Consider the following 72,089-nt stretch of genomic DNA (forward strand, 5'->3'; position numbering starts at 1 on the left):
ACTTTGCAACGACTAAGAAGAAGAACACTTATTATAAAACGGCTCAAATAAACTTAAGAGCCCCCAAGTGACTTGGGTAGAAGAATGATTGCATGTACCGAAGTACTTATATCATATCTATGTTCAACCGAACTTTAAACGCGTCTTAACCGACCGTCAGCTTCTCCCTCTTCGGTCAAGGACCGAAAAGTGTTACGTACTCCATCGGTCGAGAATATCGACGGTGTTTCCAATAACCAGGCAATCAGGCCATAAGGCTGTAACAGACAAAGCGCGCTCAGGGAACTTATGCTATATTACTGTGAAGTGTAAGAAGCATCTTCGAAGAAAATAGTACCCCCACCGATACCTTTCTTCGGTGCTCATTGTTATTATGAGACTTGTGCAATAGATTTTTTGTACTCATGAGTTCCGTTGTGTGCCGACCATCATTGAAAACAATAAGAGCGCTAGCTTTCGGCTTCACCCAGTCTGAGGTCCGGCTCGGGTGACCCGATCGTGACAATCGCAGAGGTGCTCCCTTTACTCCCTAGCCGAACAATCGGGAACGTAGGGGTAAACACAGGAGCGAGGCAACCCAGCTTGCAAATCGCTTAAGTCAATATGGTGCATATTGTGGCGTAATACACGAACAAGGAACGAAGCCGTACAAGTATAATCATATGCAAGAGAAAAAGCTTCATAAAGGAAGCCCCCAAATAAACGGGGTATTTGAATTTATGCGTCACAAACAAAGTTTGGACAAGGAAATTTTTTACAAGCAACTTTTTTCCAAAAAAGTATAATTCTTGGTCGAACCGAACACAAGGTAGAAATTAAAGCTTTGAGCATGAAAGCGACTTAGCTGGTTAATGTGTTCGGTATTGATGACGCGGTTCGAGCTTGATGCGGGGCAAGGTTCCATCCCCCAAGCCGGTCCCGAGGTGGTGGAGCGAAGAGCTCGACACGCCGAAGTGGTGACATAGCACGGTCAATGCAGACCGGCAGAGTGACGCCGAAGTCCCCGGATCATTTTCCTGTGCACAAAAAATAGTGCAAACCGGAGATAATAGTAATAATGATAAAAAATGTTGCATAATAAATAATTTATGCAAAGTGAGGAATAGAAGAAATATGGCCTGGCGCCGAAGTCAATGTCGATGCAGGGCGTCGGCGTGATGTAGTAAAGGCGTGGAAAAGCCTGAATTCACAGGTCGGTCCGAGCTCCGGATACGGCGTTCGCCGGACTATGTACGGAAACTGATCGAACCACCACGCAACCGTCATTAATGCGGTCACCATTTGATAGACCTGTGTACATATCATGGACAAACCAGAGTAATAATTCCTTGGGAAAATGAACCCAAACAAGCAAAAAATACTGGGATTAATAGCACCTGGTTTATTTGTTGTAGCAATCCGAAGGAAGGTGATTCCCAAAATTGGGACTCGCTCCGCACACCCATTGCCTGATGGGCGATAAAACGACGGCATGGCAATGCTGGTAAAGGTTGACTCGCCGAGGCAAAGCCCTCGACCCAGCCAACGTGACGGAGCTGGTCGGCTAGTGACGCCGCAGCGTCCGGAGTAGGTTGATGAAGAGATGGCGAAGCCCCCGGTCCAGCTGAGATGTCGAAGCCTCGACGTCAGCCGATGAGTCGAAGTAGGTCGGCGTGATGGAGACCAGCTTGAAGAAGCAATAGTGCGGCCCTGTCGATGCAGGTCGTGACGTGGTCGATGCCGGCTCGATGAAGCGACCGTGCGGCGATGCCGGTATGCCCGCTCCGTGGAATCCATGGGGCGGCGATGTTGATGATGATTTATCCTTCGCGATGCCGGACTCTTGTTCGGCTTTCCGAGATGATGATCCGAAGAAGTTGAGCTCGGCTAAAGTGACGACGTGTCTAGCGTAGGTCGGCAGCCGTGGAGTAATATTGCCGGACTGGTTTGACACCAGCATGATGTTGAAGATCATGTTCAAAAAGATCTTAAAGTTAGTGGGGTGTGTTCGGGAACAAAACACAATACCCCATACAAAACTTCCTTCAAAAGGGATGTCCGAAATCCCGTTCATAAAAAAGATGAACTCGGGTCGGATTCGTTTTCGTGCAGAAAATAGATCCGAAAAGTGATGCACTAATCGGAAGGTTCCCGGAGTTTGGACGGTCGAATCGAGCTGAAATTTTGAGAGGTGGTAGATATAGGAATTGCGCAGCCGATCAACGGTTGGATCCTCCAAAGGACGTCAGAGCTAGAAGCTAGACACCACGCCCTAAACTCATCGAAATTCCCATCCAGATTTGACAGGGCTCCGGTATATCATGGATTGCCAAAGATTCCTCCATCGGAACTTGACGAAATTTTCCAGGGTTGTTATAGACCCAATTCCTCACAATTCCACCAAAGCGATCGTCAAAGCGATACTCGAGGAGGTGGTGGCGGCAGATACGAGTTTGTTGTCCAAAAAAACAGCACGGTCGCTTCAGGGCAATGTTGACATTGAGCCCCCGAGCTCCATAGATAATTCCTCCATGATCTTGATAGTGATCGGAGTTGATGTTTGATGAAGGCCCTCGTCCGAACATGGTGATCCGAATACGGGGCGCAATTATTGGTCGAACCAAGGTGACCAGTCGAACTGGTGACGAAGACGCCGAAGTCACAGTTGATCTGCAGGCGAGCCATCGATCCTTTTGTCGATCACACAGCGGAACTCTCAATGAAAGCACCAATGTCGGTATCAAAACCGGCGGATCTCGGGTAGGGGGTCCCGAACTGTGCGTCTAAGGCGGATGGTAATAGGAGGCAGGGGACACGATGTTTTACCCAGGTTCGGGCCCTCTTGATGGAGGTAAAACCCTACGTCCTGCTTGATTGATATTGATGATATGGATAGTACAAGAGTAGATCTACCACGAGATCAGAGAGACTAAACCCTACAAGCTAGCCTATGGTATGATTGTTGTTCTGTATGTGGTATCGACTAGCCTGGCCTCGGTTTATATAATGTACCAGAGGCCTAGGATAACAAGAGTCCTAGCCGAATACGCCGGTGGGGTGGAGTCCTTGTCTTGATCACCAAGTCTTCTGGAATCTTCCTTGTATGCGGCAGCTGTCCGAACTGGCCCATGAGTATGCGGCCATGGGGGTCCTCGGCCCAATCCAACTGATCAGGAGACGATGTGATGAGTACCCCCTAGTCCAGGACACCGTCAATTTATTTTGAGCACATCAGTTAATCTCATACGTAAAAACATAGGCCTAATCATTTCAGCAAAGCGCTCAAAATCCTCATCATCCTTTTTCTTGGATGGTTTCGGAGGAAAAGGCATGGGTTTCTAAACCCAAGGTTCCCTTTCTTTTCCATGTTTCCTAGCAACAAAGTCACTTTTATCATAACGTTGATTCTTTGATTGTGGGTTATCAAGATAAACAGCAGGTTCAATTTCTACATCATTGTCATTACTAGGTTGAGCATCATCATGAACATCATCATTAATATTTTTACTAGGTTCATGTTCATTACCAGATTGTGTTTCAGCATCAGACATAGAGATATCATTTGGATTATCAGGTGGTTCAGCAATAGGTTCACTAGAAGTTTGCACAGTTCTATCATTTTTCTTCTTCTTTTAAGAAGAACTAGGAACATCAATATTATTTCTTTGAGAATCTTGCTCAATTCTCTTAGGGTGGCCTTCAGGATACAAAGGTTCCTGAGTCATTCTACCAGTTCTAGTAGCCACTCTAACAGCATAATCATTTTTCTTACTATTCATTTCATCTAGCACTTCTTTTTGAGCTTTAAGTACTTGTTCTACTTGAGTGGTAACCATAGAAGCATGTTTGCTAACAAGTTTATGTTCACCTTTAATATCAGCCATATAATCACCCAAGCGTCTAATCATGTAACCATTTTCTTTTAATTGTCTACCAAAATAAGCATTGAAGTCGTCTTACTTAAACATAAAGTTATCAAACTCATCCAAGCACTGACTAGCAATTTTAGTAGGAGGGACTTCAGCTTTATCATATCTATAGAGAGAATTTACCTTTACTACCTGTTGGGGATATACCCCGCGGTATGACCCGGCTGGAGTTGTAAACCGGCTGGGACTTGGTAAACCGGTGGATGCTAAACCGGCAGAGAGTTAAGACAGAGAGTCAAGACAGATGGCTAAGACAGACGGTAAACCGGCTGGTGTTAAACCGGCAGACAATGTTAAACCGGCGGACGTTAAGAAGCCTAGGAAGGGAAGTCAAAATAGTTTAAGTTAAAGTACGAGTTGGACTCCACATGTAACCCGCCCATTCAACATATATAAGGAGGGGCAGGGCTTCTCAAAGGGGGAGAAGAAAGAAACAATCTCTAGGGCTAGATACAACTGAAGGAGAGCCGGTTTACGGCGACTCCCTCGTGATGATAATGAGATCTAGCCTCAAACAGCATGTAGGGTTGTTACCGGATGATGTTTCCCGGGGCCCGAAGCTGTCTAAACCCTTGTCTTGTGTTGCGTCTCTCGATTGCGCTCAACCCCTCTCAAGCTACCACATAGATGCATTGGCCTCGCGACTAAGTCCTCACACTAAGGACATCTGCCGTGACAATTCCACGACACTACCTGTGTCGGGATATCGGGATCAGGAGGTTCTTAAGTAAATAAAGAATTGAGATCATATGTTTCTTCAACAGGCGGTATATTAAGATCATGTATTTCTTCAATAGGAGGTAAATTCTTAACATCTTCAGCTTTAATACCTTTTTCTTTCATAGATTTCTTTCCCTCTTGCATATCTTCGGGACTAAGAAATAGAATACCTCTCTTCTTCGGAGTTGGTTTAAGAATAGGCTCAGTAATTGGAGCAGGAGTTGGCTCAGGAGCTGGCTCAGGAGCTGGCTCAGGAGGTGCCCAATTATTTTCATTTGTCAACATATTATTCAATAGATTTTCAGCTTCAGCCGGTATTCTTTCCCTGAAAAGAGAACCAGCACAACTATCCAGGTAATCTCTGGAAGTATCGGTTAGTCCATTATAAAAGATATCAAGTATTTCAGGTTTCTTAAGAGGATGATCAGGCAAAGCATTAAGTAACTTGAGAAGCCTCCCCCAAGCTTGTGGGAGACTCTCTTCTTTAATTTGCACGAAGTTGTATATTTCCCTCAAAGCAGCTTGTTTCTTATAAGCAGGGAAATATTTAGCAGAAAAGTAATAAATCATATCCTGGGGACTACGCACACAACCAGGATCAAGAGAATTAAACCATATCTTAGCATCACCCTTTAATGAGAACGAAAATATTTTGAGTATATAGAAGTAATGCGATCTCTCATCATTAGTGAACAGGGCAGCTATATCATTTAACTTAGTAAGGTGTGCCACAACAGTTTCAGATTCATAGCCATAAAACAGATCAGATTCAACCAAAGTAATTATATCAGGATCAACAGAGAATTCATAATCCTTATCAGGAACACATATAGGTGAAGTAGCAAAAGCAGGGTCGGGTTTCATTTTATCTCTAAGTGATTCTTTGTTCCATTTAATTAATAACCTCTTAAGCTCATATCTATCTTTGCAAGCTAAAATAGTGACAGAAGATTCCACATCAAAAAGATAACCCTCAGGAATAGCAGGCATATTTTCATCATCACTATCATCATCGTATTCAGATTCAATAATTTCTTTTTGTATAGCCCTAGCAATTTGTTCATCAAGAAATTCACCAAGGGGCACAGTAGTATCAGACATAGAAGCAGTTTCATCATAAGTATCATGCATAGCAGAAGTGGCATCATCAATAACATGCGACATATCAGAACGAATAGCAGAAGCAGGTGTAGGTGTCGCTAGCTTACTCATAACAGAAGGTGAATCAAGTGCAGAGCTAGATGGCAGTTCCTTACCTCCCCTCGTAGTTGAGGGATAGATCTTGGTTTTTGGATCTCTCAAGTTCTTCATAGTGTCCAGCAGATATAAATCCCAAGTGACTCAAAGAATAGAGCTATGCTCCCCGGCAACGGCGCTAGAAATTAGTCTTGATAACCCACAAGTATAGGGGATCGCAACAGCTGTCGAGGGTAGAGTATTCAACCCAAATTTATTAATTCGACACAAGGGGAGCCAAAGAATATTGTCAAGTATTAGCAGCTGAGTTGTCAATTCAACCACACCTGCAAACTTCGTATCTGCAGCAAAGTGTTTAGTAGCAAAGTAATATGATAGTGGTGGTAGCGGCAACAAAAGTAAAGACAGCAAAAGTAATGTTTTTGATATTTTGTAGTGATTGTAACAGTAGCAGTGGAAAAGTAAATAAGCGTAAACCAGTATATGGAAAACTCGTAGGCACCGGATCAGTGATGGATAATTATGCCGGATGCGGTAACATCATGTAACAGTCATAACATAGGGTGACACAGAATTAGCTCTAATTCATCAATGTAATGTAGGCATGTATTCCGTATATAGTCATACGTGCTTATGGAAAAGAACTTGCATGACATATTTTGTCCTACCCTCCCGTGGCAGCGGGGTCCTATTGGAAACTTAGGGATATTAAGGCCTCCTTTTAATAGAGAACCAGAACAAAGCATTAGCACATAGTGAATACATGAACTCCTCAAACTATGGTCATCACCGGGAGTGGTCCCGATTATTGTCACTTCGGGGTTGCCAGATCATAACACGTAGTAGGTGACTATAGACTTGCAATATAGGATCAAGAACTCACATATATTCATGAAAACATAATAGGTTCAGATCTGAAATCATGGCACTCGGGCCCTACTGACAAGCATTAAGCATAGCAAAGTCATAGCAACATCAATCTCAGAACATAGTGGATACTAGGGATCAAACCCTAACAAAACTGACTCGATTACATGATAAATCTCATCCAACCCATCACCGTCCAGCAAGCCTACGATGGAATTACTCATGCACGGCGGTGAGTATCATGAAATTGGTGATGGAGGATGGTTGATGATGACGACGGCGACGAATCTCCCTCTCTGGAGCCCCGAACGGACTCTAGATCAGCCCTCCCGAGAGGTTTTAGGGCTTGGCGGCGGCTCCGTATCGTAAAACGTGATGATTTCTTCTCTCTTATTTTTCTCTCTCCGAAAGCAAATATGTATATATATATATAGTTGGAGTTGGCGTTGGAGGGTCTCCAGGGGGCCCCCCTAGGGTGCGCCCCCCACCCTCGTGAGAAGGGTGTGGGCCCCCTGGTCTTCATCTTTGGCGAGGATTTTTTATTGTTTTTTCTAAAATGTTCCGTGGAGTTTCAGTTCATTCCGAGAATATTTGTTTTCTGCACATAAAACAACACCATGGTAATTCTGCTGAAAACAATGTCAGTCCAGGTTAGTTCCATTCAAATCATACAAGTTAGAGTCCGAAATAAGGGCAAAAGTGTTTGGAAAAGTAGATACGACGGAGACGTATCATACACACCTTTTGAGAGATCCATACATAATTTTGAATTTGGTAGAATACTCTATGTGCTTCACTTATATCTTTTGACCTCTATAGTTTTACTCTAGTGCTTCACTTACATCTTTTGAGTTATATAATTTTTCTCTAGTGCTTCACTTATATCTTTTAGAGCACGGTGGTGGATTTGTTTTATAGAAACTATTGATCTCTCATGCTTCACTTAGATTATTTTGAGAGTCTTAATAGCATGGTAAATTGCTTAATAATAATATGATTGGTATTCAAGATTTGTAAAACTTTCTTTTGAGTGCATTGAATACTAAGAAAAAAATTGATGCTTGATAATTGTTTTGAGATATGAGGATGGTGATATTAGAGTCATGCTAGTTGAGTAGTTGTGAATTTGAGAAATGCTTGTGTTAAAGTTTGTGATTCCCGTAGCATGCACGTATGGTGAACCGTTATGTGATGAAGTCGGAGCATGATTTATTTATTGATTGTCTTCCTTATGAGTGGCAGTCGGGGACGAGCGATGGTCTTTTCCTACCAATCTATCCCCCTAGGAGCATGCGCGTAATACTTTGCTTTGATAACTTCTAGATTTTTGCAATAAGTATATGAGTTCTTTGTGACTAATGTTGAGTCCATGGATTATACGCACTTTCCTTCCTTCCACCATTGCTAGCCTCTCTAATACCACGCACTTTTCGCCGGTATCATACACCCACCAAATACCTTCCTCAGAACAGCCACCATACCAACCTATCATGACATTTCCATAGCCATTCCAAGATATATTGCCATGCAACTTTCCACCGTTCCGTTCATTATGACACGCTCCATTATTGTCATATTGCTAGCATGATCATGTAGTTGACATCGTATTTGTGGCAAAGCCACCGTTCATAATTCTTTCATACATGTCACTCTTGATTCATTGCATATCCCGGTACACCGCCGGAGGCATTCATATAGAGTCATATTTTGTTCTAAGTATTGACATGTAATTGTTGAGTTGTAAGAAAAATAAAAAGTGTGATGATCATCATTTTTAGAGCATTGTCCCAAGTGAGGAAAGGATGATGGAGACTATGATTCCCCCACAAGTCGGGATGAGACTCCGGACGAAAAAAAGAGGCCATAAAAAAAGAGAAGGCCCAAACAAAAAATGAGAGAAAAGGAGAGAAGGGACAATGTTACTATCATTTTACCACACTCGTGCTTCAAAGTAGCACCATGATCTTAATGATAGAGAGTCTCTCATTATGTCAGTTTCATATACTAGTGGGAATTTTTCATTATATAACTTGGCTTTTATATTCCAATGATGGGCTTCCTCGAAATGCCCTAGGTCTTCGTGAGCAAGCGAGTTGGATGCACACCCACTTAGTTTCTTTTGTTGAGCTTTCATATACTTATAGCTCTAGTACATCCGTTGCATGGAAATCCCTACTCACTCACATTGATATCTATTGATGGGCATCTCCATAGCTCGTTGATACGCCTAGTTGATGTGAGATTATCTTCCCCTCTTTTTGTCTTCTCCACAACCACCATTCTATTCCACATATAGTGATATATCCATGGCTCACACTCATGTATTGCGTGAAGATCGAAAAAGTTTTGAAAATGTCAGAAGTATGAAACAATTTCTTGGCTTGTCATCAGGGTTGTGCATGATTTAAATACTCTGTGTGGTGAAGATAGAGCATAGCCAGACTATATGATTTTGTAGTGATAGCGTTCTTTGGCCATGTTATTTTGAGAAGACATAATTGCTTTGTTAGTATGCTTGAAATATTATTATTTTTATGTCAATATGAAATTTTTTCTTGAATCTTTTGAATATGAATATTCATACCACAATTAAGAAGAATTACATTGAAATTATGCCAAGTAGCACTCTGCATCAAAAATTCTGTTTTTATCATTTACCTACTAGAGGACGAGCAGAAATTAAGCTTGGGGATGCTTGATACGTCTCCAACATATCTATAATTTTTGATTGCTCCATGCTATATTACCTACTATTTTGGACTATATTGGGCTTTATTTTCCACTTTTATATTATTTTTGGGACTAACCTATTAACCGGAGGCCCAGCCCAGAATTGTTGTTTTTTGCCTATTTCAGTGTTTCGGAGAAACAGAATATCAAACGGAATGAAACCTTCGGGAACACGATTTTCTCATCAGATAAGACCCATGAGACTTGGACCCTCCGTCACGAAAGCCACGAGGCAGTCACGAGGGTGGAGGGCGCCCCCACCTAGGGTGCGCCCCCCTGCCTCGTGGGCCCCTCGAAGCTCCACCGACGTACTTCTTCCTCCTATATATACCTACGTACCCCCAAACGATCAGATACGGAGCCAAAAACCTAATTCCACCGCCGCAACTTTCTGTATCCATGAGATCCCATCTTGGGGCCTGTTCCGGAGCTCCGCCGGAGGGGGCATCGATCACGGAGGGCTTCTACATCATCATCCAAGCCCCTCCGATGAAGTGTGAGTAGTTTACTTCAGACCTACGGGTCCATAGCTAGTAGCTAGATGGCTTCTTCTCTCTTTTTGGATCTCAATACAATGTTCTCCTCCTCTCTCGTGGAGATCTATTCGATGTAATCTTCTTTTTGCTGTGTGTTTGTTGAGACCAATGAATTGTGGGTTTATGATCCAGTCTATCTATGAATAATATTTGAATCTTCTCTGAATTCTTTTATGTATGATTGGTTATCTTTGCAAGTCTCTTCGAATTATCAGTTTGGTTTGGCCTACTAGATTGGTTGTTCTTGCCATGGGAGAAGTGCTTAGCTTTGGTTTCGATCTTGCGGTGTCATTTCCCAGTGACAGAAGGGGCAGCAAGGCACGTATTGTATCGTTGCCATCGAGGATAACAAGATGGGTTTTTTATCATATTGCATGAAACTATCCCTCTACATCATGTCATCTTGCTTAAGGCGTTACTCTGTTTTTAACTTAATACTCTAGATGCATGCTGGATAGTGGTCGATGAGTGGAGTAATAGTAGTAGATGCAGGCAGGAGTCGGTCTACTTGTCTCGGATGTGATGCCTATATACATGATCATACCTAGATATTCTCATAACTATGCTCAATTCTGTCAATTGCTCAACAGTAATTTGTTCACCCACCGTAGAATACTTATGCTCTTGAGAGAAGCCACTAGTGAAACCTATGGCCCCCAGGTTTCTTTCTCATCATATCAATCTCCATCACTTTATTGTTGCTTTGCTTTTTACTTTGCCTTTTACTTTTCACTTTGCATCTCTATACCAAAAATACCAAAAATATTATTTATCATCTCTATCAGATCTCGCTTTCGTAAGTGAGCATGAAGGGATTGAAAACCCCTAAGCGCGTTGGTTGCGTTGAGTTATTGTTTTTGTGTAGGTACGAGCCGGGGATTTGCTCCTCCCGGTTCAAAATTCTTTAGAGACGTTTTGCACTTCTTTGACTTAAGACCTCAAGACATCGGGCCCAATTCCGTGTCAAATATCTGCAACTTCCAAATTTTCTATGAGGTCTACCTTGGAGAAGAACCCAGCCTACTTTTGTTCAGGGAATTGTTCTATTTGAACCAGCAGAATGAGCGGGCCAACGGGCCCAGTCTGGAGCTTGGTGGCATATCGATTCAAAGGCGGAGAGACTGCCTGTTCCCTTATGCTGAATTGCCGAGTCATCCAAAGGACTGGAACCAGACATGGTTCTACTGCCAAGATACTTCTCCGGCTGGTGAAAACCCGCTGCCCGGCTTCCGTGCATTGCGCCTTGAACCTACTCACCCGCTGCCGGATAAGTTGACTGCTATTGAACGTCCGCCACTCACCCCCAAGATCAAGAAGATTAAAGCTCTTTTAGGGAAGGGCTTAGATGGCATTCACCTGGTCCGAGTCTGGGTTGCTTGGAGAATAATTCCGTTAAGCCGCCGCCCCGGCTTAATGTGTAATTATTCAGGCGAGAAAGATGACCCTCAGCGTCATAGTCCTGACGACTTACCAGATGACGTAGTGGAAGCTACAACTCAGTCTTTGTTGAAAGAGGGCACAGTGAACAGTACCGCTTTCGGCTTACTACCTTTTTGCAAGCAGAACCCAGCCCCTACAGTAAGTTTCCAGCCGTCGGGTTATTTTTTTATCATGTTATACACTATTCTTACGCATAACCCTTTATAACCTTTTACAGGGAAATGATAACTTCTGGAAAATCCAATATGATCATGAGGCAGCCAAGAAAGCCAGGGCGGCCAAGAGAGCCGAAAGGAAAACCGCCAAGCCCACCACTTCAAGGAAAAGGAAGCCAAGCGCTTCTGAGCTGTTTCAGCTTGATGATTCTGATGAAAATGAGGAAGAGGTAACTTTTTAATTTCCCTTTCTCCTTTATCACTACCTTACTGATATTAACCTTCTTTCAGGAAGACACGGGCAACAGCCAACCCGTTGAGGAAGAGGTAACTATAATCTCCTCCGACTCCGAGCTTCGGCCGCGTCAGAAAATTCGAAGAGTAACCCGGAAAGTAAGATTTTCACACCCTTTGGCTTACCAAGATCCTGACTTTCTTTTGAAGCAACAGCAATTTGAAAACCGGAGGCAGACCTAGACCAACAAGGATGCAGAGCTATCCTCCGGCTTGCCTGACACTACCCGGATGTGTCGGACTGAGGTTATCTCCAACTTATACCATTTTTTACCTTTGGCGGGTCTAATCCGTCATCCTCTCAATTCCTCTGACTCCAATTACTAGGATACCTCTCCTTCATCCGGCGAGTCCATGCAATCAAACATGCCGGCTTTTAAGACTGCCCCTGGGTAATATCAATTTATTCACCTTATGTTTGTCTTTCTTCATGTTTCTTTACTTATTTCTCTGCTTTGCCCACAGCGTGCAGGTTAAGCCCAGGAAGAAAACCAAGAAGGATAAACCGACCCAAACCCCTGTGGTGACCGAACCGGAATAGGGTATAGCTACTCCCGACTCTTCCACACATCAAATGCCGCCTGAGACGGCTCAAGACATTGCAGCACCAACTTCTGACCCGCCTGCTGAAGATATTCTTGATGGTTCTATTAACCCGGAGGCACCTAGCCCACTCAAAACGGCTAACCCAGAGGTGGAATTTCTCAAGGCTCAATTCGTTGAGCCGGCCAGGCCCACCGTCCTTGCCAAATGCTCGGCTAAAGAGGAGTTGCTAGAACGCCGTAAGGCCAAGATGGATATCACTGACTATACTCATTTAAGTATTGGAGAGATCATCTCGGGCTATATCAACCAGGTGCAAAACAGCCGTGTCCTGGAAATTGACATGGTGAAGCAAATACAACAAAAATCTGAGGTATGACTTATGCTTCCTTACTTTCAATCATACTTACTGTACCAGCCCCCAAGTCTATTGCTTATGAATAAATATGCTGTAGACTTAGAAAAATTGTTAGAGCTGCTTGCCCGGCTTAAAGAAAAAATATTTAAACCGGATGTAACACAATACCTTTAACTTGCGATACATATTAGCCCCCAAGTGCCAAGTATCTTTGCTTGCAAAGTATTTGGGACTTAATATCCAGGACCGGCTTAATAATTTAGAAAGCTTCGGTATACATTAGCCCCCAAGTGTCAAGTATCTTTGCTTGCAAAGTGCTTGGGACTTAATATTATTTACCGTAATCTTGACTACTATCCGGTGCAATGCAGGCCACCATAAGTCAATTTGAATCGGAGATTGCTGAACTGAAGAACCGCCTGGCAGCCCAGGAGATTGAAATTCAAAAGGCAAATTCCAAATTTGAATTCAGCGTCTCTGAACAAGAGAAGCTGAAGAAAAATTTGAGTCGGAGAAGAAAATTTGGACTGACGAAAAGGCCGGACTGGTGACCCGGGCCGAGACAGTAGAGGCGTCGCTGGCAAACGCAACAGCCGAACTGACCTGCTTACAACGCCAAATATCTCGGATGGTCTCAGTGATCTTCGATAAGTTATCTGAAGCAAGTATTAAATATTGTAAATATTCCTTCAATTGTTACCTGAGGTTTACCTTATACTTACCAATACAGGCCGTAGGAGCACAAACCTCAAGCAGAATATGCTGATCAAATTGAAGGCGTTGTATACTCTAGTAGAGCAACTGTACATCGGGTCACAACGTGCCTTGGCCATTGTAGCCTTATCAAATGATGTGCCCCACCTCTTGTAAGATGTGTTACAACGGCTTGCTGTACTTCCTCAGCGGATTCAAGAGTTGAGACGGGCCCAAGCAAGAGCCGGAGCAATAGCCGCTTTGAGTCGGGCCAAAGCCTGGTTACCAGAGCTAGACCCGGCCGACATCGCTCTTGGGTATCCAAGTTTAAAGGAGGATGACACTCCATTTGATGAAAAGGATTTCACCACCTGCGTGAGGGATATACGCCCTGTGGCCACTCCAATTGGAAACGACACTCACCTCACCAAGTGTCAGCCGGGTTATGACAAGGAGAATCGGAGAATCCCCACGCCGCCTTATGACGATGTCAGCTTGATCCCTCCAATCCGTAAGCACACCTTTTCCCCTGAAGTCGACCCAGACGGTTCAATAGATGATGAAGCTGAGTTTGAGGCCTTGAGTGGCATTGACTGGGCCTCATCATCCTTCCAGGACAAAGCAGCCGGCGGAGAGGCGGAGAAGGATAACCCGAAGGCTTCAAGTCAACCCCAAGAGTAGATTTCCAGGCGCCACCGGGTGGCTTTTGCTGAAGGTGACACTCGGCAAAGGCGTTGCCGGCGGTTTTTGGGCCTTTGCCGAGTGTCCGTGGCACTCAGCGTATAGGGCGATTCCAGTAGTGTTGTTGGGCGCTACAGAGGGAGCTGATGTATCTTTTATTGTCAAGCATGAGGTTTTCTCAGCTCATAAGATCATTCTCGCAATGTGTTCAGCGGTCTTCTGGGCGGAGTTTTACGGTCCAATGAGGGATGAACAAAGGTGCAGTGTAACTGTTGAAGACATGCAGCCCGATGCTTTCAGAGGACTGCTTCATTTTATCTACAAGGATTCGTTGCCTCGGATGGGTGACCTGAATAATGACGAGTATGAAGAAATTCTTAGGCATTTGCTTGTCGATGCAGATAGGTATGCCATGGAAAGGATGAAATTGATGTGCGAGAGCAAGCTGTGCGAGGTTCTAAGTGCCGAGACTGTGGGTACCACGCTAGCTCTAGCCCACCAACGCCATTGCAGCCATCTCAAAGATGCTTGCATTGAGTTTATTATGAACTCTTCGAATCGAATGGTTGAGGTGGTGGTGGCAAGTAAAGGCTATGAGACCCTGAAAAGGGAATGCCCTACTGTCATTGCGGATATATGGGAGAAAACAGCTAAGAGACGCAGACTTTAATATGCTGACCATGGATTAACTTGAGCATAGTTACTTATATTGAAACATTAGCAACCTGAGATTAGTTTGTCTATTTCTTAAGTTCTTAGATATTATTTGGAGAAGGATAAGTTTCGTAAAATGTTTACGATATGTACTGCTCTGTTATATGAACCTATGCTATAACAGTAACATTCTCTAATATGGTTTGCTCTGTTGGCTAGCAGTACATTTACTGTTTCTGTTTTTTTCCTTCTATGTGCACATTTCATTTCCCAAAGCAGTGAGTAACTATCTTCCATGACCACATCTATCGTGAGATGAGTTAAAACTTCAGCAAATAGCGGTATTATTGCAAGTTATTTACTAAAATGATTGATCGGTGTCGAATTTTTATATTATGGAGATGATAATTATACACTGAATTTCTATATTTTAATTGTTCCAATCTGAATATTTAGCTTCATTTTTGTTACCAGATGTTTTGTTTCTTAATTTGGAAATCCGTAAAACCATGAAACATTAGTTTTCACTTTGAGATTTGTTTTAGATTTTTGAAAAAAACATGTGCATAGCTAGAAACTTAGTTGCCCCTTTTGTGATCATTTCTGCAGCCTAAGCTTCATGGCGAAAATGAAAGCTAGACTAGTTGAGTTCTTAGTGGAGAAATCTTCTGTAAATGCACTTGCATTGAGCCTGCATGCTAAGTTACAAGATGCTCAGTTCTTTCAATGTGAGATTTACTTGGCATAGCACACACTCCTACTTCCTTCGGTTTAATGGTCGCATTTCTTGTCGATCTAAAGGAATCTAGGGGCTCTGTTGTTTTCTTCGTCCTTGGAATGGACCCTCTGCTCCACATTTGTGTTGCTCTGTTCCTGGGTTCTAGTGACAGAGCAAGCTAAGTTGCTTCACTCATGGTCAGGAACTCAGGATTTCTATAGAGCAAACCTGGTTTACTTTACCTGAGTTGTGTTGGGGTTTGTAACACTGATTGAGAGTCATTTCGCATTTTGCCCAAACTTGTGGTCAGGTTTGCTTCACATATGTTCAGGATTTCTGTATATGCAAACAACATAGTGAGGACTCATATGAGACTGTACGTCTATTTTGGTGTGCGCCACTTTTCTTCTTCAGTTACGGCAGATGGAATCATCTCGTTTGGACCCTGTTTGACATTTCGGATGGAATGGTGTCACATGAGGATTTTCTCACCGTGATGGCGGGAACTACTTCGAGTCCTACGACTGCTCCAAGGCCATCTCCGACCTTTTTTTTAAGTCGCCCCGGAGGATCTGGTTTTATTAAAAAGGAGGAGAGAGTTGTCAAGTTAATATATGAAAAACCCGGCTAAAACCATCATAAAAGCCCACACATGGCAACATTGTCCGTCCTGGCTACCCACACGAAGACACACACGCTACTGAGAAGAAAAAACACTGTCAAGGTTGACACCAAGCTTCATCGTCATCACTCCTCCATGAGCCAATGACTCCAACATCACCATCAACTTCATGAACGAAGCCTTCGTCGCAGCAAACGCCAAGACCCATACCGGCCCATGCCAAACAGACGAACACCCGCGTTGGTGTCTAGCCAGCTCCGACCTGAGCGATGAACCTAGCAACAGAAAGAGCGTTGATCCTGCGCCGAGCCGGACGCCGCAGCCAAACCGCACAATACTTACATAATATTCATGGATACATCTTTCGTTGGTATTCACGTCGCATACTTACACAATATTCATACAAATAAGAGTATATTTGTTGACAAAGCTCATTAGTGGGGTATAGTTTACATCGAACCCGGCTAGTAGGTATGACATCATGTAATTCTTATGGACGTGCTTGCCAATGGAAGAGAGCTCATCTTCAAGAGCTTTCATATTGGAGAAATACTCCATGGCTTTCATGTTTCCCTCACTAATGTTGGCAACCCTTATCTTGTTACTGATGACTTGTGCTCAAAATTGACCTGAGAACATATTCTCAAGCATGGTCCAGACTTGTGGCACGTTCGTCGAGGATATCTCCTAGGATGTATTAGTCCTAAGCCAACCACATAGACTGGATTGGAGATTCACTCTTTTCCTGATTGGTTGTTTTCTCGATAATCTTGCGTGGTGTCAGGGGAGATCCATCAAAATAACTAGTGAGTTGCGCACCACGAACTATGGGCCAGACTTGTGCTCCCACATAACGTAGTGTTCCCTTGTGATTTTTCTGATATTTATTGGCTGTGGGAATCAGGAATGGAGGAAAAAGATGATGCCATTGATATGAATGTAGGAAAGGGTAGCTATTTATTCAATCATGATACCGATAGGTCAAAGCATATTGAGCCTCGTAGGTCCGTATGGTCTTATATTGATCGAGCCATACAATAGAGATTACAACAGCTGGGTAAAAGGCACAAGTTGCATAAAAGAAATAGAGATAAACTACAAATCCAAACCTTTATATGATTAGCTTGGTTTACATGATTGTAAGAACCTACACTATAAAATGATGAAAGGGGATCTCTCCACCTAAATTTAACCCCATGTCTACTGATCCAACAATCTAACTCCAAAAGTTTTGGTCTCAATGCCTCTCCATTGGACAAAAATCATCGTCTTTGGTATAGGAATTTTCTTCCGAAGATAGTAAGTGTTTCTATGTTACTTTATTTGCATAAAAATTAATCACCCTTAGTACTCACACATTAAAAAGAAATGGTGTATATTAGAAAGAAATCTGGATGCACCTAAACAACGACAAGATAATCTAATGGATTTCATACCATCAACATTAAATGATACAAGAATACAAGAAACTATTTGTGATGTACACAAGGTGGGTCATCTTCAATCATATCGTTTTTGAATCACAAAATATTAGAGAGCAATCGTATCCTGTGAATTTCCATGGAGCTTGAATTGTTGGTTTGTTGTACTAACATCATAAAAGTCACGCACATGAATAATTTTGTTACGAGATACAATCATATGTTATCTCAAATCCTATTAATTGGATTTAAGTAACGCATTGCTAAAAGAATGCATATGCAAGGAGTCAATGTGCCAGATGACAAACGGAGATGAAATTAAGGAATTAAAGTGGCACACGACAAAAAGGAAATGGAAGTAGTCAATGCAACATGGGAGAAAGAGAGATGCAATGAGTCAGCACACTACACGACAAATGGAGATGAAAGTATTTAATGCCACACATGACAAAAGGAGATGAAATGAGTCAACACGCTATGCGACAAATATATATCTTGAGAACCAGGACGTTCAGATTTGGTGGTTAGATTGGCACTTAACGATCTATATTTAGGGAGATCTACGGCACCACTTAAGTTCATTGTTACAAAGAAAGTCCAGAATGATACAATGATCTACAAGAATTACTACTAAACGTGCTGCTTGGTGAATTTGCTACTAGGTTGTTCTCCGCCATGTACTTTCTGAAGGGGGGAATAGACCAGATGTCGTGGAATTGTCACGGCATATGTCCTTTTGCAAGGACTTAGTCATGGAGCCATCGCAAATAGGAAGCTTAAAGGGGTTAATAGGGACAAGGACACGCGAGGTTTATACTAGTTCAGCCCCTTATGTTGAAGGAAGGCCTACGTCTAGTTGGGTTGGAATTGCTTGTGGTTTCGATGACCAGGGAGCGAGATACGCTATGCCTGGCTCTCGATCGGTTGTTTCTTTCCCTAAGCCGCTGGCGGGTCGTCCCCTTATATACACGGGTTGACGCCCTACGCCCTACAGAGTCTCGGCCGGCTCATAAACAGTGTCCGGCTCGGCGACTAGTTACTTCTACCTTACAGTACAAGTTATACCATCATGGCGGTTTATCTTTACGGGCCTCAGAGTCGCCTGTGGGCCTTTAAGCCTTTTAGTGAACCGCCATCTTCATGCCTTGGTCTTGGGCTTCTGATGAACCTCAATTTGCGTAACCCGGCCTCTCCTGGATGGCTTACACAAATAGTCATATCCCCAACATTAGGCCCTAGAATGGTTTGAACCGGTTCATGTCAATCTTTGATAACCTTATGAACTGGCCTTTAGTCTTCTGTCTTGCGTGAAAATTGTAACCCGTCGTGACATCATCCTCTGGCTCCGGGTTAAATCATCGTGACGTCATCTTCAATAAAACTTATATTTTAATTCATCATATCTTCAACAGATCTTTGCCTTTACTGACCCTCCCGAAAATCGAGGCATCGGGGCCGCTAGATAATGATGTCTTGGTTTCCTCGTTTCTCGCGCCGTCTCAGTCGGTCCTCCTTATAAATAGGCGCAACCTAGGTCTTTTTCATTTCCTCCGGTCATATTCTTCCTCGCACTCCCTCTTCTGCCGCTCGAGCTCCGCCGCCGCCACCGTCGGAAACCTCGTCTTCACCGACTCAGGCCGCTGCATCACCCTGTTTTTTGACCAGAGAACAACGGCTACCCTCCGCAGTTCTTCCGCATCGGTGAGTTCTCTTTCCCCCCTTTCTCAGATCTGCATTAGTACTGTCTTGAGTTCGTCGACGTTCATCATCGCACGACGCAACCTCCATTAGTTCTTACCTCTAATACCTTGTTCAGATGGTAAAAACCACATAGAACTGCTGCGGAGGATGTTGTATGCTTATTTTGTATGAAAACAGATCTCATTTCCTTGTTTTGGAAGTCCTCCTTGAGTATATGAACTTCCCTGTACTGTTTTAGGTCTAGAATTTTTTCCTTTCCAGAGCATCGTTTGATCCAAAATAATAATTGCAATTTGTGAAACCTGTTTGCTCCACACTTAGCCAAAAACTGTGTCTGTTGACTCTATTTCAGCCATAGTAGTCCGTGTAACCGGTTTAAGATAATACCGACTGTCAGCACCGCTTGCCTCTGGCGACTTAAGAAAACCTTAATCATCTTTAATACCTGCAGCTGTTAAACATTATCACATAGTTACCTGTATGTCATTAGGCCCCTTCTTAAGCCGCCATCTTAAATAACCCAATAATGTTTATTCTCCGGGTAATAATAAACCGGAAAATTTCCTTTATCTTGTTGTAGGCTTCAATTTACCCAATGGCACCCAAAGCTGTTTGAGTTTGTTAAGTCCCATCCATTGTTACAGCGAGCAAACTGTCTGAGTTTGTAAAGTCTGGCCATCTGCCCAAGAAGGATGTCATGTCTTATCGTGCTCCTGACCCGTCTGAAGAGAAACCTCAACCCAAGGAAGGGGAGGTGATCATTTTTACCGATCACATGAGCCGGGGATTTGCTCCTCCCGGTTCAAAATTCTTCAGAGACGTTTTGCACTTCTTTTACTTAAGACCTCAAGACATCGGGCCCAATTTCGTGTCAAATATCTGCAACTTCCAAATTTTCTGTGAGGTCTACCTTGGAGAAGAACCCAGCCTACTTTTGTTCAGGGAATTGTTCTATTTGAACCGGCAGAATGAGCGGGCCAACGGGCCCAGTCTGGAGCTTGGTGGCATATCGATTCAAAGGCGGAGAGACTGCCTGTTCCCTTATGCTGAATTGCCGAGTCATCCAAAGGACTGGAACCAGACATGGTTCTACTGCCAAGATACTTCTCCGGCTGGTGACAACCCGCTGCCCGGCTTCCGTGCATTGCGCCTTGAACCTACTCACCCGCTGCCGGATAAGTTGACTGCTATTGAACGTCTGCCACTCACCCCCAAGATCAAGAAGATTAAAGATTTTTTTGGGAACGGCTTAGATGGCATTGACCTGGTCCGAGTCTGGGTTGCTTGGAGAATAATTCCGTTAAGCCGCCGCCCCGGCTTAATGTGTAATTATTCAGGCGACAAAGATGACCCTTAGCGTCATGGTCCTGACGACTTACCAGATGACGTAGTGGAAGATACAACCCAGTCTTTGTTGAAAGAGGGGCACAGTGAACAGTACCGCTTTCGGCTTACTACCTTTTTGCAAGCAGAACCCAGCCCCTACAGTAAGTTTCCAGCCGTCGGGTTATTTTTTTATCATGTTATACTCTATTCCTACGCATAACCCTTTATAACCTTTTACAGGCAAATGATAACTTCTGGAAAATCCAATATGATCATGAGGCGGCCAAGAAATCCAGGGCGGCCAAGAGAGACGAAAGGAAAACCGCCAAGCCCACCACTTCAAGGAAAAGGAAGCCAAGCGCTTCTGAGCTATTTCAGCTTGATGATTCTGATGAAAATGAGGAAGAGGTAACTTTTTAATTTCCCTTTCTCCTTTATCACTACCTTACTGATATTAACCTTCTTTCAGGAAGACACTGGCAACAGCCAACCCATTGAGGAAGAGGTAACTATAATCTCCTCTGACTCCGAGCTTCGGCCGCGTCAGAAAATTCGAAGAGTAACCCGGAAAGTAAGATTTTCACACCCTTTGGCTTACCAAGATCCTGACTTTATTTTGAAGCAACAGCAATTTGAAAACCGGAGGCAGACCTAGACCAGCAAGGATGCAGAGCTATCCTCCGGCTTGCCTGACACTACCCGAAAGCGTCGGACTGAGGTTATCTCCAACTTATACCATTTTTTACCTTTGGCGGGTCTAATCCGTCATCCTCTCAATTCCTCTGACTCCAATTACCAGGATACCTCTCCTTCATCCGGCGAGTCCATCCAATCAAACATGCCGGCTTTTAAGACTGCCCCTGGGTAATATCAATTTATTCACCTTATGTTTGTCTTTCTTCACATTTCTTTACTTATTTCTCTGCTTTGCCCACAGCGTGCAGGTTAAGCCCAGGAAGAAAACCAAGAAGGATAAACCGACCCAAACCCCTGTGGTGACTGAACCGGAATAGGGTATAGCTGCTCCCGACTCTTCCACAGATCAACTGCCGCCTGAGACGGCTCCTGACATTGCAGCACCAACTTCTGACCCGCCTGCTGAAGATATTCTTGATGGTTCTGTTAACCCGGAGGCACCTAGCCCACTCAAAACGGCTAACCCAGAGGTGGAATTTCTCAAGGCTCAATTCGTTGAGCCGGCCAGGCCCACCGTCCTTGCCAAATGCTCGGCTAAAGAGGAGTTGCTAGAACGCCGTAAGGCCAAGATGGATATCACCGACTATACTCATTTAAGTATTGGAGAGAACGTCTCGGGCTATATCAACCAGGTGCAAAACAGTCGTGACCTGGAAATTGACATGGTGAAGCAAATACAGCAAAAATCTAAGGTATGACTTATGCTTCCTTACTTTCAATCATACTTACTGTACCAGCCCCCAAGTCTATTGCTTATGAATAAATATGTTGTAGACTTAGAAAAATTGTTAGAGCTGCTTGCCCAGCTTAAAGAAAAAATATTTAAACCGGATGTAACACAATACCTTTAACTTGCGATACATATTAGCCCCCAGGTGCCAAGTATCTTTACTTGCAAAGTATTTGGGACTTAATATCCAGGACCGGCTTAATAATTTAGAAAGCTTCGGTATACATTAGCCCCCAAGTGTCAAGTATCTTTGCTTGCAAAGTGCTTGGGACTTAATATTATTTACCGTAATCTTGACTATTATCCGGTGCAATGCAGGCCACCATAAGTCAATTTGAATCGGAGATTGCTGACCTGAAGAACCGCCTGGCAGCCCAGGAGATTGAAATTCAAAAGGCAAATTCCAAATTTGAATTCAGCATCTCTGAACAAGAGAAGATGAAGAAAAATTTTGAGTTGGAGAAGAAAATTTGGACTGACGAAAAGGCCGGACTGGTGACCCGGGCCGAGACAGCAGAGGCGTCACTGGCAAACGCAACAGCCGAACTGACCGGCTTACAACGCCAAATATCTCGGATGGTCTCAGCGATCTTCGGTAAGTTATCTGAAGCAAGTATTAAATATTGTAAATATTCATTCAATTGTTACCTGAGGTTTACCTTATACTTACCAATACAGGCCCCAGGAGCACAAACCTCAAGCAGAATATGCTGATCAAATTGAAGGCGGTGTATACTCTAGTAGAGCAACTGTACATCGGGTCACAACGTGCCTTGGCCGTTGTAGCCTTATCAAATGATGTGCCCCACCTCTTGCAAGATGTGTTACAACGGCTTGCTGTACTTCCTCAGCGGATTCAAGAGTTGAGACGGGCCCAAGCAAGAGCCGGAGCAATAGCCGCTTTGAGTCGGGCCAAAGCCTGGTTACCAGAGCTAGACCCGGCCGACATCGCTCTTGGGTATCCAAGTTTAAAGGAGGATGGCACTCCATTTGATGAAAAGGATTTCACCACCTGCGTGAGGGATATACGCCCTGTGGCCACTCCAATTGGAAACGACACTCACCTCACCAAGTGTCAGCCGGGTTATGACAAGGAGAATCGGAGAATCCCCACGCCGCCTTATGACGATGTCAGCTTGATCCCTCCAATCCGTAAGCACACCTTTGCCCCTGAAGTCGCCCAAACGGTTTAATAGATGATGAAGTTGAGTTTGAGGCCTTGAGTGGCATTGACTGGGCCTCATCATCCTTCCAGGACAAAGCAGCCGGCGGAGAGGCGGAGAAGGATAACCCGGAGGCTTCAAGTCAACCCCAAGAGTAGATTGCCAGGCGCCACCTGCTTATGTCGTTGTAGAAAAACAATGCCGCATCATTCAGACTCGGGGAGTCTTGTAACAGAGTAGAAAATACTTTGAGTTTTGCTATGCCTTTGCGCACGCTTCTGGCCCTTAATACTTGCATAAGCCGGCATCACTATGCACTTTGTAGTTTATATGAATCTGTTATGTCCTTTGCAGGAATGTCTTGCATTGCCCTGTGATGCTTATGGCTGCTTTTCCGGCTTATATAAGCCAACCCCTGAGGGTAACTTTAACTCCTGAAAATTGGCACATAAAAGTTCACCTGGTACTTAACAACCTGATGTAACCAATATTAATCCTGGAGGATTGGAATGTATTCCATTGTATTTTCAAGAGGGTCGCAAGATATCCAATGTTGATACTTGTAAAATATGATGAACAAAATTCAAGGGTTTCTGATTCGAATACGATCAGTGAACCGTTCCAAAGGGGTTGAGCTAAGATTCGGATACGATCTGTTAGCCCCCAGTGGCTGCGGCGATGCCGATCAAGTGGGTATCGACAGCTATGTTCTCTTTGGTTCGAATACGACCTATGTTTGAACAGGAAGCCCCCAAGTGACCATAAGACTTGTTTATTGACGCTGATTCGAATACGATCCACGTCAGACCCAAAGGGGTTAAACTATGATTGAAATATGATCAAGAAGCCCTCAAGTAGGTTTGGCAGTATGCTGATCAAGTGGGTATCTACAGCTATGTTCTCTTTAGTTCGAATATGGCATATGCTTGAACAGGAAGCCCCCAAGTGATCATGGCTAGATTCAGATATGATCATAAGCCGGACCAAAGGAAAACCGGATTCAGATATGATCCGCTTCTCCTTGGTTATCTCCACCACCTGACAAAGAAAACACATAAACCTTTTTTGGGAGTGGAAAAAAGGAGAGAGGTCCTGCTTTATTGCTTTATGTAATATACATAGTATAAGTATATAAACATTAGGGAGCTCTGGAGTAGGGCCTCGTACTCAGCTGCATTGTTAGTACAAGGAAACATAAGCCGGAGCACATAGAAAAATTTGTCACCTCGAGGGGAAGTTAACACGACTCCATCCCCTGAGCCTTCCAACTGTCTGGACCCATCAAAGTGAATAGTCCAATAAGTGTTATCGGGCTTCTCCTTAGGTGGCTGTAGCTCTGTCCAGTCGTTGATGAGACTTAATGGTAGTGCGTGGTACGTACTTCAGACCATGAGGCCCGAGCTCAATGGACCACTTGGCGACTCGTCCTGTAGCCTCTCTGTTCTGAATAATGTCTCCCAAGGGGGCAGAACTTACCACAGTGATAGGGTGACCTTGGAAGTATTGCTTCAGCTTCCGGCTTGCCATGAATACCCCGTAAACAAGTTTCTGCCAATGATGATATCTTTGTTTTGACTCGATGAGTACCTCACTGACATAATAAACCGGCCGTTGAACCGGATGTTCCTTACCAGCCTCCTTGCGCTCTACCACAATTGCCACACTAACGGCTCGTGAATTAGCAGCCACATATAACAGCAAAGGCTCTTTGTCAATGTGAGCTGCAAGAACTGGCGGCTCAGATAACTGCCTCTTCAAATCCTCAAAAGCAGCATTAGCAGCATTACTCCAGACAAAGGTGTCTGCCTTCTTCATCAGTTGGTACAGCGGTAGGGCCTTCTCACCTAACCGGCCTAAAGCGGCAACACGACCCGCCAGTCGCTGAACATCATTGATACATGCCGGTTTAGCCAAAGAAGTGATTGCCTTAATCTTCTCCGGATTAGCCTCGATGCCCCTGTTTGAGACCAAGAATCTCAAAAGCTTGCCTACAGGCACACCAAATACACACTTCTCCGGGTTAAGCATCATTTTGTAAACCCGGAGATTGTCAAAGGTTTCTCTGAGATCAGATATCAAGGTTTCCGCCTCTCTGGATTTCACCACTATGTCATCCACATAAGCATGAACATTGCGCCCAATCTGATTGTGGAGACAATTTTGTACACGCCGTTGATAAGTCGCCTGGGCACTCTTGAGCCCAAAAGGCATAGACACATAGCAGAAGGCTCCAAACGGAGTGATGAAAGTCGTCTTCTCCTGGTCCTTAACTGCCATCTTGATCTGATGATAACCAGAGTAAGCATCCAAAAAGCTCAAACGCGCACAACTCGCCGTAGCATCAATGATTTGATAAATACGGGGGAGAGCGAAAGGATCAGCTGGACAAGCCTTATTTAAGTCCGTGTAATCCACACACATCCGCCAGGTGCCGTTTTTCTTGAGCACGAGCACCGGGTTAGCCAACCATTCCGGGTGAAACACTTCGACAATGAACCCAGCCGCCAAGAGCCGGGCGACCCCTTCTCCTATAGCTTTTCGTCGTTCCTCATTGAATCGCCGCAGAAACTGCCTGACCGGCTTATACTTCGGATCAATATTAAGAGTGTGCTCAGCAAGTCCTCTCGGTACACCCGACATGTCAGAAGGCTTCCATGCAAAGATGTCCCGGTTCTCATGGATGAACTCGATGAGCGCGCTTTCCTATTTAGGATCCAAGTTGGCACTTATGTTGAATTGCTTAGACGAATCGCCCGGAGTAAAATCAACAAGCTTAGTCTCTGCAGCCGATTTAAACTTCATGGTCGGGTCATGCTCCGTAGTCGGCTTCTTGAGGGAGGTCATATCCGCCGGGTCAATGTTATCTTGATAAAATTTGAGCTCCTCTGCTGCACAGACAGACTCGGCGTAAGCCGCATCGCCTTCTTCGCATTCCAGGGCCACCTTTCGGCTTCCATGCACAGTGATGGTACAGTTGTAACCCGGCATCTTGAGCTGTAAATAAACATAACACAGCCGCGCCATGAACTTGGCATAAGCCGGCCGCCCGAACAAAGCGTGATATGGACTCTTGATTTTTACCACTTCAAAAGTTAACCTTTCCGCCCTAGAATCATGCTCGTCTCCAAAGGCCACCTCTAGCTCAATCTTACCCACAGGATACGCCGACTTATCAGGCACCACTCCATGGAAGACGGTGTTGGAAGTCTTTAAATTCTTATCAGTTAAGCCCATGCGCCGAAAGGTCTCGTAATAGAGGATGTTGATGCTGCTACCTCCATCCATGAGCACCTTAGTAAATTTATAACCACCAACCTACGGTGCCACTACCAGGGCCAGTTGACCCGGATTATCAACCCGGGGAGGGTGATTCTCCCTGCTCCAGACAATAGGCTGTTCCGACCACCTCAAGTAACGAGGGACTGCTGGCTCAACAGAATTCACCGCCCTCCTATGAACTTTCTGATCATGTTTACACAAACTTGTGGTGAACACGTGATACTGCCCACTGTTTAGCTGTTTTGGATGGCTCTGATAACCCGACTGCTGCTGCTGCTGACCTCCTTGACCAGACTGCTGTTGATTATAACCACCCTAGCTTCCCTGAAAACCGAATCCTGAACCGCCGCCCGGGCCATGAAGGCCGCCAAACCGAGGGGGGACTTTCCTTTGCGCTTCTGATTGTTACCCTGTGCATTGGCCACAAATTCCGGGTTACCGTCCGCCTTACGCTTATTGCCTCCTTGACTCACCGGGTTATGCTGCTGACCCTTTCCATTACCGTTCTTCTTTCCCTTCCCTGTCTTTTCCTCATCAGACATGGGATCCTTGGTACTATCAGAATCGGCATACTTGACTAAAGCCGCCATCAGCGTCCACATATCATTGCAATCACGCTTAAGGCGCCCCAGTTTCTGTCTCAAAGGCTCAAAGCAGCAATTCTTCTCCAGCATGAGAACTGCTGAGCCGGCATCCATCTTGTCAGACGAATGTATTATGTCTTTGACCCGGCGCACCCAATGAGTCGTAGATTCACCTTCCTCCTGCTTACAATTTGTCAGGTCCACAATTGACATAGACTGCTTGCAAGTGTCCTTGAAGTTCTGGATGAAACGGGCCTTTAGCTCCGCCCATGACCTAATGGAATTGGGTGGCAAACCCTTTAACCAAGAATGGGCCGTTATGTCCAACATCATGGTGAAGTATTTAGCCATCGCTTCATCACTAACCTCCAGCAGCTCCATGGCCATCTCGTAACTTTCAATCCACGCCCCAGGCTGTAAATCGGTCGTATAATTCGGCACCTTTCGAGGTCCCTTGAAATCCTTGGGCAGACGTACATTACGTAGAGCCGGTACCAGACAAGGAACTCCTCCGGTTCTAGTAGCAACACCCGGCTCAATGGAAGTCGTCGGGTAAGCCGGTGAGTCCTGTTGGGCTGCTAGCTGAACCGCTAGCTGAGCTGCCCGCTCGTCCTCCTGACGTATCCTATCTTGAACCGGGTTATACCCGCCGGGCTGGTTTCGGCGCTGAGCGCTACTTGACAAGGCCTCTGACTCCATGTGTCTACTGTAACACGGGCTCCGGTTTTGACGAGGCGGAGCTAACCAGGGCGGAGGAGTTGAGTGAATCATGTCCCGGCTGTAGGAGTAGGTCTCTTGCTGAGCCAGGGCTGTTTGGACAAGTTCCCTGATCCTCCAGGTTTCCACCGCTGTCGGATCATCACCATCTACTGGGAGAGCCGCCAAACATGCTGATGCTGCGATTAAGTTCTCCATGGGGTTGGAGAAGTGACCCTGTGGTATTGGTACGTAATGGGGCGGTGCCATTGCCGTGAAGAGGCGCCGTCACCGGAGGCTGGACTGGGCCTCCTGCTCCAGATGTCATAAACTGATTTGCACCTAGCGGGCTACTTGGGCCGGCCCCGGGTGTAGCAAAGAGATTCCGAGGATCATAAATCTGAGGTAAACGAGACTGAGTTTTCTGATGTCTCCTCATTACCTCATTAGATGCGTTCAAGCTTAACGTGAGCTGAAAGGCCTCTGCCTAAAGTTGCTGCGCCCGTACGTCCAAAGCCGCCCGCTCTATGGCTAATTTAGTATCTTTAGCTGCTAAGGTTTCCCTGGCCCAGGCGATCTCATCGCGAACCTGTGCCACCTCTGCCTCATGCTCAGATTGGTTCGCAGGGACAACTGTAGCAGTTAACAAGGCCGTAAGTTTATCCATGAGATCGATCAGCACCTGAGCCGGTGAGCGCACAGGGCCTCCTGCCCCGGCTGCTCCTAACCCGGACGTTATCGCCGCTGAGGCCGTAGAATTTTGGCCGGGTTGAGTACCAGCCATGAAGACTCCTGCCCAGTTTGGCGACTCTGAGGGGTCCAGAATAGTGCTGCCATCGGAACAGCCCCCAAGCACACCATCTTGAACTTGATACAGCGAATCTGTTGAGCCGGCGGACGAATCACCGTCAGAGAGGACGGTCGGCTCACCATCACCTTCAGATCCTTCAGAAAGTTCACCTTCGTGGATGCAACCCACAAAGGCATGCTTCATGACAGGTTGAGCTCGGGCGGGTTTCGCACGCTGAGCCGTCTCGACAAGGTCGGTGCAGCTGTCAGGCTCAGGGCCCAGCTTACCCATCCGGCCGATGAAGACGTGAATTCCGCCAAAGGGGACCCGGTACCCGTACTCAATTGAGCTGGCGTCGGGGCCCCAGCCTTCGTCCTCGATGTAGATCTTGCCGTGACGACTCTTGGTCATCCGGCCAACTGTGTATCCCTTGAGCCCTTCAAATCTGCCCTTCAAGAAATCAAATCCACCATGCGCTGGCCCCACGGTGGGCGCCAACTGTCGTGGAATTGTCACGGCAGATGTCCTTTTGCAAGGACTTAGTCGTGGAGCCATCGCAACTAGGAAGCTTAAAGGGGTCAATCGAGACAAGGACACGCGAGGTTTATACTAGTTCAGCCCCTTACGGTGAAGGAAGGCCTACGTCTAGTTGGGTTGGAATTGCTTGAGGTTTCGATGACCAGGGAGCTAGATACGCTTTGCCTGGCTCTCGATCAGTTGTTTCTTTCCCTAAGCCGCTGGCGGGTCGTCCCCTTATATACACGGGTTGACGCCCTGCGGCCTACAGAGTCCCGGCCGGCTCATAAACAGTGTCCGGCTCGGCGACTAGTTACTTCTACCTTACAGTACAAGTTATACCATCATGGCGGTTTATCTTTACGGGCCTCAGAGTCGCCTGTGGGCCTTTAAGCCTTTTAGTGAACCGCCATCTTCATGCCTTGGTCTTGGGCTTTTGATGAACCTCTATTTGCGTAACCCGGCCTCTCCTGGATGGCTTGCACAAATAGTCATATCCCCAACACCAGAGTTTTATGAGTTGATCTTTTTTGAACAATCTCCTAGGGGGGAGGGGGGAGATGATCCCTACCTGAATGTATTACTCAAAGATTCCCAAGGGAAGGTTGCAGGTTACATTAGAGATTATAGAGAGAGGAGAGGTATAGGGCCAAGACACGGTAGCCTCCCTGCTAATGTGGTCCTTAAATCTGAAGGCCCAAAGCGTAAAATCAGAGATAATTTTCTGAATAGTATCTAGGGGGGAGTGCGTCTTGTTATGGAAAACATGAGTGTTCCTGGAGTCCCGGAGCTCCCAGAGGATGGCGAGGACGACGGTAGGCCAAATGTTGATGTTGAGGCCAACCGGCGTATGAGTATCCCAGATGAGGTGGATGTTGTGAGGGGCCTGGAGTCCCAAGAGGGACCAGACCTGAGCCACGCATGGGTAGAGGAGGCGGGGTGCGTCGTGTCCTTAAAAGATAAGTCACAGTGAGGGAAAGACAACACCGACGTGATGGTCTTGCGATGTAAGTTCGCCATCATGCTTAGCCTGTCACGATAGAGGATCTAGCTGAAGATCTTAACCTTGATAGGTGCCTTGGAGCCCCAAATGTGCCTTGCGTTGAGATCAAGCTCATGGTCGGAGGAGAGCAATGAGTAGGCACACCTCTAGGTGAACCAGGAGTCCTGGGTGAGGAATCTGTCACCGGGCGCATTGCTTGTGGTAACATCCTGTAGCAAGACAAAACAAACGCAAGGTCGGTAGAAGCCACATTGGTTAGGAGGTTCTGTAGAGTCGGGAGTAAGCCATTATGCATGACATGAGCTACCAATATAGAGGATGAAGTGGAGTGAGAGAAGAAGTGGGGGTAGTTTTTTGCGAGCAGAGTCGGCAGAAGCCAAGCGTTGAGCCAAAATAAGGTGTAAGTGCCATTGTTAGTAATGACGAAGGAAATTTTACGAAGGTGACAGAGCTATTGGTTAACAATTCTCAGAGGTAATGGTGGTTTGGGGGTTTATATGCGAAGTTGAGAGAGTAGTGTTGGAAGAACTGGTTCACCCAAGGCAGGTCAAGTTTTTGGAGAAGTTTGAACGTGAATTTCATGAGGAGGCAGTTGTTTTGGAGAGCCAAAATTTTCATACCAAGCTCGCCTGCCGTCTTGGGAGTGCACACATTTTTCCAGGCGATAAGGCATTTAACCCGGAGCAATTTTCGTCAGCCACCCAGAAGAAGGATATATAGATAGCGTCTAATCTTTTGATAATCTTCTTGGGTAGTCTAAAGATAGACATAAAGTGAGTAGCGAGGGCGTCTGGAGTGGAGCAAATGAGGGTAAGTTTGGCTCCTTAGGTGAGAAGTTTTACCGCCCACACAGAGAGGTATTTTAGAAAGCGCTGAATGATGGGTTCAAAAGCTGAGGACGGAAGGCACGTGTGAGAGAGGGGGAGACCTAGATAAATCTGGGGGAAGGAGGACATGTCACAACCGAAGGTATGGGCGATGTTAAGGCTAGTTGTGGGGTCCGTGTTGATGGGTAGGAAGGTAGTTTTCTGGAAGTTGATAGAGAGGCCAGTAGCGAGACTTGTCAAAGATGTCTTTGAGCGTGGTCGCGGCGTGGCTAGAGGCATGGGCAATGATTAGGGTGTTGTCAGCATACTGGAGCACAATCGGAGGTCTGCTAGTGTAGATCAGGGGGCAGAGCTGGTCGGGCGAGAAAGCCTGAATGATGAAGCATTGAAGCAAGTGTGCGACGATGATAAAGAGGTAGGGTGAAAGCAGGCCACCCTACCATAGACAATTCTCATAGTTAACCTAATGACCCGAAGTCCCATTTAGCAGCACCGCCGTCTTGCTAGAGACAAGCAGAGTTCGGGTCCAGCTTATGATGGTAGGTGGGAATCCTCTAGAGAGGAGAATGAGGAGGAGCGATTCCCAACAAATAGAGTCAAACACTTTGTGGAAGTCAAGTTTGAAAACCATACTGGGTGCCTTCCAAATGTGGCAGGCGCGGAGGATGTCGGCCGCGTAGATGAAGTTCTCAACAATGCATCTGCCGGAGATGAAGCCAGTTTGGTCTCCATGGACAAGAAGAGGAATTAGTGGTTTTATCTTGTTGGTAATAATGACCTCAATGATCACCTTGGGGGTGCAGTTCTGTAAGGATATAGGTCGAAAGTCATTAGGGAGAAAAAGCATATGTGCTCTGTTGAAGCGTTTTACATCTTCACGGATGTTTGTTAAGTCCTCGAAGAAGGGAAGGATCGTATGTTTAATGTTGTGCCCAAACTTGTGGTAGAACCCTGGCCCAAGACTGTTAGGACCAGGACTAGCATTGACATTCTAGAGGAAGGCATCTTAGATTTCATGAGTGGAGAAGGGGGAGTCTAGGTGGAGAAGCTGAGGGAGTTGCGCCGGGTAAAGGTCCTGGAGTGGGAAGAGACATGTCGAGGTTGTTGGAGTGCCGAGAAGGTAGCGAAATAAATTGTGGAGGATGACGACCTTGGTGTCATGGGCAAAAAATTGACCCCATTGTCCTCAAGGATGGCGATGTTGTCTTTGCGGAACCTCTAGGAGGAAGAGGCATGTAAGAATTTGGAGTTGTTATCCCCATCGATCATGACTTTCACTTTCCTCCTTTGTTTCTAGAAGAGAACCTTCTGGCGGATAGCACATTAAGGGCAGTTATAATGACCAGTCTAAGAGAGGACTCGGTTCGGGAGTGGGAGCCTTCTTCAAGCCTGTCGATCCAATCGATGATAAGCTTGCAGTCAATTTCTTGTTGGTCAACTGGTTTGATAGTTTTGGACCAAGTTTTGAGGTTCGCTCTAGTATATTTTATGGCACTGGAAAGGTCTAGGTCCAAAGAAATTGAAGGGTGGTTTGCGGGCCAAGCCTCAGATACGATACGCTTGCATGCCAGGTGAAGGGCCCAGAAAGAGTCCAAACAAAATAGGCGGGAACTGGGGATATGCGAAGATATGTTGACGATGAGAGAAACTTGGTTGGAAGAGAAACGTGTCAGGGAAGACAGAGTTGATATTGAGAAGCGGTCTTCTCAAGCAAGGTTAAAGAAGGCTCTGTCAAGGCATTCTAGAGTTGGAGTTAGACAATTGTTAGACCTAGTAAAGGTATCCAGAAGCGGGAGCTCAATGAGCTGCAGGTCTGAGATGGCCGTGTTAAACATGTTAGCCTCACAGCTGTGGAAGTTTTTGTTATTTTTCTTGCAAGCAAAACGGATAAGGTTGAAATCACCCATAAGAAGCCACGGTGTAGAGTTTGTGGGGGCGATGTCTCTGAGCTCTTGGAGGAAGTCCATTTTGAGTGGTCGTTGGGATGGGGCGTAAATGTTGGAGATTGTGAGGTTGGTTCCAAAGACCGGGCAAGAGAGGCTGAGAGACATAGAAAACCTGCCGTGAGAGTGGTTTAGGAGGGTTAGATCGTGAGGGGGTTAATCACAGAAAAAATACCTCCATCAAAACCGATAGCGGGAAGGGAGACAACTTGGTCTAGCGTTCGAGGTAGGAATGAGTTTAACTTAGGGACAAGGACGAAGTCTGGCTTTGTTTCTTGTAGAAGCGAAACATAGCTTTTAATCGCGGTGATTTCAGAGAAGATGTCCTTGCACTTATCAACATCACCGAGGCCGCGAACGTTCCAAGAGAGGATAGTGAACGAGGCTGATTCATAACATAAACATCCTTTCACCACCAGCCCGAGAGCATAATAGCAAGGAAATACAAGGGAAAGAGGGGGCACATCGAGGAAGTATCCCATCGATGGCCAGGAGCAGGCTAGACCTATGGAGACTACGAAGCAGATGAAAAAAGTGCGCGGCTACCTGCACAAAGATACAAAAGCACCCAACACCCGAGTGAGCTCTCCTGGCTGAACATTCATGGCTGATCATGGTGAAGGCAAAGCATCGGTAGCGCGAACAATGTCCGCCTCGTCACTATCGTTGCCGCAAACCAGAGAGACATGGGGCAATTTTTTCTGCTACGTCGTCTGCGCCTGATGCCTCGCTATCAGAGGTGCAAAGAGAGGAGCCCTGCCACTGCCAGGTCATTTGCGGCTGCATGAACGGGGTCTTCAGGCCGGCAATGCACGCACTGTGATGCAGCTTGGCCGCGGAGACCTTCCGCTGGGAGTGAACGTCCCGCTTGTGGATGACGTTGTTGTGGACGGTGAGGTCTGAGATAGGAGCAGATGACGAAGAGGCAGCTATGGGTGCCGCTTTTATGGTGGTTGATTCGTCTCCAACGTATCTATAATTTTTGATTGCTCCATGCTATATTACCTACTGTTTTGGACTATATTGGGATTTATTTTCCACTTTTATATTATTTTTGGGACTAACCTATTAACCGAAGGCCCAGCCCAGAATTGCTGTTTTTTGCCTATTTTAGTGTTTCGGAGAAACAGAATATCAAATGGAGTCCAAACGGAATGAAACCTTCGGGAACACGATTTTCTCATCAGATAAGACCTAGGAGACTTGGACCCTCCATCAAGAAAGCCACGAGGCGGTCACGAGGGTGGAGGGCACCCCCCCTAGGGCGCGCCCCCCTGCCTCGTGGGCCCCTCGAAGCTCCACCGATGTACTTCTTCCTCCTATATATACCTACGTACCCCCAAACGATCAGATACGGAGCCAAAAACCTAATTCCACCGCCGCAACTTTATGTATCCATGAGATCCCATCTTGGGGCCTGTTCCGGAGCTTCGCCGGAGGGGGCATCGATCACGGAGGGCTTCTACATCATCATGCAAGCCCCTCCGATGAAGTGTGAGTAGTTTACTTCAGACCTACGGGTCCATAGCTAGTAGCTAGATGGCTTCTTCTCTCTTTTTGGATCTCAATACAATGTTCTCCTCCTCTCTCGTGGAGATCTATTCGATGTAATCTTCTTTTTGCTGTGTGTTTGTTGAGACCAATGAATTGTGGGTTTATGATCCAGTCTATCTATGAATAATATTTGAATCTTCTCTGAATTCTTTTATGTATGATTGGTTATCTTTGCAAGTCTCTTAGAATTATCAGTTTGGTTTGGCCTACTAGATTGGTTGTTCTTGCCATGGGAGAAGTGCTTAGCTTTGGGTTCGATCTTGCGGTGTCATTTCCCAGTGACAGAAGGGGCAGCAAGGCACGTATTGTATCGTTGCCATCGAGGATAACAAGATGGATTTTTTATCATATTGCATGAAACTATCCCTCTACATCATGTCATCTTGCTTAAGGCGTTACTCTGTTTTTAACTTAATACTCTAGATGCATGCTGGATAGTGGTCGATGAGTGGAGTAATAGTAGTAGATGCAGGCAGGAGTCGGTCTACTTGTCTCGGATGTGATGCCTATATACATGATCATGCCTAGATATTCTCATAACTATGCTCAATTCTGTCAATTGCTCAACAGTAATTTGTTCACCCACCGTAGAATACTTATGCTCTTGAGAGAAGCCACTAGTGAAACCTATGGCCCCCAGGTTTCTTTCTCATCATATCAATCTCCATCACTTTATTGTTGCTTTGCTTTTTACTTTGCCTTTTACTTTTCACTTTGCATCTCTATACCAAAAATACCAAAAATATTATTTATCATCTCTATCAGATCTCGCTTTCGTAAGTGAGCGTGAAGGGATTGACAACCCCTAAGCGCGTTGGTTGCGTTGAGTTATTGTTTTTGTGTAGGTACGAGGGACTTGCGCGTAGCCTCCTACTGGATTGATACCTTGGTTCTCAAAATCTGAGGGAAATACTTACGCTACTTTGCTGCATAATCCTCTCCTCTTCGGGGAAATCCAACGTAGTGCTCAAGAGGTAGCAGTGGTGCACATCGCAATGACAGAGCAACATGTGCCGCTGGCCGCCCCTGGAACGGCAACCGGCGCTGGCACATGAGCCACCGGAGCCTTGAGAACGCGTTGGGGCAGAGAAGGCGCGTCAAGGTCGTGACCGTCATTGTTTTCGAAAAAAACATGGAGGGGATAATATCCCATGAGTTTCCATGAATATACTCGTTTCTTCGATGCATCGAGATTGTGGATTGTCAAAATCCTGAATTCTCATGTGAGTTATGAGATTCTATTGATTGTGATATGGTTGTAAAATATTTTTATATAAGAATAAAGAAATAATCAAATGCATACAATCTACATGATATTTTTTTACAAAAAGGGAGTCTATGCACCACACGAAAAATGGAGAAGCAGTGTAAAAAAAAGAAAAATTCCATTTCCATTGGGTGGGTTAGCACCTTCTCCAAAGAAAAAATCCTAGAAAGAGAAAACCATTACATCAATGCCTCCTGTTGGCCTCCATTTAAATAATGAGCTTAAGTGGTGCCTCTAGGTCTTTCTATATAGAAATCATTGGTTGCCAATCTGGCCCTCCAAATCCAAACTTTTTTGATTCTCACGACATATATTTGTCGCATAGTGTATTATCTCCTTTCATCTTCATTTGTCATGTGTCGGGTTGAATCATTTCATTTCCATTTTACATGTGATGTGTGATGTGCTAAATCCTTTCATCTCTCATTGTCGAGTGGCGCTTTGACTCCTTTCAGTGCACCGAAACAAATTTCATGAGAATAAATGTGAGGCATTAATTTGAGATATGACCTGAACATCGCCAAAAGCCTCTTTTGGAATACAGACAATATCATCTAGCTCCAACGTTGGACCACAAGAAAGTTAACATTTGACAATGGAATGGAAACAAAAACGGAATTTTTTAATGGAGTGTAATGAAAATAAAAATGGCAGAAACTACAGACATCCATGGCCTGGACCACAAGAACTCCACTCTTCTATCCCTGTATTTCTTTTTCTCTGCTTTGTAAACGACATATTTCTTTCTTTGTTGAATACATAGGCCTGACACCTCATAATAAGGATCAAAGCATAAGCAATCATTTGGTTCGAATTTGTGTGTTACTCACTTACTCTCGCCCTTAGCTAGGGTGCATCCGGTACTCCCTAGTCTGAAACACCCTTGAACTTATTTGCTTGAAGTGTTTTTCTTCAGATAAAATGCCCTTGTCATATTAATTTTCCACAAAGTGATAAGTGGAGAAAGACTTCCACTCCTTGAGTTTATGCCTTCACATTTTCACGTTGCCATGCAAAAGTAGGTAGGAATCTCACGACTAAGACATGAACGCTCTTTCTGTTCCCGGTCAAAGGAAGCAGGAGCAGGAGCAAAGCAGGAGCCTCTTCTTTTTGTAATTCAAGACCATAAGAGTATCTTCGGCCGTTGGCCCTTCAGGAGGCGCTAAAAATCATCCCCTGGGGCGCACCGGCGATAAACCACACGCTGGGGGCGTGATGCCCCAGTCACGGCGCCCACGTTTTTTTGAAAATATAAATTACGGCATGAACACGGCGCAAATTCAACCAAATTTCGGCGAGTTTGTTCATATTTAAAATATTTTACAAAAAGGAAAAAAAAAGCTACTAGGTTGCTCCTTGCCGTCTCCCTCGCCGCTCCTCGCCGCCCGCCGCCCTTGCAGATCTACATGCCGAGGAGGCTGTAGAACTGCGTGTAGTCGCCGCCGTCGTCATCGTCGTCGTCGCCGCCTCCGCTACGGCCGCCGTCCCTGCTGCAACCCTCCCCCGGTTGGCGTGGCGGGTTGAACGGTCCGGGGGCGTCCTCGTCGTCGTCGCTGTCGAGGATCACGACGCCGTGCTCGTCCTCACGCCCACATTTGCGGGCGGCTATCTCCTCCAGGGCGCGGCGCTGCCGGACCATCTCGTCACGGAGGTAGTCGTCCCGCGCCCACTGCATGGCGTCCTCGGCGGAGATGCCGCGCCCGGCTATCTCCTCATACTCCGCGGGGAGGCCGGGCTCCGGTTTGGGTGCGACGAGGACGAGGCGGCCAGAGGCGGGGGTGGAGTCGCCGATGCGGACGCCGGAGCTGCGGTTGCACCGGCTGACAGACGTATACTAGGGCTCCGGCTTGACGGGGCGGAGGCAGGGAGAGCCAGTCGACCGACCTGGCGAGGAGGAGGACGCCCCGGGGTCCATGCGCCTCGGGTCCACGAGCTCTCACGGTGGCGAGAGAAGGACGGGGGGAGGGGTACTCCAGCCTCGGCGTGTTGCCGCCCTCGATGTACTCGAGGACGGCCTGCGGCGTGCGGCCGGGCACGCCCCACCATCGGCGCCGCCCCTCGGAGTTGAGCCTGCCGGAGGGAACGACGCTGTTGGTGGCCTCGAGCTGCTCGGCGTGGCGGCGGCGGAAGTATGGCTCCCAGAGCGGGCTGTCGGGGACGTAGCGTGGCCCCTCCCTCGCCGGCGCCAATTTCGGCCCGAGCCGGTGAAAATTGAGCCCTTGGGGACGCGACTGGATCGATTTTTGGCGTCGGCGGCCGAAAAGTCACCTGGTGGGCCTTGTTGGGGACGCGGCTGGAGATGCTCTAACATTTGTGTCCAACATTAAATATTTGGTGAGAAAAAAACAAAAGCAAAAAACAGCAACACCACCCGTGGTTTTCCTCACCTCTCATGGAAGAGACCATGGGCCGCGGCACAAGCAGACACGCACATTGACATCGCCAGATCAAATGGCGTAGCTGCAGAAATTAAGGGGTAGAAGCAGCGCATGCACACAAGCACGGGGAGAGCGCCTTTGACCTCTGGAGTCTGGACCGCGAGACTTCCACTCCTTCCCTTGACCCCTCTACCCCTATAAATAGACGCCCTTCCTCCAGCCCTTCTCACCACTCCTCTGAATACGGATTGTTTTTAGACGAGGAGCAAAGCAGTAACATCAGTTGTGTCCTGAGACGAGGAAGCTAATAGAGGTTTTGGCTGTGCGGTTTGTGCTAATTTGTTTTTTAATCAGTATTTTTCTTGATGGCGTTTGCTTTTCCAGGTGGGAAGAAGTTCGGAGAACATGGCCACGATGGGTGGGGACCGAAGGCAGATGATGGAGGATGCGGCGGAGGACAAGTTTCCCGAAGGGTTACGCGTCCTCGTCGTGGACGACGACCGCGTCTGCCTCATGGTACTTGAAGCCCTGTTGCGCCGCTGTAAATACCAACGTGAGTCTCTTGATCCCTCCACTTCGCCATAGTCCATTAGAATCGCGGCCTTGTGATCTATTTGTTTCTCTGTGAATAATGCTTGCCGCTATGCAGCAACGAAGGTGATGGATGGAAAGACGGCGCTCAGGATGCTCATGGCGGGGAAGCAGCAGTTCGACCTGGTCATCACCGACGTGCGCATGCCGGACATGGACGGCTTCAAGCTCCTCGAGCTCATCCACCTCGAAATGGATCTGCCCGTCATCAGTACTCTCACTGCTCTCAATCCAAAGTCTAATTTTTGAGTTTTCTATCCATGAGCACTGACAATTGTTTTTAAGAACGTACTTTTACTCCTCAATCTTGTTGATACCTTGAGAGGATATTAATTTCTTTGGGCAGCGGGTGAGATCCTATATATTTAGGACGATTTTATGAAACCACATACACATGCACAAAACCCGCACTCTATTTCAAACCTGGAAGAGTTCTAAAGAACAGGATCCCCACTGAGTCCGAACCAACGGGGTCCCATCTAACCGTTCACTCATCCGATCGGATGGCGAGTGGGGTAGGAGAGCGGAGGTGGAGCGGCACATTAGTTAGTAGGTGACGTAGTGTCGGTTTCTAGCCCAAACCAATGAGATCCTATCTAACCATCCGTCTGATCGGATGGCGACTGGGGTAGGAGAGCGGAGGTGGAGGTGGAGCGACACATGTGCTAGTAGGGGACGCATTGTCAGTTTCTAGCCCAAAACAATGAGATCCTATCTAACCATCCATCCATCAGATCGGATGGATGGTGGGGATGGGGAACAAACATGGATAGCACGTGATTATGAGATCCCAATTGTTGTTTTTAATAATTGGGCTGATAGTGTTTAGTAGGCTAGACATGGTCACTTCAATGGCTAATTTGGCCTAATGAGAGTCTCTGTCACTCCAATGTAAAATAAATTCCACATCCACGTGTTCGATGGGCGTATTTATGGACTATCTAGAATTTAATTTTATAAATGAGTACTTTGGCTTAGTGAGACTCTCTATCACTCCTACGTAATGTAGACCCCACTATCCACATGTTCGATGGTTTTATTTATGGACAACTAGAATTTAATTTTATATCATCTCAATTAATTGTACAATCCTATCAATAAGAATGAAAACTTTAATCTATTCATAGTTCATGAAATGACCAAGTTATATTTATTTGTTTTCAAAGCTAATATTAAAATTCGCGTTCTAACAATCACACAAGGTATACGATTGCGCCACACCTGTTTGCTAGGGTTGCATGAATACTACAATTAAGAAATACCTATGTTGTACTCCCTCCATTCCACAATGTAGTGCTTCCTCTATCCACGTGCTTCAACTTTGACCGTAAATTTAACTACCAAGATCGATTGCGGCGGGAGCAAAAATTATATCAATGAATTTGTATTCGAAAGAAGTTTTCAATTATATAATTTTTTTCTCCCGCCGCAGTTGGTCTCGTTGGTTAAATTTATGGTCAAAATTGGACCTCGGAAAGCGGGGGCGCACTATATTTTGGAATGGAGGGAGTATTGATATTTTTTGCGAATTGTATTGATATTATTAAGATTACTACTCATCTTCATTATCCTTAAAGTTGTTACTCCTTATGACAATTTACTCTCAAGAATAGCATGTAAAGTAGGAGTGCCCCTTTTAAGTACATACATCGAGTAGGTTAACCATGGGTAATACCTACAATACTGCATATTTGTTGACTTTGAATAAGCACACTAATTTGTAGTCAAATTACTTTCACAGAAAGTGCAGCCACAAATACGTATTTTCCTGAATCTCTACTATTATTTCACAAAAATCGTCCGAGATAATTCTTGCCCAATCTCTGCCTCGCCCACAGTTGCATGCAATTAATTAGTTATATAGTTAATTACACATGTCAATTGTCCAGACATTAATTTATGGAAAGTATCATCGAGCATTGGACGAGAGGACAACGTTAATTATGGAGAGTATCATTCTTTGGACGAGAGTATCACGTTAATCATGAAAAGTATCATCGAGCACTCGACGGTAGGACCACATTAAGCATGGAAATTATCATGTAGAATATGTATGCCCCCGTGGCAAGCACAAACAATTAGCTAGCCGTAATTAAAAAGCTATTGACAATGGTGGTTAACGTTTACAAACTAATATGAGTGTGATCACTTAAAAGGCTTAGAGTGTTACGTGGGCCGATAGATGTTACCTAGTATGCTAGAGAAACTTGGCTGACTGCCAATAATAATACTTTGATCTTCAGGTTCACCAATAGTTAGACATGATGATGTGATTTCCCTGCGTGGAACATGTTGTGATATGGCTTAGGCATTGTGTTACCGTTATTGTTTTAACCTTCGTTTCCGTATCTTCCTATTGAATGTGTGTAATTTTTCCCATTTAGTTTGCATTGAAGAAGAATTATAGAACTGAACATTGAAATGCTTTTCTGTCTCTAGGCACTTTGACCAAAACATATGTCCACTTCATAGATTTTTGTGAATTTCTGAATTCTAAATCTAAGTCATTGGTCCTATGGCATGCAATGCTATCCGTTGATTGCGACAAGAAGGTTGTGATGAAGGGGATAGATCATGGCGCGTCTGACTTTATGGTGAAGCCAGTGCGTACGCATGAGCTCAAAAACATATGACAACATGTTCAAAGGTGGAGAAATCCCAAAGCAATAAGCCACATCAGCGATCATTACAATGATGTTCAGAGAGTTCAACCAGCGACTACTGACAAGAGTAAGTACTCGGGGAATAAGAGAAATGTTGGAGATGATTCTAGCGAGAACAATGAGGGCACACATATATCCGCCATCCATAGAAAGCCCAAGATGACATGGACAATTGCGCTGCATAACAAGTTTCTAGAAGCTATCAACCAGATCGGCCTTGATAGTAAGAATTCACATCTTGTGCCTCATTCATCGACAATGCTGGTGGCTGCTCGATATTTTCATTATAATTTTTTTTACATAATTGTAGGGGCTGTTCCAAAAAAGATATTGGAGCTGATGAATGTGGATCACCTCAGTAGAGAGAATATTGCGAGTCATCTACAGGTTTATTTGCAACCTTTGTGCTTAATTTCTATGTTTTTGTTACTATTATTCGTAGTCTAACATTTTTTCATATATAAGTGAAAGCTTTTATTTTCTGGGGAACATATCAGTCAAGTCTCTAGTAATGCAACTACCATGAAGTGTAATTTTAATTAAATGTGTCCCTTAAAATGTGAGGCTTATCTCATATAATGCATGCCCCACATTTTAGGAGTTTTTTCCCATGCAACATCTTCAGTTCTTATTGTACTCACATGTTTACGTTATTTTTTTGATGATCATCCATCTTATACCTTGTTATTTTGTCTATCTTTTTATTTCAGAAGTATAGATTGCACTTAAAAAGAGTCAAGTCAAATCCCTCTAGTGATGCATATGAAAGATGGAACTCATCGTACAACATAAACAACAAGGGCAATTTCATGCATAATCACAAACATGGAAGATGGAGTGTGTCCTCTGGCGACACTGCCTCTTGGAGTACAAACAAGTATGGTTCAACGGGTCACTTGGCTCCGTCGATGAACATCCAATGAAACTTCTACACGGGGTCATACCTCCATGATCGTAGAATGCCAAAGTATGTTGGGAAACTACCGTCGGATGCGAGAAGATTCACAGGTTTTGCTAACCCTCCCGTCAGCCTATACGACAACATACCCAATGAGATAATGTCAGATGAATTTCCATCATTCAATTATAGTAATTCCTATGCTAACATCATGCATGGCAAGATAATGGAGATAAGCAAAGGAAAAACCCCTTCCAATCTTCAAAGTTCATTTGCAAACACAACAGTTGGTGGCGGGAGGTCTCTTGTTGCATCACAGGTGAACTTCCCACATAGCAACCAACTAGAGAGATATGCAATGTCATCTGGCCGGCTGCCTCTGCAAAATGAAAAGGCACCATTCATAAGCAACACCACATCAGTGGGAGGCTTCACTGAGCAGATGGCACGATTCAACATGGCAAGCAACATAAGCTCAGTAGGAACGATGTTGAATGGTAGCTCTGCACTTGATGCAAGTAGAACTTCAACTAATGATACTCATCTGGTCAACAGTGAAAGAACTACTTCGATGCTTCACACCCTTCAGACAGATGATTTCGTCTCATTGACTCAGCTACATGATGGTGGGGATGGAGCTAGCATTGTTCCTATGCAAGAAGGCACACTTAATCAGCAACCTCTTAATGATCATCTGAATGAAATCAGTGCTTTCTCAATGGATGATATATTTTCCAACATGCACGTGGAATTACGAATTTTTCTCATTTGTACGAATTTGTGTGCTCCATATGAATTGTTGAGTTGGACATGTGTACTTAAATAACACTTTTTCTCTCAATGTAGGATTTCACTAGAGATGATGCTATCGTGGAAGAAGCATGATAGTTCTATAAGTTTGGCCGCCCAATGCGTGAGATGGTTGATCAAGAGTATCATGCTCGAGGGGCCTCTTTAAGGCAATAGAGTGCTTTGACAAGTTTGCAAACATAGTGATATGTGTAGCCATTATCATATACCAGTGGTTCTTTGAGATACACTTTGTCTTGCATAACATTGATAATTGACATGTTCCGCACAACAAGCATAAACACCACCCTTTGGAGACTGTTGTGCCTAATACAAGTCTTATGGTGGAAGCTTTTATAATAGGGTTAGCATCCTGATAATCAAAACATTAATGTTTCTTGAAGCCTATGGTAACAAGGCACACTTTATACCTGGGATAAACTTGTTTCTGGCCCATCATGTTTTTACCTCGAGGTGGAGTACTAAGTGTCCTGTGTTACTCTTCATTAGCGCTGTATATTCTTCATCCATAGTTTTTCTTCAATTTTTCACTAGAAGCCACAACTAAAGACAACTAAAGATGGACCACATTTAGTATCATCCATAGAGCGAAGAATTGCATGATGTGCTCAACGGAGACATTGGTGGTGGTGGTGGTGGCAGTGGGAGGGGAGTGATCTTGAGAATCCAAGCATTGAGCTTTAGGGCCTCCCTCACCTTCCAATTCTTTCTCTTGGAAGCTTCATAGATGAGCGGGGCAATGTCTTTAGGCTTTCGCCCAAGAAGCCAAGGAGAGTCCCAAAAGGGGGTCCTCACACCGTTACCAATGATGATGGTGGTGGAAGCATTGAAAAAGTTGAGGTCCTCCTCATTGCATGGGTTTCCTATTCCCACCCACATCTTGGTGGGATCCTTCCATTCATACCACGACCATCACAACCGGAGAGACCTCGTAAACTTGTCTGTGTTGAGGACCCCAAGAGCTCCATACTCAAGTGGCTGGCAAACATACTCCCAATTCCCCTTGCATTTGGCCCTCGTTGTCTTGTCCGAACTGGACCAAAGGAAAGCTCTCTTGAGCTTGTTGACGTTGTGAAGTATGTGGTGGGATGACCAACGGGGTGGTGGGGTAGACCACTTGGGATGTGAGCACAGACTTGAGAAGAGCCGTATATCCAATGGCGGTGATGTTTTGTCCATCATACTTTGATAACTTGCTTGCAACTTTGTCCACGAGAAATTGGAGATCCATCAACTTTAACTTCCAAACGGAGATATTTTTTGGTAAGCTGGAATTGGAATCCGTCATGGAAAAGTTGGGCCGAACAATTTCACCATATATCTTTGTCTCTTCTCGCGCGACAGTCATTGCAAAATTCTTTTCGCCAACTTGTCGTCGATTGTTCCCACCAACCACCGTGCTACTTTTGCCTTCTGACTCGCCCCGTCGCCCGTTCCCCTTCCCGATGGCACCCATCACTGCCACCGTCCCCGCCTCTCTTAGTTTCTACCCCACCTAGAGGCCACGATAGCCGCGTCTAAGAGCTTACTAACGAGGATGGCCTCGACCTGCGCCCTGGAGACTGCGCATAGGACGCACATCTTCAAGATTGATGGGTACAACCTGAACAGGGGCTTTGGCGTCGGCAAGTCCATTGAGTCCGCTACCTTCGCCGTCGGCGGCTACGACTGGTGCATCCGCTTCTACCTGGACGATCATACGGAGGATAACAAACACTGTGTGGCTGTCACATCGTGCTCAAGACCGAAGTCACAGAGGTGAGGGTACTCTATGATATGTGGCTGGTCGACCGACAAGGCCACAGGGCCTCAACCACCATGGTTTTCGTTTTCATCGAAAACGACCAATCACTTTGCAACTTATCTACTTAAATGATAACCCATGAGGTCTGCGGTTTTCGTAGTCACATTGCAAAGTGGGTACATAACTCTGATTGAATTATAAGAGTCGGATATGAATCAAATCAAGATCACAAGAAGAGGGGGGGGGATGACTTTAGTGAATATGTGGAGTTGCGTCGCCGCCGCCCACATCCGAGTTCCCACCTCGCTGCTCCTATAGAATGGCCGCCTCATTTTGCACCACTCTATGCGTTCCTTTCCGTCGAAAGAAAGGGGATAACCGAAGCAGACCTAACGGAGAATGCCGTTAGCTGACAGAACTGAAAACTGACGAAACTGAAAATGACACCTAACACTGAACACAAAACTGTTAGTTGAATTTGACACCTACGACTTCAGACACTAGACTGACAGACGAATAAAACCAAAGTCAAAAGAATGGCTAAATAAGGATACAACCAAAGAAGTAAAACAATACCGATGGAAAAGTCAAACGTCACAAACTTTGATCAAGATTGTGGAGAAAAATATTTACATCTAGAATGCCAAACATATATCATTAGAATTATCATAAGACGTAGTTTCATAATTCATATATTTGGTATTGTAGACATAAATAGTTTTCTTCATAAAATTGGTCAAAGTTTGACTTTTAAGAAAAATCTATATGTACTACATTATGGAACGGATGGTGTACTAGTGACAGGAGATAATCCCATTTCTTTTCAGAAAAAATGGAAGATGATGAATGCTAGTGGCAGAAATGTGGTTACTGCTTTAAAACTTCTTACTGAAGACCCACACCAAACTACTCCGAACAATAATGAAAAAATGCAAAACACTGAAAACCGGACAAAAACACTTCCATCAAACACAATGATCCGAGGAGTTGGATCTTACCGACATAACTGAATTTGACAGTATACTGAAAACTGAATTTCAAATAATTGAAAAGTTACTCCCAGCATTGAAAAAATGGTCGATAAAAAAATCCAAAATACTGACTAAAACTAAACACAAAGCCTCCATGTTAAAGCTGAACACTAACCAAATAGACTAGCATTTAAAAGGTTTTCAGGCCCCATATTAAATTGTTCTTGACAGTGCCATACATAACCAAACAAATGATACCTATAAAAGAGAGAAAGACACATAGTTCGTCCATCCCGCGGAGCGACATAGACAGCTGACATCAGTAAGACATAGATAACAACGACAAAAACTAGAGCATTAACACTTATGGTAATCTTAAATCAGGTTGACGACAACCATCATTTCTAGATTGTCCAATGCACTATTCCTAACAGTGATTAGCACCACTCGGCCAACCTATTTTAGTTCGTTCTCCTCCGTGAATTCCTCCCAGCCATCCTTGCTGAATGCTATACGACCATCTGGAAAAAAGGAAGTGAGGAAATAAATATGAAGGCTAAAGAAGTGAAATGAGAAAATATAGATAGACTAAAAACTGAATGAATGCTAAACTAGCAAACTAACCTACCACTGAAGAAATGAGTACCAGGCGAAAGCTACAGATTACTCACAAAAAAGAGAGGAGAAAGCTACAAATGACTGAACCTGAATAAGACTGAAAATGTCACTGAACCTAATCATGAAATACATAAATCAATAACCGGAGAAAACTTAAGGACATATATATTGAAGAAACCTGGTAGACTGAGGAATGACACTAAAAAAATGCCTACCACCAAAACAAACTGAGAAATAAATATCTAAACTGAAGAAAACTCTGAAAAACTGAAAGAAACCTACAATGAAGATGATTGAAACTGAAAACTAAAAACTGAAACACTGACCAGTCATCTTTAATCTATCTATCTATCTATCTATCTTCTATACCTATACTAATTACAGACTCCCAAGTAATTACCACGTTAATTAAAAATTAGGAACCGTTCATCTGGTGGGACCAAGTTATTACGGTCTAGATCTTCTTAAAAAATCTCATGTTAATTAGAAATTAGAAGCCGTCATCTGATGGACCCAGTTATTACGGGGTTTAGATCTTGCGCAAGAATATCCATCCTAGAAAATCCCACGTTCATGAAAAATAGGAGCAGTACATCTCATGGAATTATCTCTGCTAATCCCAAGCGCACGCCTCCTCTATGCATCTCGCGCACGCCTCCTCTCCACCTCACGTAGAATCTCACTTGCAGGGCATCTCTCCGCCATGGATGATCTGTATTGGCCGTCTCCTCCGTCTGCTGCCGTCGTCAACCCATCCCCTCGCTCTAATCAGTCTTCTTACCGGCGTCAATGATGCCACAGGTCAGCACGGCCTCTTGCCTTCTTTCTCCATCATCTCCCTCGCTACCCACGTTCTTGGAAAAGTCGCCTCTTTTTGTGATCGACGCCGGCCTGCTGCAACAGGACTCTCCTCATCTCCTTGACACCGCCTTCTGTTTCTCCTCCGGTTGTCTCTCTCCTCCCAAGATTTCTCTTCAATTACAAAAGACATCAATACCTTTCTCCATGATCTCTGTAATGGATTCAGTTCAAATCCATTGCTGAAGAAACTTTCGTTCCAGTCATGATATCATCGATCCATGGCAGACAGATGCCCTGCACGTGAGAAATTGTGATCTCATGGAGGTGCAGCGGAGACGTGCGCTGATTGTTGGCGCCGCCTCGCGCAGCGCCGCTCTTCTTCTACCTTGGTGCTGCCTCTCACAGCGCTCTCTCTCTCTCTCTCTCTTTTTCTCTGGTCGTTTCTCTATCTTCTTCTCACAAGAACACAAGAACACACACACGCAACCATGGAGAAGACGAACTGGTGCTCTGCCGAGAGGCTCTCCTCCTTGGTGGAACAAGAGACTACATTGTGTATTTTTTTAGCCCACACGGCCTTTACTCATCTGATTCACTCAAAGCAACATATATATACACACAGGAGAATGACCTCACACACGCACTACCCCGGCTGCCCATGCCTGGCCACTAACAGCACAAATCCACGCATGCACGGGCCAGCCGCCACACTCGGCTGCTAACCTACTAACCCATGCGCTAACTAATTCCTAAACTCTCTCCATGATCCATATGGCTCGGCCACCACCTGTGACCACTCCAACTAACATGCATGCACAAACTACTTACCAACCATTCTATCGGCTAGGAGCCTAGGACCAAACAAACCGAACGACCTGCCGGTTCACCCGACTCAACTTGATGCAGTCCATCATGCTCCAGTCTTCGTCACGTCTTGCCGCTTCTCGTTATCTTGCGGTACCTCACATCATCATGAGCATCTCGCCATGCTCGCCGCATCACACGGCCGCCTGGCATCTCGCCTTCTTCGTGCAGAATCAAAGCTTCACCGGCCTACATCACCCTACTACTGTCTAAACTACATGCACATAGTAAAACTAAATACGCGCATACATAAATCAAAATTAAACCTAACATTTTTCCCATAATCTTGATTCTCCAATCTCTAATGCGGATCACCCGCCTCCACTTGCAGCATGTAGCAATTTCTCCTTGCCGAGGACGACGCCATCGTAGCGCCGGACCACCCCATGCACTATCTTGTCGTGGTCGACGCCGTCGCAGCGCTGGACTCCACCATGCACCATCTTGTTGTGGTCGACGCCGTCGCAGCGACCATCACAACATCGCCTTCCGCACGCAGCGGCCACCTCATGACGTGGACGACACCTTCGCAACACCGATCATCACGCCGTCTTGCCATGGACGACGCCATCGCGGCACCGACTACCACGACCTCCTGCCACATGCAGCTGCCATCTCTTGATGTGGGCGACGCCTTCACGGCACCGATCGCCACACCGTCTTCTTCTCATAACGGCCTCGCATCGTTGAAGCCACCAGCAGCGTCGCGCCACCAGCGGCCTCCTCCTTGTGCCGCCGGCCTCCATCTCGCATGTAATCCACCATGTCGTCGCCGCCGCAGCCAAGCCGGCCACCATAGCCGGCAGCACTGTTGTCGCCGTCACGAATCAACAAGGCTCTGATGCTAATTGTTGGCGCCACCTCGCGCACACACTACCCCGGCTCCCATGCCTGGCCACTAACAGCACAAACCCACGCATGCACGGGCCAGCCGCCACACTCGGCTGCTAACCCACTAACCCATGCACTAACTAATTCATAAACTCTCTCCATGATCCATACGGCTCGGCCACCACTTGTGACCACTCCAACTACATGCATGCACAAACTACTTACCAACCATTCTATCGGCTAGGACCCAACAAACCGAACGACCTGCCGGTTCACCCGACTCAACTTGATGCAGTCCATCACGCTCCATTCTTTGTCACGTCTTGCCGCTTCTCGCGACCTTGCCGTACCTACACTCACAGCATCATGAGCATCTCGCCATGCTCGCCACATCACACGGCCGCCTGGCATCTCGCCTCCTTCGTGCAGAACCAAAGCTTCACCGGCCTACATCACCCTACTACCATCTAAACTACATGCAAATAGTAAAACTAAATACGCGCATACATAAATCAAGATTAAACCTAAAATTTTCCCCTGTAATCTTGATTCTCCAATCTCCGATGCGGATCACCCGCCTCCACTTGCAGCATGTCACTAGTAGAAAAAGGGTCAAATGTGAAGCACATTAGTGCTGGTTTGAATTTGAGCCGGCACTAATGTGACCATTAGTGCCGGTTCCAATGGCTAGGCGGGCGGGCATCATTAGTACCAGTTCGTGGGTAACCTTTAGTACCGGTTCATGCCATGAACCGGTACTAATGAGGCTGTGTCAGGATATGGTCAGTCTGGGCCCCCCACGAAGACCTTTAGTACCGGTTCATGTCATGAACCGGTACTAGAGTTTCTTTGTAAGCTGATTTTTAGTCCCACCTCGCCAAGAGAGAGGCAGTATGAGCGGTTTATAAGCCATGAGTGCACAGACAATGACGAAGAGTTGCAATGTTCACCTACATGTTGATTAGCTTCAAGCCTTACGGAATAACATAGATTGCACTGAGCTATGTGAGTGCAGTCTACACTATTCCGAATGGCTTGAAGCAAATTAACCAGCATTGCACCTCTTTTTTATTTTTAGTAACTTATTTGAACTCCGGACTTCTTTTGTGTTCAGTATGCAGCATTCAAAGCGACGTCATCAATTTTCAACATGTTCTGACATCATTTGTTGTTTTTCGGTCATTTACCTAATTGTTTAGAGAGTTAAATGACCGTGAAATTGAAAATTACTACAAAATGAATCCTGAAAATGTTGAAACTTGGCATGGTATCATCATATCACCCGCATAGCATGCGTGAAAGAGTAGAGAGGGTCACGGCAAAAACTGGACGCACTTCGTGTACAAACTGGACATACTCTTTCGGAGTATCAGGGTTTTGGACGGGAACTCATCTGTTACACGGCCACTTCAATGTTTTTTAAACTTATTTGAACTCCGGACTTCTTTTGTGTTCAGTATGCAGCATTCAAAGCGACGTCATCAATTTCCAACATGTTCTGACATCACCTGTTGTTTTTCGGTCATTTACCTAATTGTTCAGTATGCAGCATTCAATTTCCAGAAGAAAATAAATAGAAAAAAAGAAATAATGCAGAAAATAAAAAAACTATACAAAAAAATTACTCAAAAATAAATAGAAGAAAATAAATAATGCAGAAAAGAAAAAACTATATAAAAAACTACTCAAAAATAAATAGAAAAAAATAAATAATGCAGAAAAGAAAAAACTATATAAAAAATTTGTTGGCGTGCTGCCCAGTGGGCCTGCCAGACCTAGGGTGTGCAAATGCAGGCCCAGAAGGGCCAGCAGGCTCACAGGGCAGCGCGCCCTAATTAATTAGGCCCAAAAGCCTGCTATATAGAGGAGTTCGAAGAGGTACCCGCGGCTGGGTTTATAAACTAGTGCGGCTGCCCTTCGCCCGGCGAGGTGGGACTAAAATTTGGGGTGGCAGCGCGAGGCCTTTAGTACCGGTTGGTGGCTCCAACCGGTACTAAAGACCACCCTTTAGTACCGGTTGGAACCACCAACCGGTACTAAAGGCCTGCTCTTCCCGCCTCTTGGCCTGGCCAAAGTTGGCCTTTAGTACCGGTTGGTGGCTCCAACCGGTACTAAATGCCGCTCCTATATATACAACACTTACGAAAATTCAGTTAGATCTCCTCACTTCTTTCGTCTCCAACCTCTCGCGCGCCGCTCGAACCCGTCCTCGCCGCCCGTCGCCCGTCGCCCGTCATCCGTCGTCGTCGTCGCTGTCCCCGCTGCCGCCCGTCGTCGTCGCCATCTCGCGCCGCCGCCCCGAACACCGCACGCCGCCGTCCGTCGTCGTCCCGCCGCGGTCCCGTACGTCTCTCGCTCTCGCGTATACCCGCCGCGCCGCCGTCCGTCGTCGTCGCGCCCGGCCCGTATGGCGGCGTCCCCGCCCGTACATACGCCGCCGCCCCCGCCCCGTACGCCGGCGCCCCCGCTCGTACGTACGGGGCGGCGGCGTACGGGGCCGCACACATACACACATACACACACATGCATATATACGTACACACTACACACACACACATACACACACACACATACACACACACATTTTTTTTACTTATTTTCTATTTTTTAGAAAAGTTAATTAGATGATCGAATGTTTGATTAATGTCGAATGTTAGATGAATTAGCTAGATAGAAAATTGTCGAACTAGAGATTTGAACTAGTTGAATAATTAATATAACTAGTTTATTTTTAGTAAGAAAATTATCGAACTAGTTTATTTAGGTATATGAGATTTGAACTAGTTCAATAATTAATATAACTAGTTTATTTTTAGTAAGAAAATTGTCGAACTAGTTTATTTAGGTATATGAGATTTGAACTAGTTCAATAATTAATATAACTAGTTTATTTAGGTATATGAGATTTGAACTAGTTCAATAATTAATATAACTAGTTTATTTTTAGTAAGAAAATTTAGGTATCTGAGATTTGATGATCTAATTAAAATATTATTTTTTAATGAGTTTTTCTGTTTATTTAATTTTTTATATATTTTGAGTTTATATAAATGTTAGATTAATGTCGAATGTTAGATGAATTAGATAGAAAAGTTAAATATATAGTAATGTCAATTGTTAGAGATGAATATAGTTAGATATATTAATGTCAAATATTAGATGAATATATATTTGGCTAGATATTAATTAATGTTAGATAGTAATAGGTGTTTAATGTTTCACCTATATGAACATAGGAAATGTCATCTGACGACGAAAAAGATTTCATTATGTGCGAACACTGTGAAGACCAGCGCAGCCTGTGCGACAGAAATTTCCTTGTTGATGGTAGGCGCTTCAGCATCAAGCTGGATGAGACATTCGAAGTTGATACAGTAAGTCACTTTGTCAATTATTATTTGAATGCAAAACTTATGCTTCATTTGCTTCAACTTATAATTTTAAATTTTCACTATTCTACTAGCGCATCCCCTGCCATGCAAGAATTTTTGTCTTGCATAAGATAGGTTTTAGTGCTATAGATGATATGGAGGTAAAGAGAGTTTACTTGAAGACAGAGCATGGGTATACTTTCAACGTCAAATTATATAATGGAGACACATACACCCATTTTGAATGCAAAACTTGGCAAGAACTATGCAACGCTTATGCATTTGAGCCTGTTATGGTTGTCACCTTTGATATTCGTCCGGAAGATGATACTGAAGGTAATATAGACATCTGGGTCAATGTGCGAACGCCTCCAGTTCTACCATTATGTGAGTTTTTCTCAGCCATGCATGCATATGTTTATGTCTTTGATACAGTTTATTCAAAAATAGTTGACAACTAATTTGTATTGTCAGCTTATTTCGGTTCAAGCAAACATGTCCGGCGCTTGGTAGAAAGGACCTACTATTGCCCCGGGGCTCAACTAAACTGCGAGGAGATAAGTCATTATATTTCATGGCTTGAGGATCTTAATACTGTCAAGACAAAATTTTTTCCTGAACATAGAAATGTTAGTACTCAAAACGTGCGACCAATGACGATCGTATTGAACTACGGTCACATCCATAATTGAAAGATGGTAAGATTTTAACTATTTGTCCTTAATTAGTGCATCTTTTGCATACATTATTTTTGAAGCTAAACTTTCATTGCTTAGTATATTAATTACTATACGATGTTCTTCAACAGGGACTTCCGATGACAGTTGTGGCTCAGTGGATCGAGACTAAAGGTGACATGTCAATGGTTAGCTTACGGCCAAGATATCCTACATTGCACATGAGTACATTGAGGATTTCTGAAAGCGAAGAATGCTTAATAGTGAAAGATTGAAGCAAAATTGTTAACGATCGCAGAAAAGTACTAGGGGCAGCAAGGAGAAGTGCAACCCAAGATTAGGAGACAGATTCATCTGCATGCTCCAGTATGATGAATCAGGAGAGCTATGCATGTTCTATGCTATTCTACCTAAGAGGGAGCAGCATTAGTTCATGCTCTTAATTAGTGTCTCATGTCCGTGTCCTGAACTTCGATGTTGGTGATGATTATGTTGAACTCGATGATATCTTTCCTTCTGTTACAAAGTGAATGTTTCCTCTTTAAGCTAGCCAGTGTTGGTGATGATTAGATAGCTAGCGGTAATGACTATGATAATTAAATAATGGTAATTAGACGACTACGATGATTTTTAGCTAGCTAGAGTTTATTTATTTATTAATATGCGATGATGATGATGACGACTACAACTCATTATAACGTAAAACAATCCTAAATTAAATTGATAACACAAATTTAATTGAAAAATACAAAATAAAACAAAAACCGGTACCAAGGTGCCAAGGTTTTTGTTTTATTTTGTATTTTTCAATTAAATTTGTGTTATCAATTTAATTTAGGATTGTTTTACGTTATAATGAGTTGTAGTCGTAAAGGGCTCCCGGCCCCCGGAGCTGGCTCGTGCCACGTGGTTTCCCTCTAGCACCGGTTCGTGCTGAACCAGTACTAAAGGGGGGGCCTTTAGTGCCCACACTTTAGTGCCGGTTATGGAACCGGCACTAAAGGGCCTTACGAACCGGTGCTATTGCCCGGTTCTGCACTAGTGTGTAGCAATTTCTCCTTGCCGAGGACGACGTCATCGCAGCGCCGGACACCCCCATGCACTATCTTATCGTGGTCGACGTCGTCGCAGCGCCGGACACCACCATGCACCATCTTGTTGTGGTCGACGCCGTTGCAGTGACCATCACAACATCGTCTTCCGCACGCAGCGGCCACCTCATGACGTAGACGACACCTTCGCAACGCCGATCATCACGCTGTCTTGCCATGGACGACGTCGTCGCGGCGCCGACTACCATGACCTCCTGCCACATGCAGCTGCCATCTCTTGATGTGGACGACGCCTTCACGGCGCCGATCGCCACACCGTCTTCTCCTCATAACGGCCTCGCGCCGTTGAAGCCACCAGCAGCGTCGTGCCACCAGCGGCCTCCTCCTTGCGCCGCGGGCCTCCATCTCGCATGGAATCCACCATGTCGTCGCCGCCGCAGCCAAGCCGGCCACCATAGCCGGCAGCACCGCCGTCGCCGTCACGGATCAACAAGACTCTGATGCCAATTGTTGGCGCCGCCTCGCGCACGCACTACCCCGGCTGCCATGCCTGGCCACTAACAGCACAAACCCACGCATGCACGGGCCAGCCGCCACACTCGGCTGCTAACCCACTAACCCATGCACTAACTAATTCATAAACTCTCTCCATGATCCATATGGCTCGGCCACCACTTGTGACCACTCCAACTACATGCATGCACAAACTACTTACCAACCATTCTATCGGCTAGGACCCAACAAACCGAACGACCTGCCGGTTCACCCGACTCAACTTGATGCAGTCCATCACGCTCCAGTCTTCGTCATGTCTTGCCGCTTCTCGTGACCTTGCCGTACCTCACACTCACAGCATCATGAGCATCTCGCCATGCTCGCCACATCACATGGCCGCCTGGCATCTCGCTTCCTTCGTGCAGAACCAGAGCTTCACCGGCCTACATCACCCTACTACCGTCTAAACTACATGCACATAGTAAAACTAAATACGTGCATACATAAATCAAGATTAAACCTAACTCTGATTAGGGTGAGGGAGATGGCTGGTTGACGGCAACAGATGGAGCAGGTGGCCGATAGAGATTGCCCACTAAGGATGGATGGCCTTGACGTGAGAGTTTGTGCGTAATCTAATCTGATGGAGGTGCAGAGGAGACCTGCGCAAGAAGCGAACAGGAGGTGTGGCGTGTGCGTGTGCGTGTACGTTTATCTAATGGCTAGATCTTTCTGCTATGGATCTTTCTGCTATGGATGTTTATCGTCTGGCAGAAGAGCTAAATATACCCAGCATACACATTGAGACGGATTACCGCGAGATCGCCTGTAAGCTTCAGAGTAAAGGGAAGGATTTGTCGCCGCTGGGACCGATCGTTGAGGAAGTCAAGCATCTGCTTGCATCGCGAGAGAGATGGAAGGTGTCGTGGGTTAGACGAGAGGCAAACAGGGCCGCTCACTTAGTAGCTAGAGAAGCTGTGACAAATAAGCTAGACTCTGTGTGGCGATTTGTGCCCCCAGATTTCATATTGAATGTGGTTTCCGACGAGAACCCCACATGGAATGATTAAATAAAGGTTGTTCTTTAGTTTCAAAAAGAAAAAATTCTTCCATGATCTTCTTGACGTTTCAGCTCAGTTATCAATGTTCCAATAGCCGGTAAAATATTCTGTAGAATTTATAGCAGACTCAAGCACGACTCTTACCATTGTGCTCACCTCCCATGGACTCCTTCCGTGCAGGAGCTAGCTACACACACCATAGTTCTTCTCTCCCTTCTATCTGATTGGACTACCACGCAGATATACCTCAACCTCTCTCCCGTGTGCATGTATTGGCCATGATTTACCCATAGCTTGGACCAATCAACGGCTGCATAGAAATTTAGCACACATCCATTGCCAATTGCTAGCCATCGCTTGCACCAGTCCGTCCAATAAGGTCTTCAAGGAGCAATACTGCAGTAGGTTCTCCTTATTTGGGGATTTTTATGTTCCATCCTGCAGTTTCAGACATGGTCTCTAATGAGCATGTACAGTCTAGGTTTCTGTTTTGGGGAGATTATCATGGCAGGCGTTCATTAGTTTCATACATTTGTCACTCTTACATATGTATTACTGAGATGATTTTTGTAGGTGATATTTAATCCAATTAGGGGATTCATGACCAAAGATGTACACGTACTTTCGTGCAGTGAACTCAAGCATCCCTTCTAAGTTTTTTTTTGTAGGGGACCTTCTATAAGTTTATTGGATAGGGGATAAGTTGTTTTGTAGGATTACTTGGTTTGTTCAATCTACTTCTCGGTATTTCTTTACAACCAAAACACTACGGTTCTATTAATTTGGATCTGTTCTTTCAATTTTATGGCCGCACAGTGATCTAATTAGACACATGCATATCGCAGAAGCACGAAATATGTTGTTCGAATGGTATTCTTTTTAATAGCGATCTTTGCCTAATGGAGCGTATATGCGTTCAGGAGGTCAAGAAGGCGACGTTGCGACAATATTTATTCGAAGCAACAAGGGACATCAAAAAATGATGCTCAATTTAACTTCTTGGTAGTTCTTCCCCATATATTTTTTACTACATGGTAATTTAATGGCATTCCTTTTCTAAATTGATTTACTATATGTGAGTTGATTTATGTACAGTCTACGTGTTCTGTTGTATGGTGCTAGCACTAGCGGCTATGTAATTAAGATCTGATTAGTAATACCAAGAAACTGCAAATAAATTTATATGTATTCACTGCTTCCATGACTTTAATAGACAAGCCAAAAAAGAGCCTGCAAAACAAAAACTAGCAAGCATTGTGCGCAGATAAAGTTCAGTCTCTATTTCTTTCCTGAAGTAGAAATATGGCCTTGCATGCATGCATTTCCATTTCATATAATCGTAAGAATCATGTTATATGATCTAATACCTTATATATAAATGAAAAGGAGGAAGATAGAATAAACTAATTCTGGCATCATCTTGGATGGCCAATGTCTTTGTTTTACAGAGACAGGATGATTATGCAACTATTCCACGTACCACCTTTGGTGCTACAGTTTTTGTTCAACAGGCAATCAAACAGCTGTGCAAAACTTTGGACTATTCATGTGCGGTTTGATCAGTAGCATCATACATATTGTACAACATTTGTCACATGTGTAGCACCACTCGGATAATTATGAAGAGATCCATGGTATGTAAACTTTGAATCCTCTTAAGTTCCTGTATACCAGATTTAACTCAGTTGTTTATTTTGCATGACCCAATTAATGCCAATTAAATATGATCAACTCAAAAAGCACAGTAGGGGAGTCATTTTTTAATTCCGGTGATATTTTAATTAAAGGCGTACTTTGCTGAATTTTGTGCAATAGTTCATTATTTATGACAGCTCTTATTCTTTTCTATTCTTAGGTGAGGTCAATTTATAATGGACGGACAAATAGGATGTTTGTCTATAAATCTATATAGATGGTTGGACTTGAAATTATTATGTCTTTGTATGAAATGAAATTCTTTTTATGTATGTGCACATCCTCGATTATGCATCACATCCATAATTAAATGAAACTATTTGTTCGTACACAACAATTTGGGTTGGAATGACCACATGAGCCTGTTTTTTTACATGGCATAATGTTCTGCTTCTACACTTCTGCAAGAATGCTAAAATAATGTATTGTTCTTTCTTTGTAAATATTTATTGATGCAAACAGACCACTTTGTCCGATCGGCATATGAGATTATGGATCAATATATTTCCAAAATATCCAAGTTAAACCGAATCTCTTTGATAATTTTCTATAATTTTCTTTTTTCAAATAAATATTTGCTTTTGCACATTATTGTGGGCCGAATGGACTAACGACATCGACCATATGTACTAGAAATCTATAAAATTCGGCCAACGGCCCTTTGATAGATTTCTTTAATGGCAAATGAAGTATAAACATATTGGGTGAATGTGCTAACGCTTTTAGAAAAACTGATCAATATCACATTTTTCATGTTAAATCATTACTTTTTGTGATCTTAGAACTACTTTTTATACAGTATTTTTTTCCTTTTATGCATATGATATATTGTAAACGAAGTAATATATTTGTTTATTCTTTTTGATGTTGAGTGAGTGTATTTTGGGTGTTTATACATTTTGTTCCTTTATTTTGACTTCTAACCATTGTCTGCATAGTTAACTATCGCATTGGTGTCTTTGGTTGTTTTGTCTATGAAAGTGCTATTTAGTATTTTAGCTGTGCATTTTTATCATGATGGCACATGCAGTAAAATCGTAGTTTGTACCACGTTCATTAGAATTGTCCTTTTTTAATGATTAGCTATCACATGGTGTCGGACTACTTGCCAGCTATATTGTCAGTTGATTGGACATAGATAATGATTTACAACTTCATGTGCCATGTGTACATGCGTCAGGTATGTGTAATAGTGATCCATCTCGCCATGGAGCGTTGGTGTTTGACAGAATCTAGGAGAAGTTACAAAAGGAATACTCCCTTCATTCTACAATGTAGTGCTTTCTCTATCCACGTGCTTCAACTTTGACCGTAAATTTAACTATCAAGACCGATTGCGGCGGGAGCAAAAATTATATCAGTGAATTCGTATTCGAAATAAGTTTTCAATTATATAATTTTTTCTTCCACCGCAGTTGGTCTCGTTGGTTAAATTTACGGTCAAAGTTGGACCTCGGGAAGCGCGGACGCACTATATTTTGGAATGGAGGGAGTACTTATGAACGTGTCTATGGTTGCTGCATGGTCTTCCTTCGGGTTGATTAAGTAGTTCCATTATAGCATTACTATCTTCTTAACTGGGTTCTTAATTAAATTCTTTTTTTATTTCATCACAATTGCGTGTGGGCATCCATTATTCAATTTTTCAATCATATTCAATGCTAAAGTGGCAAACTCAACTGAAAATTATTGAAGATACCAAATAAGCGATACTGTCTTGGTTATATATGGCTGGTCACAAATAGTGGAAAAGTTGTTAGAGCAATAATTTTGATACATGTACTACAATCCATCATTTAAAGAAAGCTCACATATAGCACTAATTTTTTTTAAACCCAGCCCATGTGAAAGCACGGGTTGACGACTAGTATATCTTTTTTTTTGCATGGTAATACGTGTCTCATTCATATCCTAAAGAACAAAGTACAAATCACGTAAAGACCGACATGACTATACTGAAAAGATAGTAGAACATCTCTGAGCTTGACACCAACGCTCGTCAACTGCTTCTGACACCACCACAGCAGCCACCGAAAAAAAGAATGATGAATCACCACCTCACCCGAGCTCGACGTGGCTCCATCGCTGATATGCAGCTTTGCGGACCTCTAAAGTGGCTCACCAAAAGTGAAGCCCTTGCCGTTGAACGAATCAGACCGGGGCAACACCCCGGACATGCCATCGAACTCCAGATCTGGCACTCCACCACGACTAAGATGCCGAAGGAGGAAACCATACCTTCCATCCACAAACCACGAACCCAGTAGATATTCCGTCTTCTAGATGTCGACGATGCAGACCACAATCTGCATCCGCTCCTGGACTACCTCCCAAGCTCCGCGTCGACGCTGGAGCAAACGCCGTCGCAACGGCGGAGCCCGAGGACACAGGTCCACCACAAGGATGCCGCCGCCGCCACACCATCCTTGCTTGAACAGACTGGTTTCCAAATCCATCCCCAACCATAGGACCGATGGCCTCGTCAGGGAAGGATCCGAAGATTCATTATTCAGCGCCGCCATCGCCATCACCGAAGTAAGTAATTTTTGTATGTAGATGAAAACATAACTAATTTTTGTATGCATGTATATGATGTATATGTAGAATGTTAGATGTATTGATGTATATATATGTAGAATGTTAGATGTATGGATGTATATGTAGTTTATTAAATATGAGTAGCATAATAACTAGAAGGATAATTATTGCATAGGAATTTGTCTTCACAAGACTTTGTTCTTGACGTCGACGATGCCCTGCCCGCATCGTCGTCGTCCCGGTGGCGATAACCTACTTGAGAGGCGTCATGTCCGGGACTGGGCTCCGCGGGGATGGCACTGGGAGGTACAACCTTCCAGGGCGCGCAGCTTCGTGTGGAACTAGGCTCCGGTCGTCGACCCGGAGCTTCTTTGGTGGTGGTCGCGTGGGCCACTTTCGGTGTGGAGGCAACCGGCCCCCACGGAGGTGGTACGTAGCCATGTCAGGGAGGTGGACGAGCACGTCCATCGCTACATGGTTGCATTGGACGTCAGGTTCTCCAATACCTGGCGGGTTCTTCAGGGATCTCACCCGAGCTATGATCCTGTGATGGTTCCCTCTCTTTGGGGTGTCCACCGCCCGCGTCTCAGGAACCGCGAGTGAACTAGATTCTTCGATAATATTCTATTTGTATTAGCTAGTGATGTTATATGATAATATTCGAGATGTATTAGTGATAATACTTGAGATGTATTCGAGATTATATTCAATAATATTCGAGATGATGTATTCGGGATTACATTCGATAATATTCGAGAAGATGTATTCGAGATTATATTATTTGCTAATATTCGAGACGGTGTATTCGAGATTATAGTCGATGATGCATATTGTCTAGATTATTCGAGATGTATTAGTGATATTATTCGAGATGCATATTATCAACTATGATTCAGTTTTTCCTTATTGATTGCATTCTAATTTGAATACTAAATTGTTTTATCTTTCTTCTGGATTAGTTAAGCTATGGACGATATCGGCAGAGACGGAGAAGAGACCATGTTCGACATCATACGCTCCCCGAGCCCAGACAATGAACCTGAAGAAACGGCTCGCAATATATGAACAATTCCGGTGAGGGTATGATATTTGATGAAGACGAACGAATAGATGAAGACAACAACAATGATGACGAAGGAAATGTTCTTCAAATAACAAAGACCGGCGGGGTATATTTATATAAGGCGTCTGGTGATCATTACATGTATCAATTGATTTGTATATACATACATACATACATACATATATACATATATATACATATATATATATATATTATAGCGAATCGATCTTTCTTCTTTTACCCCTCCGGATCGAGCAAATCTTCTACAAGCAGGGCGGTACAAGGCCCGGCCAACAGGTTGTAGGCTGGCATAAAGTACAACATCGATGACATCAAACCAAATGGCGAACCGCTTGCTCCTAAGAAGAATGCGGACAAATTTACTTGTCCATGCGGAGTTATTGTCAGGGACCAAATCCCGATCACCGTTCAAGAATGGAATAAGCCAGCAAAGGGAGATCAAGGAGTTAGTTTTGTCTCCGAAAGAGCAAAAGATTTGCTTTGAGAATCGCTCATGTCACATTTCACCCTACCAGATCATTTCGCATATGCATAATGGGAGAAAGTCGGGAAGAGTGCTCTTAATAAGATGGCGATTGCATTCTGCAACCACGAGAAAAGAATATGGACCAAGTACGAAGTGGGCAGAAAGAAGACTCCGGCATTCAAGGGAGCACTGGAGAAGACAAGGGAACGCTAAGACTCTTTCATGAAGTTCAAGGAATCGGAAGTAGCTCGGGAACGGTCCAGAATTAACAAGATTAATGCTGCAAAAAAAAGTGGCACCATACTCTGGGGCCAGGTGGCTACCAGGCCGCCCGGCCTAAGTGGGATCAAGCTGAGGAACATATGATTGCTGCAGGGATCATTCCAGTTACATTGAGTTGGCCCGACAGGTGCAGGACTTGGTTTTATGCGCATGAGCGGGGGAGTTGGACCCAAAGACAAGGTTGGTTATGGAGCGGGCAAGTCTTAAAGAATCCTCCGACGCTTCATTTGTTGCGATAGAAGAGGCTCGAACAGGGGCGTGCAAGCCCGAGAGAGAGAACGACGAACTTACGCGCGCCCTGAAGAATCCTGAACACCCGAGACGAACACGAGGCAAAGGCGTTGTTCCATGGTTTGAGGGGTTTGCGGATTGGAATGCCACTTACAAAAGCCATGCGAGAAAGAAGCGGCGGGAGGAGGAGAAGAGGAAGCTGCAGGAGGAGCAGAGGAAGGAGGAAGTAGTCCGCCTTCGACTAGTAGAATCAAAACACGTGGAGTTGGAACGTGCTTTCATGCAGCAGCAGGAGCAGATCGACTCACTTAGCCAGGAAAGTGTGTCTCAGCAGCGACAGCAGCAAGCAGATCCAGCATTGGATAGCACCATCACATCTATGCCGACAAGCAGCATGGGTTTCACCCTGGCCGATGATGCACTGCTGGCTAGATACCCCGTGGATGATATCAAACGTGCGACACCTTGTGAGCTACACATTTAGGTGAAGAGCATATCCATGAAGGTGGCGGACAACTATGCTTTAACAAATCCCCCTGAAGCAACCTTCCATGGCAATCCAATTCGAGCTGGCTATGCTCGTGTTGAGGTGGATGAAGTGATGTACGGATATGATGAGCTAGAGCTTGATATTCATGGAGGTGCGATACGTCTCCAGCGTATCTATAGTTTTTGATTGCTCCATGCTATATTATCTAATGTTTTGGACATTATTGGGCTTTATTATCCACTTTTATATTATTTTTGGGACTAACCTATTAACCGGAGGCCCATCCCAGAATTGTTGTTTTTTGCCTATTTTAGGGTTTCGAAGAAAAGGATTATCAAACGGAGTCCAAACGGAATGAAACCTTCGGGGACGTGATTTTCTCACCAAACATGATCCAGGAGACTTGGACCCTACGTTAAGAAACAAAGGAGGAGGCCACGAGGTAGGGGGCGCGCCTACCCCCCCAAGCGCGCCGCCCACCCTCGTGGGCCCCCTGTTGCTCCACCGACGTACTCCTTCCTCCTATATATACCTATGTACCCCCAAATGATCAGATACGGAGCCAAAACCCTAATTCCACCGCCGTAACTTTCTGTATCCACGAGATCCCATCTTGGGGCCTATTCCGGAGCTCCGCCAGAGGGGGTATCCATCACGGAGGGCTTCTACATCAACACCATAGCCTCTCCGATGAAGTGTGATTAGTTTACCTCAAACATTCGGGTCCATAGTTATTAGCTAGATGGCTTCTTCTCTCTTTTTGGATCTCAATACAATGTTCTCCCCCTCTCTTGTGGAGATCTATTCGATGTAATCTTCTTTTTGCAGTGTGTTTGTTGAGACCGATGAATTGTGTGTTTATGATCAAGTTTATCTATGAACAATATTTGAATCTTCTCTGAATTCTTTTATGTATGATTGGTTAACTTTGCAAGTCTCTTCGAATTATCAGTTTGGTTTGGCCTACTAGATTGATCTTTCTTGCAATGGGAGAAGTGCTTAGCTTTGGGTTCAATCTTGTGGTGTCCTTTCCCAGTGACAGTAGGGGCAGCAAGGCACGTATTGTATTGTTACTATCGAGGATAACAAGATGGGGGTTTTATCATATTGCATGAATTTATCCCTCTACATCATGTCATCTTGCTTAAGGCGTTATTCTGTTTTCATGAACTTAATACTCTAGATGCATGCTGGATAGCGGTCGATGAGTGGAGTAATAGTAGTAGATGCAGGCAGGAGTCGGTCTACTTGTCTTGGACGTGATGCCTATATACATGATCATGCCTAGATATTCTCATAATTATGCTCAATTTCAATTGCTCAACAGTAATTCGTTCACCCACCGTAAAATACTTATGCTCTTGAGAGAAGCCACTAGTGAAACCTATGGCCCCGGGGTCTATCTTCATCATATTAATCTTCCAATACTTAGTTATTTCCTTTGCTTTTATTTTACTTTGCATCTTTATCATAAAAATACCAAAAATATTATCTTATCATATTTATCAGATCTCACTCTCGTAAGTGACCGTGAAGGGATTGACAATCCCTTATCGCGTTGGTTGCGAGGAGTTATTTGCTTTGTGCAGGTACTAGGGGACGCGCGTGCAACCTCCTACTGGATTGATACCTTCGTTCTCAAAAACTGAGGGAAATACTTACGCTACTTTGCTGCATCATCCTTTCCTCTTCGGGGAAATCCAACGCAGTGCTCAAGAGGTAGCAAGGTGACGAGGAGCGCACACTGGGGGACGCCATACATCGTACCATTCTATCAAGAAAGGATTGCATTGTCTTTCCAAGGCCACTGACTCTTCCTCCAAGTCCGTCGCGTCAGCCGGCTCCTCCTCTCCAAGTCCGCCGCATCATCCGACACCACAGCCCCATGATATGTCTCCAACGTATCTATAATTTACGAAGTATTCATGCTATTATATTATCTGTTTTGGATGTTTATGGGTTTACTAAACACTTTTATATTATTTTTGGGACTAACCTATTAACCCAGAGCCCAGTGCCAGTTTCTGTTTTTTCTCTTGTTTCAGTGTTTCACAGAAAAGAAATATCAAACGGAGTCCAAACGGAATGAAACCTTCGGGAGAGTTATTTTTGGAACGGAAGCAATCCAGAAGACTTGGGGTGTACGTAAGGGAAGCAATGAGGAAGGCACGAGGCAGGGGGCGCGCCCACCCACCTGGACGCGCCCTCCACCCTCGTGGGCCCCTCGTGGCTCCCCTGACGTATTTCTTCCTCCTATATATACCAATATACCCTAAAACCATCGGGGAACAGAATAGATCGGGAGTTCCGCCGCTAGAAGCCTCCGTAGCCACCGAAAACCAATCTAGACCTGTTCTGACACCCTGTCGGAGGGGGAATCCCTCTCCGGTGGCCATCTTCATCATCCCGACGCTCTCCATGACGAGGACGGGGTAGTTCTTGAAGGAAATATGCCCTAGAGGCAATAATAAAGTTATTGTTTATTTCCTTATATCATGATAAATGTTTATTATTCATGCTAGAATTGTATTAACCGGAAACATAATACATGTGTGAATACTAGACAAACAGGGTGTCACTAGTATGCCTCTACTTGACTAGCTCGTTAATTAAAGATGGTTATGTTTCCAAACCATAGACATGTGTTGTCATTTGATTAACGGGATCACATTATTAGGAGAATGATGTGATTGACATGATCCATTCCATTAGCTTAGCACCCGATCGTTTAGTATGTTGCTATTGCTTTCTTCATGACTTATACATGTTCCTATGACTATGAGATTATGCAACTCTCGTTTGCCGGAAGAACACTTTGTGTGCTACCAAACGTCACAACGTAACTGGGTGATTATAAAGGAGCTCTACAGGTGTCTCCAAAGGTAAATGTTGGGTTGGCGTATTTCGAGATTAGGATTTGTCACTCCGATTGTCGGAGAGGTATCTCTGGGCCCTCTCGGTAATGCACATCACATAAGCCTTGCAAGCATTGCAACTAATGAGTTAGTTGCGAGATGATGTATTACGAAACGAGTAAAGAGACTTGCCGGTAACGAGATTGAACTAGGTATTGAGATACCGACGATCGAATCTCGGGCAAGTAACATACCGATGACAAAGGGAACAACGTATGTTGTTATGCGGTCTTACCGATAAAGATCTTCGTAGAATATGTAGGAGCCAATATGAGCATCCAGGTTCCGCTATTGGTTATTGACCGGAGACATGTCTCGGTCATGTCTACATTGTTCTCGAGACCGTAGGGTCCGCACGCTTAAGGTTTCGATGACAGTTATATTATGAGTTTATGAGTTTTGATGTACCGAAGTTAGTTCGGAGTCCCGGATGTGATCACGGACATAACGAGGAGTATCGAAATGGTCGAGACATAAAGATTAATATATTGGACGACTATATTCGGACACCGGAAGTGTTCTGGGTGATTTCGGAGAAAACCAGAGTACCGGAGGGTCACCGGAACCCCCCCGGGAGAAGTAATGGGCCATATGGGCCTTAGTGGAGAGAGAGAAGGGCAGCCAGGGTGGGCCGCGCGCCTCCGCCCCCCTGGTCCGAATTGGACTAGGAGAGGGGGGGGCCGCCCTTTCCTTCTCCCTCCCCACTTCCTTCCCCCTCCTAGTAGGAGTCCTACTCCTACTAGGAGGAGGACTCCTCCTTGGCGCGCCTATAGGGCCGGCCGGCCTCCTCCCCTTGCTCCTTTATATACGGGGGCAGGGGGCACCCCTAGACACACAAGTTGATCTTCGTGATCGTTCTCTTAGCCATGTGCGGTGCCCCCTTCCACCATAATCCTCGATAATATTGTAGCGTTGCCTAGGCAAAGCCCTGGGACGGTAGAACATCAAGATCATCACCACGCTGTCGTGCTGACGGAACTCTTCCCCGACACTTTGGTGGATCGGAGTCCGGGGATCGTCATCGAGCTGAACGTGTGCTAGAACTCGGAGGTGCCATAGTTTCGGTGCTTGATCGGTCGGGCCGTGAAGACGTACGACTACATCAACCGCGTTGTCATAACGCTTCCGCTTTCGGTCTACAAGGGTACGTAGATCACACTCTCCCCTCTCGTTGCTATGCATCACCATGATCTTGCGTGTGTGTAGGAATTTTTTTTGAAATTACTACGTTCTCCAACAGTGGCATTCGAGCCTAGGTTTTATGTGTTGATGTTATATGCACGAGTAGAAGACAAGTGAGTTGTGGGCGATATAAGTCATACTGCTTACCAGCATGTCATACTTTGGTTCAGCGGTATTTTTGGATGAAGCGGCCCGGACCGACATTACGCGTACGCTTACGCGAGACCGGTTCTCCCGACGTGCTTTGCACAAAGGTGGCTAGCAGGTGTCAGTTTCTCCAACTTTAGTTGAACCGAGTGTGGCTACGCCCGGTCCTTGCGAAGGTTAAAACAGCACCAACTTGACAAACTATCGTTGTGGTTTTGATGCATAGGTAAGCTTGGTTCTTGCTAAGCCCGTAGCAGCCACGTAAAACTTGCAACAACAAAGTAGAGGACGTCTAACTTGTTTTTACAGGGCATGTTGTGATGTGATATGGTCAAGACGTGATGAGATATAAGTTGTTGTATGAGATGATCATGTTTTGTTGAAGTTATCGGCAACTGGAAAAATCCTTATGGTTGTCTCTCTATTGCATAAGATGCAAGCGCCAAATAATTGCTTTACTTTATCGCTATGTGATAGCAATAGTTGCAAGAGCAATTGTTGGCGAGATGACCATGTAACGGCACATTGATATAGATCAAGATGATGGAGATCATGGTGTCATGCCGATGACGATAGAGATCATGACAGTACTTTGGAGATGGAGATCAAAGGCGCAAGATGATCATGGCCATATCATGTCACATATTTTGATTGCATATGATGTTTATCTTTTATACATCTTATTTTGCTTAGTTCGACAGTAGCTTTATGAGATGATCTCTCACTAAATTTCAAGGTATAAGTGTTCTCCCTGAGTATGCACCGTTGCGAAAGTTCTTCGTGGTGAGACACCACGTGATGATCGGGTGTGATGGGCTCTACGTTCAAATACAACGGGTGCAAAACAGTTGCACACGCGGAATACTCAGGTTATACTTGACGAGCCTAGCATATACAGATATGGCCTCGGAACACTGGAGACCGAAAGGTCGAGTGTGAATCATATAGTAGATATGATCAACATAGTGATGTTCACCAATGAAACTACTCCATCTCACGTGATGATCGGACATGGTTTAGTTGATTTGGATCACGTGATCACTTAGAGGATTAGAGGGATGTCTATCTAAGTGGGAGTTCTTAAGTAATATGATTAATTGAACTTAAATTTATCATGAACTTAGTCCTCGTAGTATTTTGCAAATCATGTTGTAGATCAATAGCTCGCGTTGTTACTTTCCTGTGTTTATTTTGATATGTTCCTAGAGAAAATTGTGTTGAAAGATGTTAGTAGCAATGATGCGGATTGGATCCGTGATCTGAGGTTTATCCTCATTGCTGCACAGGAGAATTATGTCCTTGATGCACCGCTAGGTGACAGACCTATTGCAGGAGCAGATGTAGATGTTATGAACGTTTGGCTAGCTCAATATGATGGCTACTTGATAGTTTAGTGCACCATGCTTAACGGCTTAGAATCAGGACTTCAAAGATGTTTTGAACGTCATGGACCATATGAGATGTTCCAGGAGTTGAAGTTAATATTTCAAGCAAATACCCGAGTTGAGAGATATGAAGTTTCCAACAAAGTTCTATAGCTAAAAGATGGAGGAGAATCGCTCAGCTAGTGAGCATGTGCTCAGATTGTCTGGGTACTACAATCGCTTGAATCAAGTGGGAGTTAATCTTCCAGATAAGATAGTGATTGACAGAATTCTCTAGTCACCATCACCAAGTTAGTAGAACTTCATGATGAACTATAGTATGCAAGGGATGACGAAAACGACTCCCGAGCTTTTCATGATGATGAAATCAATGAAGGTAGAAATCAAGAAAGAGCATCAAGTGTTGATGGTTGACAAGACCACTAGTTTCAATAAAAGGGCAAAGGGAAGAAGGGGAACTTCAAGAAGAACGGCAAGCAAGTTGCTACTCAAGTGAAGAAGCCCAAGTCTGATCCTAAGCCTGAGACTAAGTGCTTCTACTGCAAAGGGACTGGTCACTGGAAGCGGAACTACCCCAAGTGATTGGCGGATAAGAAGGATGGCAAAGTGAACATAAGTATATTTGATATACATGTTATTGATGTGTGCTTTACTAGTGTTTATAGCAACCCCTCAGTATTTGATACTAGTTCAGTTTCTAAGATTAGTAACTCGAAACGGGAGTTGCAGAATAAACAGAGACTAGTTAAGGCTGAAGTGACGATGTGTGTTGGAAGTGGTTCCAAGATTGATATGATCATCATCGCACACTCCCTATACTTTCGGGATTAGTGTTGAACCTAAATAAGTGTTATTTGGTGTTTACATTGAACATGAATATGATTTGATCATGTTTATTATAATACGGTTATTCATTTAAGTAAGAGAATAATTGTTGTTCTGTTTACATGAATAAAACCTTATATGGTTACACACCCAATGAAAATAGTTCATTGGATCTCGATCGTAGTGATACACATAATCATAATATTGAAACCAAAAGATGCAAAGTTAATAATGATAGTGCAACTTATTTGTGGCACTGCCGTTTAGGTCATATTGTTGTAAAGCGCATGAAGAAACTCCATGCTGATGGGTTTTTGAAATCACTTGATTATGAATCACTTGATGCTTGCGAACCATGCCTTATGGGCAAGATGACTAAAGACTCTGTTCTCCGGAACAATGCAGCGAGCAACAGATTTGCTGGAAATCATACATACTGATGTATGTGATCTGATGAATATTAAAGCTCGCGACAAGTATCATTATTTTCTGACCTTCACAGATGATTTAAGCAGTTATGAGTATATCTACTTGATGAAACATAAGTCTGAAAAGTTCAAAGTATTTCAGAGTGAAGTGGAAAATCATCGTGACAAGAAAATAAAGTTTCCACGATCTGATCGCGGAGACGAATATTTGAGTTATGAGTTTGGTCTTCAATTAAAACAATGTGGAATAGTTTCACAAATTCATGCCACCTGGAACACCACGGCATAATGTTGTGTCCGAACGTCATAACCGTACTTTATTGTATATAGTGCAATCTATGATGTTTCTTACCGATTTACCACTAAAGTTTTGGGGTTATGCATTAGAGACAGCTGCATTCACGTTAAAAAAGGGCACCATCTAAATCCGTTGAGACAACACCGTATGAACTGTGGTTTGGCAAGAAACCAAAGTTGTCGTTTCTTAAAGTTTGGGATTGTGATGCTTATATGAAAAAGTTTCATCCTGATAAACTCAAACCCAAATCGGAGAAATATGTCTTCATAGGATACCCAAAGGAGACTGTTTGGTACACCTTCTATCACAGATCCGAAGGCAAGTTATTCATTGCTGAGAATGGATCCTTTCTAGAGAAGGAGTTTCTCTCGAAAGAAGCGAGTGGGAGGAAAGTAGAACTTGATGAGGTAACTGTACCTGCTCCCTCATTGGAAAGTAGTTCATCACAGAAATCTATTCCTGTGACTAATAGACCGATTAGTGAGGAAGCTAATGATGATGATCATGTAACTTCAGATCAAGTTACTACCGAACCTCGTAGGTAAACCAGAGTGAGATCCGCACCAGAGTGGTATGGTAATCCAGTTCTGGAGGTCATGTTACTTGACCATGACGAGCCTACGAACTATGAGGAAGCGATGATGAGCCCAGATTCTGCGAAATGGCTTGAGGCCATGAAATCTGAGATGAGATCCATGTATGAGAACAAAGTATAGACTTTGATTGACTTGCCCAATGATCGGCGAGCCATTGAGATTAAATGGATCTTCAAGAGGAAGACGGACGCTGATAGTAGTGTTACTATCTACAAAGCTAGAATTGTCGCAAAAAGGTTTTCGACAAGTTCAAGGTGTTGACTACGATGAGAGTTTCTCACTCGTATCTATGCTTAAGTCTGTCCGAATCATGTTAGCAATTGCCGCATTTTATGAAATCTGGCAAATGGATAAACAAAACTGCATTCCTTAATGCATTTATTAAAGAAGAGTTGTATATGATGCAACCAGAAGGTTTTGTCAATCCTAAAGGTACTAACAAAATAGGCAAGCTCCAGCGATCCATCTATGGACTGGTGCAAGCATCTCGGAGTTGGAATATACGCTTTGATGAGATGATCAAAGCATATAGTTTTATATAGACTTGCGGTGAAGCCTGTATTTACAAGAAAGTGAGTGGGAGCACTACAGCATTTCTGATAAGTATATGTGAATGCCATATTGTTGATCGGAAATAATGTAGAATTATTCTGCAAAGCATAAAGGAGTGTTTTGAAAGAAGTTTTTTAAAGAAAGACCTCGGTGAAGCTGCTTACATATTAAGCATCAAGATCTATAGAGATAGATCAAGACGCTTGATAAGTTTTTTTCAATGAGTACATACCTTGACAATATTTTGAAGTAGTTCAAAATGGAACAGTCAAAGAAAGAGTTCTTGGCTGTGTTACAAGGTGTGAAATTGAGTAAGACTCAAAGCCCGACCACGGCAGAAGATAGAAAGAGAATGAAAGTCATTCCCTATGCCTCAGCCATAGGTTCTATAAAGTATGCCATGCTGTGTACCAGATCTATTGTATACCCTACACTGTGTTAAGCAAGGGAGTACAATAGTGATCTAAGAGTAGATCACTGGACAGCGGTCAAAATTATCCTTAGTGGAATAAGGAAATATTTCTCAAATATGGAGGTGACAAAAGGTTCGTCGTAAAAAGTTACGTCGATGCAAGTTTTGACACAGATCTGGATGACTCTAAGTCTCGATCTAGATACATATTGAAAGTGGGAGCAATTAGCTAGAGTAGCTCCGTGCAGAGCATTGTAGACATAGAATTCGCAAAATACTTACGGATCTGTATGTGACAGACCCGTTGACTAAAATTATCTCACAAGCAAAACATGATCACACCTTAGTACTCTTTGGGTGTTAATCACATAAACGATGTGAACTAGATTACTGACTCTAGTAAACCCTTTGGGTATAGGTCACATGACGATGTGAACTATGGGTGTTAATCACATGGTGATGTGAACTATTAGTGTTGAATCACATGGCGATGTGAACTAGATTATTGACTCTAGTGCAAGTGGGAGACTGAAGGAAATATGCCCTAGAGGCAATAATAAAGTTATTATTTATTTCCTTATATCATGATAAATGTTTATTATTCATGCTAGAATTGTATTAACCGGAAACATAATACATGTGTGAATACATAGACAAATAGAGTGTCACTAGTATGCCTCTACTTGACTAGCTCGTTAATCAAACATGGTTATGTTTCATAACCATAGACATGTGTTGTCATTTGATTAACGGGATCACATTATTAGGAGAATGATGTGATTGACATGACCCATTCCATTAGCTTAGCACCCGGTCGTTTAGTATGTTGCTATTGCTTTCTTCATGACTTATACATGTTCCTATGACTATGAGATTATGCAACTCCCGTTTGCCGGAGGAACACTTTGTTGCTACCAAACATCACAACGTAACTGGGTGATTATAAAGGAGCTCTACAGGTGTCTCCAAAGGTAAATGTTGGGTTGGCATATTTCGAGATTAGGATTTGTCACTCCGATTGTCGGAGAGGTATCTCTGGGCCCTCTCGGTAATGCACATCACATAAGCCTTGCAAGCATTGCAACTAATGAGTTAGTTGCGAGATGATGTATTACGAAACGAGTAA

The 72,089-nt window shown here is 44.4% G+C and overlaps 1 pseudogene; it reads left to right on the forward strand.

Annotated features, from left to right (window-relative positions):
* The first annotated feature begins 38,378 nt into the window (after positions 1-38,378).
* On the forward strand, positions 38,379-44,141 carry LOC125519666 (two-component response regulator ORR25-like; annotated as a pseudogene).
* The last annotated feature ends 27,948 nt before the right edge of the window (positions 44,142-72,089 follow it).

This window comes from Triticum urartu, chromosome 7A, assembly GCF_056163025.1.
Source record: "Triticum urartu cultivar PI428250 chromosome 7A, HENAU_Tu73, whole genome shotgun sequence".
NCBI lineage: Eukaryota > Viridiplantae > Streptophyta > Magnoliopsida > Poales > Poaceae > Triticum > Triticum urartu.